Source organism: Rhinichthys klamathensis, unplaced genomic scaffold (genome assembly GCF_029890125.1).
Source record: "Rhinichthys klamathensis goyatoka isolate OS25496 unplaced genomic scaffold, OSU_Roscu_1.1 h1tg000771l_1, whole genome shotgun sequence".
NCBI classification, from domain to species: Eukaryota; Metazoa; Chordata; class Actinopteri; order Cypriniformes; family Leuciscidae; genus Rhinichthys; species Rhinichthys klamathensis.
This window is the reverse complement of record NW_026607171.1, coordinates 91,942-164,030: the sequence shown is the minus strand read 5'-3', so window position 1 is coordinate 164,030 and position 72,089 is coordinate 91,942. Positions and strand designations below refer to the sequence as shown.

Genomic DNA, 72,089 nt, shown 5'->3' with positions numbered 1-72,089 from the left:
ACTGTCACAGTCTGTCACAGCCCACAGGAACTTCAGAAAGGCGTGCAAGAGAAGAGCTCTCCTTGGCATGCACCGCTGCTGCAGACTGGGATATGAACGCTGAATCTCTCACTGAAAAGTTTCTAGGCTCCTCCGGCCCACTTCGGTGTTAGTGACATTCTGTATAAACCGTTGTGGGTAGAATTGCATGTTAGGTCTGTATCATTAGAATTTGTTTTCAGCAGAGGGATGTAAACGATGAGGGTAGATCCTGCCGTACACTTCATAGGCCGTGTGCCACAGAGGCCCCCTACATTTGTACCATAGCTCTTAATAATGAAGCCAGTGACCAGAACAATGACGGTTCTGTGTGGTCTCCCACTCAGCCTTTTAAACTCATATGCCCCTACAGTATATATCTCCTCTTTCCCATTCTCTTTCGCTCTATCTCTCCCCTGCCCTCATCCTCCGTGTGCTCAGCATTCATAGAGCTCAGTGGTGCGAAACTGGAAATCCATTTGAAATTCAGCCTCCGCACTCCATGTTGTGTTGGAATGACCCATTATTTCACACTAGGGCAAACTGTGCGAATTCATAAATATAAATAAGCAGCTTCACACCCCTGCCTCTCAAAGCAGCATGCCGCACACAAAGCAGGCCTGATGAATTCAATCACGGAGAGAAAAATACTAGGGCAATTATACGGAGAGGGCGGGTGATGGGCTCGGGGCGACTGTAACTCACATCACCCGTCAGACCAGTGGGGTGAAAGTTAGAACCGGATATTTTATTCAAATGTATGCGTCGCGAAATGGCATCAGGTGTGGGTTTCTTCTTATCAGTCAATTAGGGGGGCATGATGTCTCCTAGTGTTAAGCTTTATTGTTGTTATGGAGTGGAAGAATACAATCAGAAAAAGGATGAAATGTCAAATTAATTGTGGTTTAAATGTATGTAATTTTGTATTTTACTTTTGAATTTCATTTTCTCATTTATGTATATTTTGAAAATTATTTATTTTCAGTAGATTTCTAATTGTATATGTTTCACATTTTATATGTTGCCAGCAGCCATATCACCCTGTAGCCCAAGACTGGTTGCCCACTGAAGCTAAACAGGGCTGAGCCTGGTCAGTACCTGGATGGGAGACCTCCTGAGAAAACCAGGTTGCTGCTGGAAGAGGTGTTAGTGAAGCCAGGGTGTGCTCACCCTGTGGTCTGTGTGGGTCCTAATGCCCCAGTATAGTGACGAGGACACTATACTGTCAAAGATGTTAAACCGAGGTCCTGACTCTCTGTGGTCATTAAAAAAAGAGTAGGGGTGTAACCCTGGCATCCTGGCCAAATTTGCCCCTTGGCCTCTGTCCATCATGGCCTCCTAATCGGCCTGTCTCCTCTCCACCAGTAAGCTGGTGTGTGGTGGGCGTTCTGGCGCAATATGGCTGCCGTTGCATCATCCAGGTGGATGCTGCACATTGGTGGTGGTTGTGGAGATTCCCCCTTCAATGTAAAGCACTTCGAGTACCCAGAAAAGCGCTACATAAATGTAACGAATTATTATTATTATTATTACTACATATGATTATACACTTTATTAGAAACTGCACCATAAAGAAATTAACACCACCAAGTAAAAGTGTTATCAATTTCGGACAGAATACTGCAGTTTTTTTGTATTGTAAGTCAATTAGGGGGTATGATATGGAAGCTTCTACCACAAATAAAAAATAAATAAAAAAAGTATTAGCAACTTTTTTGCCTATTTTTTCCTCACAATTTTTTTCACAACTTTATTTTGCACAATTACAAGTTTATATGTTGCAATTCTGAATTTTTTCCTCAGAATTGTAAATGTAAACTTTTTTGTAAGAATAGCATATGTTTATATCTTATAATGTGGAGTTTACAATGCGCAATTGCGAGAAATAAGTCAGAATTGCGACAAAAAAGCTAAAAAGTAAACAATTAGAATTATGAGATAAAAACTTGCAATTACCTTTTCTAATTGTGAGTTTATATCTCACAATTCTGAGAAAAAACTCAGAATTGTGACTTATAAATGTGACTTAAAAAAGTCAGAATTGTGAGATAATTATCAAAATTTCAAGTTTATCTCACAATTCTGAGACAATTTCTCGCAATAGTGAGATATAAACTCAGAGTTGTGAGTTATAAAGTTTGAATTGTGAAATACAAACTCAAAATTGCGCGAAACTAGTCAGAATTGTGAGACAAAAAGTTTATGGTGGAAACAAGCTTCCATAATGATATGTCCTAGTGTTTAGCTTTATATTTGTTAAGTTGTGGAAGAATACACTCAGAAATACACTCAGAATGAAATGTCAAATAACTCATTGTGGTTTAAAATAGCTGGGGTTTTTTGTGCTCTACAAGCTGTCTAATGTCATACCTTGTAACTGATGGTGCGGAGACAATTAGAGTAATTTCAGAAGTGATTGTGACATCAAATTTTTCATTCGATCATGCATTATGACAACATCAGAATTTAAAAATAGACGCATACGTCTGAGTTCGAATGAGCCCGAAATTCATCACTCCCCCTGATGGAAGCAGTATGGTCATTTGATTTGTCACTCAGGGCATTTGAATAAACTACAATCAGTAATTATGGAGGGGAAAATCCATTAGTGAAATATGCCAATCTAATTATGTGCAGGGATGGCGAATTAGCGGGTTGTCCTGGAAGCAGATTGCTGCTTGTGGAGACGCAGCTTGACTCATCATATTGCACATTAAATCTGAAGTGATGTAACTTACAAAGGTCAAACTGTTTTGCCTGCTAACACTCATATTCTGCACATCAATTATGGTGCTCAGTGGCCAAAACAATTATGTGTCTTTTTCTTTCAGCCTTTCTGTAGTTAATGTGTGTGTGGGTGTGTATTCACAGTGGCCGAGCACAGATCACACAATGTGTTAAAACAGTGTGAAGCACCAACACTGTTAAGTACTGTTTAGTTCAGAGTTAAACACACCCACAGTTGAATGCTGTACCGATTCAGCACTTCACAATGACATTTGCATATTGTTACTAAAGTGCTAATGCAATATTTACCAACTTTTCTGACAAATGTATCCCTAATGCACGACATCCTCAAATAGGCTGAAGTGTCCCTTTATTGACAGAAAATAAGAAACGTGTCAACAGAAAAACATCAGTCACATATAATATTACGTCTACAGATTCTGTTACGGGTGTGGTGCGTGCTGAAAAAGAGGCTGAGTCAAAACGGCTCCAATTCCAACATTTACTAAATAACACCAATCTAGTAGGCAGGCAAAGGGGCAGAGGGTACACACAGAACACGAGGTAACAAACACACCTTACATAAAGGAGAACCGACAAGAACTGACTGAACAGAGGGAAACTAAATACAGATACAAATGAACACTAACGAGGTGAGGACAGGTGGCACAGATGATGATGATGATAAACAGGTGGGTAATGGAGTGAGTTCAGGTGTGGAGACAAGGATTCTGGGAAGTGTAGTGAAGACGAAGACAGGATGGTGCAGACGATGACTGTGACATAACGCCCCCTTTCAAAAAGGCGCAACCTCGCGCCGTATAACATAAACAGGGGTGGGCGCTCTGAAGGCTGATTAGGGCGTGGCCTAACAGGGGTAGGAAGCCTCCAGGGCCGAGCAGGATGTGCAGGCAGCCAAGGTGGAGCAGGATGAGCAGGCGGCCATGACCCTTCGTGCGGCCATGGCGGAGACGACCCTTCGGGCGGCCATGGCGGAGACGACCCTTGGGCGGCCAGGCCTTCCCATGGGAGTCGGGCCTGGCCCCAATGGCCGGGGACCTATATCCCCCCCCCCAAAATTTTCTTGGGGGGAGTGAAAGGCTTAAGCACGTGCTGAGGGACGGAAGACTCAGGCCCGGGGACCGAAGAATCAGGCTCGGGAATAGTCTCTGGTTCGCTGTGCGTGACGTGAGCAGTCTCCGGTTTGGTAGGGCTGACGTGGAGCTCAGGCTCGGCAGGGCTGACGTGATGCGCTGGCTCTGTGCTGTACGGGACCAGCGGTGAGGGCTCTGGGCTGGACGGGACCAGCGGTGGGGGCTCTGGGCTGGACGGGACCAGCGGTGAAGGCTCGGGGCTGGACGGGACCAGCGGTGAAGGCTTTGGGCTGGTTGGGACCGACGGCAAAGGCTCTGCAGGGACGAGGCTTTGAAGGGACGACGGTCTTCCTGGCAGATCGCGCTGACATCAGCGGGGATTGTGCCAAGCAGGACATCAGTCTTGATTTCCCAGACTGATCTGGTGGCTGGACTGATGTGAAGATCAGATGGTGATACGGCGTACTGAGGGATGAAGCTCTCCATACAAATGGAGAGCGCCTCTCTCCAGTCCAGACCGGAGAGATCTGGGAGTTCCCTCGGATGCACGAATTTTGCCCCCATCCGGTAACAGGCCTTGATCGCTTCATCATTCAGGGAGCTGGTGATGGCGAGATCATAAAACCCCTCTGTATATGCAAACAGATCACGGCTATTTTGAGCCACCGCCGCGATCTGTCCAGCGAGGTCCCAACACTCCATGGGTCTTCCGTTCATCTTTAGTAGGTCGGTTCTTCTGTTACGGGTGTGGTGCGTGCTGAAGAAGAGACGAGTCAAAACGGCTCCAATTCCAAAATTGACTAAATAACACCAAACTGGTACACACAGAACACAAGGTAACATAAACACACCTTACATAAACGAGAACCGACAAGGACTGACTGAACAGATACAAATGAACACTAACGAGGTGAGGACAGGTGACACAGATGATGATGATAAACAGGTGGGTAATGAGGGAGTGAGTTCAGGTGTGGAGACAAGGAGGATTCTGGGAAGTGTAGTGAAGATGAAGACAGGATGGTGCAGACGATGACTGTGACATTCTGGAGACGTAATATATCTCTTTATATTATTATCTTCATATTTTATGTAATATTAGTCTCTTTTTCATTAGCATATATGTATATCTCTCTCTCTCTCTCTCTGTGTGTGTGTGCTCATGAAAAAGAGATGCATTCTTTTTTCTGTTATGCTTTCTTGTGTACAAGCAAAACAAATTTTAACTCTCAATCTTCTGCGAGAGATTGTGAAAAAAATTAATGGTGGAAAAAAGTTGTCATTATGCCAAAACAAGAAAAAAATAGTGCTTCCAAATATCTTATATTCCATGGTATTTGTTTACAGCAGATTTTAAATTGGCCTTTGTTTGCATAATTATAATACAGCAGCAACAAGGAGAAAAAATGCAACAAAATCAGTAAAACATATAGAGAGGTGTAATTTGAGTATGTGTGCCTCAACCTGACTGAAGAAATAAAACAAGACAGAAATGTCTGCATCTTTTACTTTTAGAGGCCAAGTAAATGCCTGAACAAATCGGCACAGCCGTCCAGCAAGACCAAAGCATGCGTTTCGGCAGAGCAGCGTAGAAGAGGGCCGGGTCAATGGGAAATTGATTTTCTGTGCTGTATCTACAGAAATGCCAACTCTCTTCAAAGAGTCACTCTGTGGAGGAGTGGGTTTGCATTGTCTGTTCATCACAGAAAGCCTCAGGAGAAGCCAGAGGTGATAGATGGCAGAACAGAAAGGAAAGAAAACCATGCACTAGAGCTATAGATACAAGATTAAAAACCCACCATCCTGGGCTCTCACCTTTTTTATGTATTATTGAGCCTTGTATTTACATTCGTCTATGTTGCTGAATTCCCTGTGCTGACTTCCACTGTAACTTCCAGTGTTAGGGAATAACTGACTAAACTTAAAGGTATATAGGCATTTTTTTCTATAAAAACTTTTTGTTATGCTGGTTGAAACTCTCTTTACATCCTGATAGCAATCAATAATAGAAGTGGTCTAAATATTAAAACATGTACATATCTTCTATGGAAGTATCAGGACCACAAATTTTTCACCAAATGCAATGATAGGATGTCCTACCTGCCAGTCAACCTATGTATTTCCATACCTCCACACACCCTGCTCGCACATTATCACACGTCATCAGCAGAAGGCTATGCAGAGTTGAAAGCTGTGTGAGGCTGCATACTTCGAAGGACGCAGAGGAAGATCAGGTCTAGCCTACAGAGGACTGTTCTTGTTGCCTAGCAAATAAGACAGCTGCTGTTGATGAGTGGCTGTAGCATTTGTACTGGACTTTCTTGAAAGTTATATTAAACTGTCTGAAAACAAAACAGGGTTCACAAACTGTCTAAATATGTTCACCACGGTCAATTTCGGTATTTGTATAAACTATATATAATCGCATCTTAGTAAGATGTTAACATTTGAACCACTTAAAATTTTCATTTTTACATTTGTATCATTAGATATTTGAGTAAGTTGAAACCCAAATCCTGTCATCACTGGTGCGCAATAAATTCTGGGGTAGGCAAGTCCACAAAAGGATCCATCTGTTGTATCCTTCATTGCAAGCGAAACCAAGGACTCATTTGAAGGAGCCTTCGAATTGGGACAGCCGAATTGGGACACAATTGGCCTTTGAATGCAGCCTTCAAAGGATGCAGCCTCTGAATTGGGATGCAGCTATAGACAGACAGTCACCGGGCGTCGTAAACAAACAGCCACCTTTTACAGTTTCTCCTGAACCAAAACAATGAGCTTGTGCGCAATGAGGCTGCGTTCATAAAAGTAATTACAAGATTAGTGACATTCTTGTCATGTGTTTTGAAGGAGGCATGGCTTTGGAGATGCTCTGAAGGGAGGGATCTCATGCTTTCAAAGCTAGCTTGCTATTGCTAGCTTTTCTGAAATTGGCTACCATACCTTTAACTACATTTCTCAGTAAAGTGACAGCAGTTCTGTTATTTTCATAATAGTGTAGCTTTTCCACTAACAATCTTTATCCAACGAGCAGCGATGTAGCACTACCAAACATCGCTACCGCAGGCACAATCACCGTTTTTAATATTTGAGCTGAGAGAATAATCAAGTGCGCTCACCTCAACAGTCCTCTCTTTAATATGTAGGCACAGAAAGTCTGATTCATTCTAATTAATCAGTTCATCCTGAACAGTCCTCTCTCTTGTATGTAGCACTGGAAAGTCTGAATCATTCTAGTGAATCAATTTGTTTAGACGATTCATTTAAATTAACAGATGCACAAAAATAATTCACCAATTCTAATCCCTGTATTTACCAAGTTTTTGACTCGGTTATGTAAATTAGGATGTTTTATTGTACTTTGTATAAATGTTTCTGCTTAAAGGTGCAATGTGTAAAAATTTTGAGTATCTATTAACAGAAATGCAATATGACATCCATAACTATGTGTTCAGTGGTGTATAAAGAACTTCATAAACCGTAATGTTTTTATTACCTTAGAAAAAGGCATTTATATCTCCATAACCGCGGGCACCCCCTTCTATGAAGGTCGACATATTGTGACGTCATGTTTCTACCGTAGCCGACAGCGAACAAACAGCGTTACAGAGCGCGTTTCGTCACTACATTGAAAGAGAAGCCGCAGAAAGCTAGAAGCTACCCATAGACACAGTGAGTAGTGACTTTTCCCTTGTCAGTGGTGTAATCCAACTAAAATATGTAGTTGGATTGTTTCATGTAACTTAGTTCTTCTCCCTCGCTGTGTTATGGCTTTGCTATGTGGGGATAAATGTGCTGGTTAAGGTCGTGAGACAGCTGATTAGTAGGCTACTCTTGTCATTGACCGTAAAACAGTAACATGAATCACCAACCCGTCGATCGCCGTCGACAAGTCGATCTTGGAAGCATTTTAAGTCGATCGAGTTTCCAAAATCAGAGAAAAAAAGCCTATTGTGTGTAATAAATGGTGTCTAGGGGATGCAGAGGCGCGCGCGCTGTTACAATCACGTCATTTTTGCCGCACGCACCTTTGGGCTCATGCGGACGCGTCGAGTTTAAACAAGGCTTAACGCTTTAACCAGCTCAGCCACAGTAACAGCTCATATTAGCCAGCTAAACTTTTACTACCCTGTTAGAAAAAATATATAGTTGCATAGTTTCATGTGGTTCTTCTCCCTCGCTGTTTTATGGGTTTGCTATGTGGGGAGAAATGTGCTGGTTACGTTCGTGAGACAATCAGCTGATTACTATTATTATATTATGTATTAAGACCCTTCATCCTCACCTGACTATGGCTTTGTAAACTTTATCCATGATGTGGTTTATAATGGACTGTGGTACAGAAACTTGGTTTACTCTGGCTATTCTCTGCTGTCTCAGACGACGATGTTTGTCCCGTTTTAGCCACCGTAACTTCTTCGAAAGGGAGGGGTGAGCAGTGGGCTGAGCCCTTAGTGCAAACTCGCAACCGAACCGCTAGATGTCGCTAAAAATCACACACTGCACCTTTAAGTTTGATACTGTCACCCTAATTGTTATTGTTTATTCATTGTAGTATAACTGTCTCCATTAAATTAAAATTGACTATTCACATTTTTATGGAATAGTGCAGTATTTAGTATAAGATCACAGCAACAGCAAACCACAACGATCTAATCCATTTCCAATGGACAAAATCAAGACCCGCCCTACTTTTTTTCTTATCCGAGAAGCCGTTTCACTAGGGTATACATCACAATAGGGAAGAAAAGACTATCAACTTCCGCTTCATGCCGACATATACTTAAAGCTGCAGTCCGGAGTTTTTCCTCTTTGTCGCCATCTGCAATTGCAGTCATTTGCGGAATTATCAACTTAATGTGAGTTGTAATTTTGACATGGCACAGCGCGGATGAACACAATGTTTGAGGAGAGTGTGCAGCTGTCAGTCACCGCGCCGGTGTGGATACTGGCATTAAGAATCACAGATTATTATTTTTGGAAGTATGACCAACATAATAATTTTCACCGGAAAATGTCATCTGAACAAGTAACATCCACTTTTGTTGTGGTTCTGACATTGCAGTAAATCGTGCTGATTAAATCTAAAAATCGCTTATCATCAGGCAAAACCGTGCAAGTTATACTTTGTTCTCAAATTGTCTCGCAATATAACTTATACTACCTGAGACTCCTTCTTTATGTGTACAGATGTGACGTAATGACGCAAAGACATGCTCGAATCTCCCGCGGAAATCCACCAGGACCACTGGAATTAAAAATATTATTACAAGCTTACCGCTTTGAATCGAGCTAAGGCAAGCAGATAGTTTTGAACACTGGCTGGTTATGTATTTTCTCAAATATGTATTTTGGATAATTTTTAACCCAAAAAAGCTACGGACTGCAGCTTTAACTACGGTGGTAACTCCCAAGTATAGTTTAGCTAAACTCAACTCTTGGACATGGACAGGACGTTGAACGAGTCTGCTCTCTAAATAAAACTTTGTCAGGACCGCCTGTGGCTCTTCATCGATTTATCAGCGAGCTGTATGAAAGCACACAGCACTCTCCAAGGAGCAAGACAGATCAGAAATGACTTGAAAAGAGTTTAAAGGATGTAGAGAAATGTTTCTGAGTCTGAATACCAATTCCCATAATCAAGAGCTGTCTTTTCTTTGTTTTATAATGAGCATTGATTGAAAGTGGCGGTGAAAAAGGAAGGGTAAAAAAAAAGAAGAAGAAAAATCATTTTTCAATTTTCTCTGTGTGACGGAATGTAATTAGACTGTGTGTGAGAAAGACAATACTATAATATTCATCAGGAATGATTAATTTGAAATATAAAGCATGATTCATTTGAAGTCGTTCCCGATTAACGGTCCCTCCATGGATGGGATTTATATACAGATTTGTGCTGTTTCTGACAGACAAATAGATGTAGAAAGTAAACATATGCTGAATTTGTTATTGTAATTACATATAAAAGATGCAACAGACATTTGTAGATGCCTCAAAATGCCTCAAGCGCACCACACAAAACCACAACCAGCCAGTTAAAGCATGCTCTTGTCGATGACAACATGAGCTTCACAGACTCAATGTTTCTCGACATATATCTGCATTCTCCTGTCCACCCGCTGAATGTGATGGTCTTTGAATCAAGAGCTCCGAGCCAAATTCAAATTGTGGGCACCTTTCATCCCGGGGCCATCCGCTGTGGGTGATATCCTGTGAAGAAATGTTTCCAGCCGCTCATGAATTCATTATGCATTATACACCTCCTCCAGGTGCTGCAAAGATACCGGCACTCGTTGACATTCTGAAGCGGTGTGCGGCATCTATCCAGTAGACCTTCCAGCAGCTTGCCAAGGGACTTCATCCAATACTGAAGATGGGCAAGAAACACTGACTATGGTTCACTCACCTTGTTATAACCTAACCAGAGGCCATGGGTTCCTCCTGGGAGCAGTTGTGAGCCCTTGTCACATGCACTATGAAAACTATAAATGCAGAAGGCCGGATGTGTTGGTGAGAGAGGGTTTTCAGAACAGTACAGGGATTATTAGAGAGCACAGTCAGGGTCACACAGCAGACATGTTCAGCGAGAATGAGACAAGGGGTTTATGGAGGACTGTACATGGAGGATTTGTGTTGATATTGTACCGGGATGAGATGTTGACATGTTGCAGGCATGTCAAGAAGGTAAAGATTTCATAGCATAAAGAATGACAATGCACACACACACACACACACACACACACACACACACACACACACACACACACACACACACACACACACACACACACACACACACACACACACAATAAAGGGTGTATAAACCTTGTAAAGCGGTCATGAACTGCATTTTTTTTTAAAGGTTTGCATATTAAAATAATAATTTTCAACATCCCTGCCATTACATGTGTGGAATTGTTTTGAAAAATTCCGAAGTTAAAAAATGGCAACTGGTGAAATTCAGCCATACATAAAGTATACTGGGAGTTACCACAGATATAGTTGACAAAGGATAACTTTAGGGCTTTTTGTGTAAACAAATTATTAATGAATGTAGTTTGTCGCACTGTCATTCTTATATTCATTGTTCATCTTTTTCAGTAAAGTGACTACATATCAAACGATCTGTAACAAACAAAGCAATAGTGACACATTGTAAAACAACATTGTTACCAGGGCTTGACAAACTTTTTTGCTCAACAGGCATATAGTATATGAAGCAAACAAATGAACAGTCTTATTGACGCAATCTTGAACTTCATTAAAAATAAAGTTCATCCACTTTCTTATTGTTAGGATCACAAGGAAGGCAATGCAAAGACTTGATTTTCCACAACTCCGCACTGCAAAACGTCTTGTTATTCTTGAGGCATCTCTATAGTTTTGTTGCTCCAGTAATCTGTGATTTAATCTCTCTCCTATTTACTACTATGACATGCGCAAATCGTTGGGCGGGAATAAAGAGGCAATGATGTAGAAGTAGGCGTAGATTTTCTTCTGCTGAGGTAGTCTTTCATCATGCACTAAATGACGCACACAAAATCAGAAACAAGTAGTTTGGGCAGCTTGGTTTAAATAAAAGCTGTTTTCTTTAATGATTTAATATTTTTTTATTGGTAAAAAAATATATATATTCAAGCCTTATACCCACTAAAAGAACTACAAAATGTTCCCGTTGGTCATATCTTATCTCACCTAGAGCATTAAGTGAGCCAGGACCGGCACTGGTGCATGACAGCCCCAAACTCTGCCTCACACCTACGTCAACCACCCTCAACCCCAGACGCACTCATTACTTTTTTATCAGTGGATTATATGGACATATTGCTCCATTATATGATACAATTTCAATCCTTCTAATACATATGAATTTTTCATTTACCTGTGATTTATGAGTACTCTGCACTGAAAACATATTAGAGCATTTTGACTGGCACCGACATTTTGTTTTTATTACACTGTCAAAATGTCTGATGACTCAAATCTCTGATGAGGTTACTATCTACAGGGTATGTATTCATATAACAGATAATTTCCTTCGAACATTTAACGTCCATTATTTGTATTTCTTTCAGGCAGAACATTAATTCCACCTTTCAGCTCACAAAGACTCATTGGTCAACATTATGACAACCGCATGGTTACCTGTCAGCTGTAGGATATAATCATGTATCATGGAAATCTCGGAATAAAGGTAATTTTTATGTCCCAGGGGTTGTTTTTTATCAAAATGAACATATTTTAACTTTCTATCTTTTGGTTATATGAAAATCACATTATTTAAAGTCTTGGGAACTTTTGACCATGCACTCATTTATTTTTGCTAATTTTCAAATGCCTAGATTTTCGAATGCACAGATTTTATTGCTTTAGCCTTGTCCTAGACCCAGACTAATATGATAACATAAAAGTCATAAAATCAAGATTAAATATGAGATTAAATAGGATCAAACAAAAGAAAAATGGTATTACTGCGCATCATTTCCAAATAAGTTGAAATTGTCAAATTTTGCAAAAATGATTCAACTCCACAATACATGTAAAAAATGAGCCACATGGTACGGATCCACAAGTGTCCGTGTGACACTTCTGTCCAAGGGGGTAATCCACCAGCCGAAAACTGAAGCTTCCCTTGGGGGCCGCCATTGTAGCAGATCATCACCTGCTGTTAGCATTCCATTGACTCCCATTCATTTTGGCGTCACTTTGACAGCGAATAACTTTACATCTGAGGCGTCCAAAGACTCCATTTGTCCATTATTTATTTCTAAAGGAACACGACAATGTATAAAAGGCTCCAATACTTTGTATCTTACGTTATGGCCCCGTATAAGCCGTTTTTGTAAAAATAGACTAACGATTGCGTCATACCACGCGACTCTCTGTCGCACAGTAGAGAAATTACCGTATAGACAGGAGGAGAAGCTCGCGGGCAATCGGGGGGACGTGGAGGCATAAAGTCAAGGGAGAAGCCCATAGAGAGTCATAAAGTGGATCCTGTTGCTAGCTCATGGACAGCTCCTACTCACGCTCTCCGTCTCTGCAAGAATGATTCAGATTCCTCTTGGCACAGCTACTAGAAGACTTACAACTGTCAGACAGGTTGCTCACGTCACATCTATGTCGTCAAGCTCATTTTGAGCCTGCTCAGTGCGCTCAGCCATCAGGAAGTGAGTACTTCTAATTGGCTTCACTTTTCTCCGTTGAAATCTATGGGGTCGCTGTGTCCATTTCTTTTACTGTCTATGCTTCTGTCGCGCCACACTCCACTTTATTTCTATGGGTGACGTCACGCGACTTTAACGCGACGGCAAAGCATCCCGGGTGGGTGGCGCTGCATTTGGAAAAGTGCTGCGCGTCAAAAAAGCTGGCCGATGCCCATCTTTATGCAAATGAATCCGTTGAACGCGACGCATCCATCCAATAGAAGTAGAGCACATGGAGACTGGAGAAGTCTCTCGCGGGTCCCATTTGTTCTAGACATCCTACTACAAAAAACACGCCCATAGCGGTAAACTTGAGGAACGCCCATCAACGTACAAATGTGGGGAGGTGTCGCGACACCACGCGCAAAAGTGGATCCGTACCGTTAAGAAGGTTTATACTTGCCTCTTCTGCACAAGCGCAAAGGTGCGTGCGACAAAAATTACGTTATCAAGGTTTGGCTGGTAGTGTGTGCTGAGTGTGTGGCAATATGCACAGAATTTCTTTTGTAACTTTTGCGCGTAGCTCCGCTTTCGAAGAGCCGAGCAGGTACGTCTGTACTCGCATTCAGTTTGCACTTGTCTAAATTAATTGCTTAAATTTACAAAACGAGCATACACTAGCCGAATTAAGCTTTTTTAATTCAAATAAAAGTTCTCTGTTTAATAAAAGTTATTAAATGATAATGTTTAATGAAATTCTTCTCACCGCTGCTTCCTGATGGTTTAGAGGACAATTACTCAGTCACCTCCTGTCGTTTCAAAGAATACTACAACGGCGAGCGGGTGAAGTATAAACTCCTCGTCCGTTTGGGGAGGTGCGTACGCAGTCAGCGGAGGCTCGCGGTGCGGAGCCAGTCGAAAGTATAAACAAGGCTTTAGCTCGACAAAAAAAAAAAAAACTGACATCTTATTCCAGAAATATTAAAAATGTTATTTCCACCACTGCCATGCTATTAAAATTTTTAGATGTGGTAAAAAATAATAATTCATGGACATCGAGTTGGAAACATTTTATAAGAGCCAAAAGTTGAAGCAACACCCTCACATTATACAGGTACACTGTCATCAGTCACCGTGTTGATTGATAGCCCAGTTTTGCTGCTCTCCTCAATCCAAAATACATTCAGCTTTTACTATGTCACTTCCTCTGGCTATTTGCCTCTAGACTCTCAGCAACAAACAGAAGAAAAGGGTATGAATGAGCTCAGTGTCTCTGTGGGTGCCGGCAGAAGGAAGCAGCACAGACAAGGTGGACAGCCAACAGCAGGGTGGAGCTGCTTTAGAGCCCCTCTAGACTCTCTGCTCTCGGGTGCGGTGCTGCACTCATGAGGTGTTTCTGGACAGTGACAACAGTCTGGAGCTCATGCAGGAACATGTCTATAAGCAATCATTTATATGAAGCCAGTTGCCTGGCTGCAATGTCATCTCAGGGCAGACAGTGCCAGTGGTAGGTTATGGTTTTTAGCGGCTGCGCCTCGGCTCCCAGAGTTAAATAACCCCTTCTGGATATTAACAATTCCTTTCTTCCTACCTATTAAAGGGGTTATGTTCTCCGGTTTCCTGAGTTTTAATAAATAGCTTTCTCCAGTTTAGTACATTTTGTATTTTATTCATGCTGCTCCAACCTATGACCTCTGTATTCAACGTATCTCAAAGGACCAATGAAAAACTCAACTCTGTTTTCAAATAGATTTAAAGAAGAAAACCATTAAAGAAAGTTATATTCCTAAAAGATTTAGAAACTTAAGTAAATCCTAGGAAGTTCATTTCAGGACCATTATTAGCACTTTAGTTCAGTACTCTGGGTGAAAAGTCATTTGTTTAACATGAATAGGGAGCGTTGTGTGAAGTTCCCGTGGAGCATATCTCTCCGTGACGATAAGAAAAAAGCTTTGAATCAGTGCTATGAGCAACCCCAGGTCTTAGGATCGACAGCTCCCTCTGAATTAAGCCCATTTTTCATCAGAACGTGGAGCTTTCGACATTAAATTGATTCCCAATTGACACAGCAAGGTACAATGCAAGGCAGAAGAATGATTAAATATACTCAGTTAAGTTCAGTCGGGAGAGTTCACCCAAAAAATGAAAATATTATTTAATATTACATTTTATTTTTGTAAATGTAAATATTTTTGATGACTAAAATTAGATGACATTTTAGTCAGAGTAAAATAGACTAATATTAAGGAAGGTGACAAAATATTGGATATTTCATGTGTCAAAATGAACACTTAATCAGAAGTCTCTGAATAGTGCTCAAGTCATATGGACTTCCTTTTAATATAAAATTTATGGTGCTTTTTGTTATTTTGAAGTTTGGTAGCCAAAGTTCTATTTACTTTAATTATATGGGAAAAAGTGTCCAGTACATACAGGGCTGTGGCTGTATGATGATGAGAAAATAATGACAGAATTTTCATTTTTTGGTGAACTATTCAAGACCAAGCTAGAAACTCAAGCCACCTTCTTCCTTCCATAAGGTTTGTCATACTGGCCAACTGTCTTCATGTCACAAAACCATTCACCAAGCGACTAGACTGAGATGCACATTCTTTACCAAACACACAATCCAGGAACCTTCAGACTGATATACAGACCCTATTTCCAGTTTCTGCACTCCCATCACAAGCATCTGATAACTTCCACTCTCTATTAGGTCACAGAAATCCTCTTTCTCCTTGAGGAGAGCAGGAGATTGTAAGTCCTCATTATCTTCTCTGTTTCTTCTTAAAACTCTCCACATGTGGTCTAATCGTATTACCCAGCTCCTTATTACCGGTGGTATTAGACAGAACATCAGTTCTGATGTAGGGCTTAGCTCTGTTTCTCAGCATTAGTGCCGAACAACAGGGGGTCTCCTCCTCTACACATTATGGTTTATATGCCTGTCAGTTATTTGCTGTTTTCTATATTACACTTCATGTAACGCAGTAGGGCTTCAGTCCTTAAGCCACAGTTGTTTTTCTGTCTTACACCACCCGTCTGCTGTTCTAACACACCTCTCACTTTAGAGCAGTAGACAGGTGCTGTGAGACATAAAAAAAGAAAAAACTACAAGAGACATGTTACACGTAAAAAGTGCAAGATTGACATTTTTCTTTTATATCTTTAGTGGGGGTCCACCAATTACTCTTTCATTTCCAATTGAAAAAAAATGTAACTATTATAGTATTATATTGCAATATTAAGTTCACTTCAAAACTTAAGCTAAATGTTTCATTGCCTCTCCCGCAAAAAATTAGGTAAAAAACAAAATGCACAAATACTGTATATGACTGTGTACATCAATAATAATTATTATAATGCGATGTAACAAGGTAAAATACACTACAATAACATGAATTTCTTTCCGTCACCATGTAAAACAGAAAGAACCAACTCTAACACACAGTCACTCCGAAATAAATCTCATTAGAAATTTCTACCCTTAAGTAAAATAATTTCCAGTTATATGCAGTAGAAAGCAACAGGGCTAAATCGACGAGAAAATAAAAAAAAAGCCAGCTACGGGGAACCTGACAGAGAGCTGACAGCAGCAAGCCAAGAGACTAGATGCTTCAGCACAAATCCAAAGGCACAATGGACTGGCAATTTAATGAAATAATGAAAAATTAATAGAAGTCGCTTCAGGTTATCATGCCTGAGCTCTAGCGGCTGTACGATGAGGTGAGTTTCCACAACGGCTGATGGAGTCTGTACCTGACTACAGGGGGAAAAGCAAGACGATAAGCAAAATTAAGCTAATAGAGCTGCTCTGCTGTGAGCAGAAACTGCTGCTGTTTTCTTACCGTTGCATTAATTAGTCTGACCTTCTACTCATTACTGCCAGTGTTACAGCCAAACCAGAATTAAAAAGCCCCACAGCAAGTATGCATAATATAACTTGGCACCTACTTGCAAATGGGGGAAGGGCAATTTAACCAAAACAATAAGTTATGGCACATTAAACATTGCCGAAATAAGAGACTAAAACATACATTGGGATATTTCCATCGACGCAAAGGTTTTAACCAATTATAAAGCTATAAGACCCAAAAGACCAGCATCATGCAATGTTTAGCTGTACAATCTTGTATTTATTGGGAGTAGGTCCTGATAATTGAGATGTTCATCAGATATTAACAGAGCAGATCAAATAGGACAAAAGACAATTAGTGTGTGCAGACAGCTTATCAATAAGTTGATGAACCAATAATTTGAGCCTACATACAGCAAGCTTCTCAGTGAAATCATTGGTGATTTAAAAATTATGTCAAACATTACATTATAACTAATGAATGCTGGACAAGAGGGATCAGCTCAGTCATAAGAGAAGTGTATTTCTTGCTGAACTGAAGCCAAAGTGCTGCTTGCCAACTTTATCGCATTAGTAATGGTTCTACACATACATTTTCAGGAACTGAAACAGACAGCATCTGAAACTTAAGCAATATATACTGTAGCCTATATTGTTTGGGGTTAGTGAATTTTTTTAATGTGTCTTAAAATAAATCTCTTATGTTTACCAAGGCTACATTTATTTGTTCAGAAATGTGTTAAAAAATATTATTTTTGTGGTAACAGTGCTATTTTTTTCAGGATACTTTGATGAATAAAAAGGTTAAAAAAAAAGAACAGCATTTATTTGAAATAGAATGTTTGGTTACAATTTAGTTTAGGTTACAATTCTCACTATTAACTAACTTTTAACTACGACGTTTGCCTCAATAAACTCCTTATTACTGCTTGTTAGTTAGTAAGGTAGTTGTTAAGTTTAGGTATTGGGTATGGATTAAGGGATGTAGAATATGGTCATGCAGAATAAGGCATTAATATGTGCTTTTTTAAGTACTAATAAAGAGCCAATATCCCAGTAATGTGCATGGTAATAAGCAGCTAGTTAACAGTGAGAACTGGACTAAATGCTTTTGTTAGTTACAAAAAAAAAAAAAAAAACAGTTTGTAACAAAGTCACTTTTTGTCACTTTTTTAAACCTTTTTAAAGTTAAAATGCATAAACTTTCATGTTTTAGATGCTGTCAATACCTCAATATTGTACATTTCAAAGTATATGAAAATGTATGTGTAAGTTTTACATATGATACCGATAAATATGAATGAGATCAGGTTTTTGTCACTTTTATGAACAGTGGAAAGATAGCCGAACGATAGAGCGAGGTATTCAGGAAATGACACAACACACAAGCAACCCAGTTCAACGTGCACACGCCACCCACCCAGCCACATCTCCAACATTATTTTCAAAGATTGCTATTGATTATTGCAGGGTGAAACCACCCGTTTATCAGGCTGATTTAATAAAGATGTGAACGTTCGGTGCTCTCTAAACACTCTTCAAGTGTAAAATATTATGTTTGAGTTCAATCAGATTTTTATCAAACAAAAACTACAGAAGGATTGGCGCATTTCCTGTTTATATTGAAAACCACAAATTAGCAGACAGAAGAGCAGTACTGACAGCATAAAAAACAGCACAAAAGATCTGTCGAAACATATTATAACTTCAGAGCATGCATGCTTTATGTGTTTTCATATCACACAAACCTGGTGAGGCAGGATGTCTCTGCACTCAAAGTATCAGAGCCCAAGTTCACTAATGTCAACAAACCTCGACCGACAACACAGCGGGGATGCAGGAGTCAGCCAGCGAACAGGCCAAACATCATATTACCATACCATAAGGATTAGCCAGAAAGCAGACGGATGTGTTTTCTGTATCTCAGCCTCTGTCATAACAGCGCCCACATGGAGAGATTCAATCACGTCTCATTCAGTTAATGTGAAAGCAGCCAAAGCTGGGCCTGATTACCTCTCCAAACAAATCACCTGAGCTTCGCACCCACGACGGCTGACTTGTGCATGAATTCACTTACATACACCTCGTAAACCGTATATTAGGAGGTAGTCATAACTGTGGCAATCATCCCTCCAGAGGATGTTAACCGCTCCAACTGGAACGAAATGCCTAACGGTTCTGATAACACAAAATAATTTGAGTGGCATTTCGGAGGGTGTCCATATAGCTGTTCATTACACGGCAGGCAAATTACTTCTAATACAAGTAATCTTTATAAAATTTAAATCCGAGTGATACATACTCAGTAACACCTTTCAGACGGGATTTGTTTTCTACATAATGTTTGAGTTATAACTATTAACAGGATGTCTGTGATTTTATGATTCTAACAGAATTGGGATCTCTATGGATCATGCGCTCTGGATGCATCATGAAACCCTTCGAAATAAACAAGACTTTAATTATGACATTATTAACATAATTAAATGAGGTATTAATTAAAGTAAGGATCATACCTGACGTGATCAGACTTTATTAATTTAATTTTCCATTTTAATAGAAGGGGATGCCAACAGTATTTGATACTACCAACATATTCAGAAAGTTAACAAAAAGGTCTAAATCCATAATGCAAGTGCACTAGGAAGCACAACAAGAAAAACAACTTTACGGTATTCAATAAAGGTCAAAATAAACCAAGACATCGTTTGATAAAAAAGTATGTCTTCGAATTTTATATATATATGAATGTATCGAGCAGACATAACATAATGTGCCCACTACATGTGCATTGTGAAGATATAATGATGCACAGCAGGAATAATATAACGGAGATGCCTTAAATATTATTTATTCATGCCTAATTCTTATGAAATATTGCCTATCTGTGTGGGAAATTTATGGACAAGTGATTAAGATATAAATCTGTTGAACATGGACATTTTAAATGCCATTGCATAATAAGACAAGGACTTGACACAACCAGCCTGAGAAATGAGCTTCCTCATTAGCAAAATAAGAGAGCTGACATGATGAAGTGTTATATTAAAATAATGGTTTTATTGTTCCATTTTTACAACTGGACTGGCATTTATCAAAAGGTCACAGACAAAAGTGAAATACTGAGATGTTCAAGGACAGTCAGAGGACGAGGAGAATTCAATAATTGGGCATTAAATGCTTGAAATGTTTAAGTCTCGCCAACAAACCGCAACTGTATAACCACAATAAATGTCACAAAGTCTCCTTATTTTCTCTCTCTGAAGGCCTCTCCGTCGCTCACACGCCAATGCTGGATATGGCAATGGGCTAGTTGGCACGAAAATCCGTAATGACCAGAGACAGTCAACAGCACTTACAGACCCACAGGCATAACTAACAAGTCTGTGTATTGTTATCATCTGTTTGCCGAACTGACCCAAAGTGTGGCTCTGTCAAAAGATAAACCCTAATTACTTTGGCTATCAGTCTTCTTCTGTTTGTCCACATTCTCCTGGGCTTTTCTATTCAATCTAATTGAACAAAAGTACCACATGTAAAGGCCATAAACATGTCCTCTGAGAACATGCTCAGGCCTAATGGTGAGCTAAACGGCTCCCTTGTAGCTCATTAAGTGCTTAACAGCCAAAACCAGAATATAATGAGAATAAAAGATGCCTTCCATCTAAATCGAGGGAGCTTTTAATGTGGAGATGCAACTCCGCTGTAACTCACGGTCGAGTTCAGCTGTATGGCCAAACAATTGCGGTTATGTGAGGTCTAATGGTCCATCCAGAGAAAGTACCGTGTAATTCTTGTTACAAAATGAGGCCAGGCAGATAAAGATGATTGTATGTGTTAATTATCAAATTAATAGTTCTATTTGCTAGTCAGACTGGGAAACCAGCTGAAAACCAGCTTGGCTGTGGGCTGCTGTCCTTTTTTTTCCAGCAAGAACAAAATGTTAGACTCAGTAAGAAAGGATAGTTCGCAAACTGGTTCTAAAATTGAATACAATCATTTTTTATTATCAATTAATTTTCTATTAAAAACTTAAAACTAAACAGGTAAATTAAAAAATAACTGGAAAAATTTAATAAAATTGGTATTTGAAATTTTTCCATTTTATCTCTAATTTGATTTACCGTATATACTATTTTCTCACCATTATATTTTTAAATATTAGAGTAGAAATATATTGGTTAAATATAATTAAATTAAGCATCTATATATTCTCTTGTGTCTTAAAATAGCATTATCTGATTTACCTAAACTGCAGGAATACTGTATAAATCAAATTAAAATGAGACATTATGATAGTTCCACAGAACGTGTTTTTCCATTCCAATGCGCTACTTTTCCATTGTTTTTCTATATAAACCCGCACTAAACCCGCCGTTTAATCCCACCGGTCACAATTGTGACCGCAGCTTTTTTCTTATTTCTGGAAGCTCTAAAAATGTTTTTATTGACTTTGGGCAAGAAATTCAACTTTTAAATGACAAAATAGATTGTCTTGATTAAAATCAATTAATGTCATGTGACTAGTGTGAAAGGTCACATGACCAGATCAGTTCACTTCCTGCTTGCACATCTAGAAGAAGATGTCTTCCTCAGACTACTACAAAAAGTAGTATATAAAACATCTTAATTTACATATAGAACTATCATATTTTGTACATATATTCTTTAAAGGGTCTACTACTGATATATTTTGAGAATTATACTCCTGCATATATATTTTGCTCGTAAGACACAATTGTGACCGGTAGTATAACACAGTGCTTCAATTGAAAACAGAGGTATTGGCTGGTATTGGCAGGTTTTGGCAATCCTACACTGAACATGCCACACCTGTGAGGGGGATGGATGATCTTGGCAAAAGAGAAGTGCTCACTAACACAGATTTAGACAGATTTGTGAAGAATATTTGAGAGAAATAGGCCTTTTGTGTACATAGATCTTAGTTCAGCTCATGAAAAATGGGGGCAAAAACAAAAGTATTGCGTTTATAATTTTGTTCAGTGTAGTGATGAGTGTCCCAGAAACGGTCAATGTGCTGGACCTTCTTGACGTACGTGACCCCCTTCCCCCCCACCCCCCAAAAAATTGAAAGTGACTGTGATAGTGATGGCTCAGATAGGGAGTACCAGGGTGAAACAGCCCATTTGCCAAGTAGACTATTGAATGGCAATGCAGAGGTGAATTATCTGGAGGATTGGGCAGATGTTCAGGAGAACCAATTGGTGTGCCCCACACATGACCACAAACAACCCTTTCTACAACGTACGGCCCATCTTCAGTGCACTGAATGAGTGAACACACATCTCCCTGAAACTGGCCTAGGACAGGGCCCAAGTGTAGTCATGGTCTAGCCCATACGGGTCTAGCCGAACAAGCAGAAGTTCCTCCAGGGTGTAACTTTGTACATGACAACCTTTTCACCTCACTAAGCCTTCTTCACGAAATGACAAAACGAGATATTGGATGTCTTGGAATGAATTGTGTCAATAGGTCTAATTGAAGAATTTGAATGAATTCTGACTATGTTGTTTCCCACCGGTCACTATTGTGACCGAGTATAAAACCTAATATTTCACTAACTTAACTTAACCAACATAAAATCAAAAAAGGCATAATGTTTGAGTGTTAGGGAGGTCTAAGGAGTAAAATGCATGTACTGAAGTTGCAAGAAAAAATTTGGGATTAAACGGGTTAAACGTCTCGCACATGACACGGCATTCTAAAAACGCGTCTCTAGACCTTGCCCTTTTTTTTTTGTTGTTGCACTGACCTGTGTTTTTTTTGACAGCAAAAATGTGTTCTGTGTGGCCCAGCCCTTTCAATCCTTGCAGTCAAATAGATAAATGCTTAATTCTGAATAAATTACACTGTTGGGACACTGTTGAAGTTTCTGATTTGATCAGATGTGGGACTTGCCCTGAAAAGTTTAAAAAGATGAGAAATGATCATGATATCAGAGCTAATGGTTTTTACACACTCTTTAGAATTCACAGAATCATCCAATCACATACAGCACATGGTGCCACTGGTGTTTCCTTCCGGAGAGAGAAAGAGTGACCATACTGGAGCGAGCCAGTTGGTGATAAGCTTTCATTAATGCTGAGCAGTTCAGCAGGGTTTGTCAAGCAGGAGATAAAAAGCGATCAGATGCAATTAAGCATCAGGAGAGCTCCGGTAATTGTATCATTTTTATCGTCAGCATGCTTTATTGCCCCACGTCTCTGAAAGGCAAGAGTCTGCAAATTACTGCATTAGAGCCGGTACTCATCTCATGGCCTGAACACTGCTTGCTTATTAAAGTACCGTCAGTACAGCCACTCAGCAGGCAGAGTTGATGAATCACCAGCTAATCACCTCCCTTTACCCTGCTCCTTCATCTCCATACAGACTCCATCTCCTTCCCTAAACAATCCAGCTGTTTCTGTCTTTTACCCTTTAGCGTCCTGTTCTCCACATGACACCGAGCAGCATCAGCTAGCAAACAGCTCTACAACATGCGATAAACTGCTGTTTCTCCACAGTGACAGTCAAAGAGTTCTAGAAAGCGATCCATTAGTATTCACAATCATCTCAATGGAAGTTGCTTTGAAAATTTAAATCTATTCACTTAAAAAAGCACCAAGAGGTGTCTGCAAAAAATACCTATGGCTCTCTAATCATGTTTTAAATACTCAGATCGGTTTAACTGAAAAACAACCCAATATTTAAAGAAAAAGTACATTAAAATTGTGGAGACATCTATTGCTCTCCTGTGCGCCTACTAGCATTTCAAAGTACAATAGTTGGCAAAAATGTGGCGTTTTTCTTCTTCCTCTTCTGGTGTTTTAATGCCATTTGGTAAACCAAATTAAAAGCTCAATTTCTTAAACGTACTATACTTTAGTGGGAAGTGCTTTACAGTTGCTTAAATACTGAGTTGTTCTATACCAAAAAGCATTTAGAAAATTAACAGCCACATTTAATTCTTTGCAAACATTTTTGAGTGCTGTTAAAGTAAGCAAATACTACCATTATATTAAATTCACCGAAAAGGACATTCATTAAAGTCGCAAATAAATGGAAGTAGCGACAGATCTTTTTTTCCATATTGTGACGTGCATCCAAGTGAAACAGATTTTTTTTTTAATGTAGGGCAGATCGATTGATTGGGAGCTTGCAGTTGGCTATAATAAAGGGGCGGGGTTTAAGTGGACTAAATGATTGGAGAAGTCCTGCATACATCAGAGAGAAGTCTGTTGTTTCACTGGAATATTATTTCAATGTAGGTCAAAAAACATTTAGAAAATAGAAAAAACTTGTATGCCAATTTTAAAGTATTTTCCTTTGTGTTCTGCAGAAAAAAGAAAGCACTAGCCTACTATAGTTTTTTTTTTAAATGACTATACTAGTAAAATGTTACAAATACAAGTCAGAATACAAGGCTAATTTCTTTCAGTGGAGAAAAATGCTTGTTTGGAACCAACATCTGGTGTAGTTCCAAAATCTACCAGGAGGGGCAAACAAGGCCATACTAACCAGCTAAACCTTGAGCCCTTGGTGACATACACTTATTCTGAGTACTGTGTCGAGTTACATTGTATCTTGTGACATATGATACTTCTAATCCCGTCCTAAGGGATCAACCAGACGATGTCCCCACAAGGGGGCGAGTGCGCGAGAAACCCAGTCCGAACGGTGACTCATAACTTTATGAAAATAGGCAGCGGGGAGACCTGGGGAGAGGAAATGAGATTTCCTCAGTCTGTCACCGGATAGACAGGGTCGCTGAGAGGAGAGCAGGGTTATGTTTTATGAGGCTTTCTTTTTCTCCAGCTTTCATCGCTCATGTGTCACTGTTGAAAGAGTTCATAAGAGCTGCGGCTTCTGAGTCTAATGTCCCATAATGCCCTTCGCTTCCAGTAATCCTTGGGTCATCTGTTCAAATCAAACTAAATTCAGAATCAATCTTTGGTTTGTTTAACGTCTTTTTGAGCGTTTTAAACAATGGTACTGAAAGTCCCCTCCTTCTCTCGCTGTTTTGTTTGTGCTGGCACAATTCACTGCAACAATGTGTTATTCATGTTGAGAGATTGAGTAAGTGCACGGGGAAAGCAAAATTCATCCCCCACAAAAACTGCCTGAATTCCCAGCATATACAGAGCTTTCATTTTGATTTCCATCCTGTCAGAGGAAAGAGCTATGATGTTTTTTCTACAGTCGACTTTTCCTTGGATTTCTGTTTTGGATAAATAGCAAACTCTTTTTTTTCAGGGGGAAATTAGCTCAACATGCAATAGCTGCAGGTGCTGGCTCCCGCTGACAATGACAGGCCATTTCATCTTACGCACTCCCGCACGTTCCTTGCAGTGGATGAAAGCATCATTTTCAGCGGCCATCCATTTGTTCCAAGCCCTACATGGTAAGCATCCCACTAAAAGGCTCTTGAAAACACGGGAGCAAATCTGAATCAATCTGTTTGCTTACCCCCGAAACGACAAACATACGTTCCCGTTTTCAAACAGTGAGATATTTTTAAATGCATTTGTCCTCAACAAATAACAATGTCATGGTTACCTGGAGGGAAGATTTCCCGAAAACATGATAAATAACGAGATCAAATATCAGAGGGCAAGTAATTACACTGGCTTGACTATGAAGACAACATCAATATGAAAATAACCCATACTTTTTCAAATCAAATATTTAGGCCTACAATATCATAAAAATTGCATATAGACACTATATTGTCACACATATGTTTTGTAATCATATAATCCACCCACAAACTAAGCAAAACATTTTTTTACTTACATTAAAGGAGAACTCCGGCGCAAAATGAACCTTTGGTCTAATTACACATTGTTACCTAGTCAACCGTTATCTGAGATTTGTTTTCATGATTATCGAATGTAAATAGTTTTATCTCTAAAAACAGTTTAGCCTTTAAAGCTAGTATAACGCTAGTATATTGGGCATAGTGTAATGACAAATAAAAATCGCTTGTTAATACCACTAAAAAGGCTGAAAATAGCCCCACACTAACACGGTAGCATAATGAGGGTCCCTACCTTCAAACCGAAGCATTGAGAACTTTGTCAGTGTCCAGACAGTTTAATAAGAAGATATTTTTTACATACAGTCAACTTCGCGTATACAGGCAGAAGCCATCTTTGAAAAAGAGTCTCTACCAGTTGATCTATGAACGCCGATCCAAGTGCGCTGGTGAGATGTGAACGAGCTATAAGTTGTGATAAGGTGAGCGCGAACAGCAGGCTTGGATCGGCGTTCGTAGATCGACTGGTAGAGACTCTTTTTCAAAGATGGCTTCTGCCTGCATACACGAAGTTGACTGTATGTATAAAATATCTTCTTATTAAAGGAGAACTCCGGTCAATTTTAACATTGAGCTCATTTTTTTGTACATTTGGAGTGCTGTCAGTACAGACAAAAACGACAAAAACGACAAAAACGATTGTCGAGTTCGCGCGCGCGATCATTAGTTATATTAGTTACCAATGATCGCGCGCGCGAACTCGACAATCGACTACTGTGGACTTCGAACGAAAACAGGAAGTAAATACAGGTATGTGAGCTGGCTAAATTAACATCATTTTTATTAATATCTTGCACATCTACTGAAGTCAGATTGACCGTGGTCACTCTTAATAACACCACTCACATGGCTGTGCACTTGTAATGACACATTAAGGTTGTTAAGAGGCTAAAAGCAGGTTTAGAACTTGCCCCATTGAAGTCAACAGGGTGCGAATTTTAAAAAGAGGATAACACGGTGTAGGCAACACCGATTTTTGTCGTTTTTGTCTGTACTGACAGCACTCCAAATGTACAAAAAAATGAGCTCAATGTTAAAATTGACCGGAGTTCTCCTTTAAACTGTCTGGACACTGACAAAGTTCTCAATGCTTCGGTTTGAAGGTAGGGACCCTCATTATGCTACCGTGCTAGTGTGGGGCTATTTTGAGCCTTGTTAGTGGTATTAACAAGCGATTTTTATTTGTCATTGATCTATGCCCAATATACTAGCGTTATACTAGCTTTAAAGGCTAAACTGTTTTTAGAGATAAAACTATTTACATTCGATAATCATGAAAACAAATCTCAGATAACGGTTGACTAGGTAACAATGTGTAATTAGACCAAAGGTTCATTTTGCGCCGGAGTTCTCCTTTAAAGGTGCATTGCGCAACATTTCATGTTATAAATACCAGTTTTTCTAACCCATACATGCTTAAACAATTGCCTGATGGGCTGAATGAGCCCTTCTCTGATCACTGCGATTGCCTCTATAATCCTGTACAGTAAAATAAATAAGAGGGATTCGGGACGAAATTTGAGACTGGGCGTGACGTCATGCGCGTTCACGCTCACCTGGCTATGTCTGGCAGGTTTGTGTATTCGCCGCCATTCTCCGTATCAGCGAAGACAACTCGAGCGACAAAACTTTAGTCAACTTTTCGACAAAAGTAGAAGATGGATTCTAAGAGACCGGCTTGTAGTTCATTCCAAACCCCAACGCAAACTCCACGTAAGACAAAGAAAAGAAAACTTTTGTCTAGTGCCACCAAAAGGGCCAAATTGGAGTGACAGTCAGACAGGCGTCGGAATAAGACGAGAGTCAACATCGGGAAGGCTTTCAACAAATGGAGAGATCTCCGGTCTGCTCTAGGGCTCAAATGGGATCCTCTGATTATTATTTTGAGCTTTTACAAAGTAATAACTTATATTGTTCATGAAAGTGTTTCCATAATACAATCATAAGTGGATACAGTAAACACATAAAACAGTTCAACATGGAGATAGATGGAAACAAAAACCGAAGTTTTCTACTACCCCCGTTTTCCCCTCACACATAAGTGTGTAATTTACTTAAATGCCTTTCCTTTCATATATTTAAAATGACTTGCAGATTTATAACTTTATTACCTAATGAAGACATTATGACTCTAAACAAAAGATTTGTGCGGCTGATGCTCCTTTGGTTATGAACAGCTTGTGCTCGTGCAAGCGTGCGTATGTGTGTGTGGTCCATGAGCGTGCACATCTCTGGTTGCAGTTTCACTTGTCGCCAGAGGGGGCATAGTTCTGCAAAAACTCAGAGACTTGCGCAATGCACGTTTAAAATAAAAGGTCAAAAATAACAAACAATGCATCATTATATTTGAATCCAGAAAAGTCTGACTGCTTATGCAGGCATAAAAGTGATCATGAGATTGCATACTCATTTTAGACATTTCATCATATGAAATGTCCACGTGACCAAGTAGTGCGCAGCCAAATGTAGACATCATTAGTCGTGTCTACTTTAATGAATCTACATTTTATAGTTTGTGTACAATGTCAAACAAAAGGAAAATTTTAATTTGACTTGGAATTACTAAAGGGTCAAGCAAAACATCTGCTTTGCTTTGCTAAATAGTATAAATGACAGGCTAAAGTAACATAAAATCATCAGTAATTAGACCAATTATGTGCCCGCGAAACTTCATACACAGACATCAAAGAAACGACTCATGTGAAAGTTCATCTCTTCCTCATCATTGTGTCGAAACTGTCCTGAGATTTTCCTCATTTCATCAAATGAATCATTTGTGCAGATGTGTTTCATGCCAAAAATTATCTGTATAATCTTTCTTCACAAGAACAATGTAAGTCAACAGACCTGAAGCATCTCTTTCAAATATATGCATTTGTTATGTAAATTGAAACTGTTTCTGATGGTGTCATAGCAGAAGTTACTGTCATTTTGCACATATTCTCCATTTAGCAGTCTCATAAATACATTTGCTCTAAAAATTGACAACTACACAATCCATCTGGTATTCACATATTGACTGTTTAAAGAACAACTGAATAATTTGGCTAAAAGAAAGATGGATATAGTAGTAGTTAATTCTATCCATTTCTTTGTTGCTTATTTCAGGTGAAATATGAATAGAACAATGACTAAGTTTCCTTCCTATGTTTTTGACTCCATTATATAAATGAATGTTTTTTTTGTTCACATTTAATGCAATAACTCTAACTGAATTTGTTCATTCAAAAACAGCTCTGATTAAATTATCAAATATATCAACAGATAGTCACATATTTGAAATATCATGCTCTTTCAAGTAGCTTCAAAGTAATTAGCCATTTTTTGTTCTTTGTAGTGCCGTTTATTAAGGAATTTGAGTGTAGTTGAACTTTAAACTGTTCTTTTTATATTCCGTCTGCCCTGATTAGAATCTATAAGCACAAATACACAATTTCACATGGAAAAGTATAGCTATTATTCCTATTCATTTTATTAGGCCTTCATGATTTAAGAAAAGTTAACCCTCAGTAGTGAGTTTTGCTATATAAATGCTGGGGGGAAAAACTGTCTGTTCATGTATATCATTGTAAAGCGGGCTTATTTATTCAACCGTAATTCAAACACCAAAGACTCAACCGAAAGAAATCAATGAATATAATTTTCATAGTTCCCTGTTAAAATGTTTGTGGTAATGCCAAGTATGGATGTGCAAACAGCCTCTGTGCCTTCATTTGACAAAAATAATAATGATGGTGTTAAGCAGCTGCAATTTTGCATAGGCTTGTTTGACTTGAAAACTTCCCAAGGAGTCAAACGCGGTTGTCGAAAGCAGCAGTGCGACTTTCTTCCCTCAGACTAAACGGTAATTACTATTGCAGCCCAAGCCAGATCCCAGACAAAACAGAGAGAAGGAGGAAGAAGAGAGAGGCAGAAAGAGCTGTAATATGAGCAGCTGTCTCTCTACTAATTTTAATTAAACAGTCATCATTAGCATGAGCCACACTCTCCTGTGGACTCCTATTTACTTTGTTTATCTGCAGACTCACTGTGAGTGTAATACACGCTGACAAACACACACTCAGAGACACCTTATACATCAGTATCTATCAACACATTTCATTTTATCTTACTAATTCATTATGATTATTCAATGATTATTGCTCATGCTTTAGAACTCCTCATCATTCCTGCCACATTTTCAGGTCAAAAGGCTCATGCATGTCAATGGGCGGCACTACTTTTTTCATGAGGCAAAAAACATGTTATGTTTCATTTCTGAAAAAATAGGGAAGCACCAAATACAAATCTCCAAAGTTGTTGTGGACCCACTGCGATATGGAGATCTGAGTTACCACCCTTGAAGGTCCGCATATCAAATGTTCCCTGGACAAATCGTTCTCACAACTACCCAGTCACCATGTCAATATGCAACATAAAAAACAGTGATCTTCTGAGATACATACCCTCTCAAGGGGCCTTTAGAGATGCAAAAAGCTAGTTGCTGATGAGCAGACATGTATCTTAAAGCTACACTATAACTATAAAAAAAATGTCTTGTGAAATAACATTGTTTTGGTTGCGCTTCAGCTCCTCTGAGCGGATGAATGTGGTTTGAGGTCTCTGTGTACATTTGGATACAGGGTATCTTATCAGAGCAAATGGAAAAATATTTTTTTTCACAACTGGTGATTCCCTTGAGGTTAGCAATTTCGAATGATCCATGTTAATTTTTCGTATTTATTGTAACAAACTTTCAGCTTCAACTTAAGCTTTTTTTTGTGCAATTTCTGTCCCGACAGCTCTAACATATAACATTATAATATGGTGTTCAACTTCAAAGTGTATATGGGTAAAGACGTGGTTTTCATTTTTCATTAAAAAAAGTTTCATAGTGTAGCTTTAAATACATACATTTTTACATCATAAAAATTTAAATGGTGTTATTATTTACTCACCCTTGTGTCGTTGCAAACAAGTATACACTGAGTTTTGGGTTTTTTTTGCCATCTAGTCTGTTCCTCGCACATCAAATATCATGATTCCCTTTGGAAGACATCTTCTTCCTAAAACATGAAAGCAGAATTATCATATTTTTTAATGTCTTAGAACAAACTCGATTTGATGCAAAATATTGACTTTGTTAAAAGTGTATCTTTTGAAGATAAACACTGATCTTGTCACTGTGAAAGTTGAAAAAAAAAACTACTATTTGTGTGTTCCTCTGAAGAACAAAAATGGCAGCCGCGTATGGGTTAAAATGAGTAAATAATAATCATTTAAAATAAACTATTAATTTAAAAATAAATCTCAAAAGACTAGCCTTCCTATTCACATTCCTATTCGCATAAATATTAGGTTGCTTCATTGCACTTTAACAATGCTACAAGATTAAACTAAATGTTTGATAATGGGCTACTAAGGAAACTTACATACAGTCATACACAACATGATCTACCTCACCCCCACAGGTCTTACGTTTTTAATTACTAAAGATTAGCAGTGCTTTCCTCAGCCAGAAACAGGTTTTGCACATTACATAAATGAATGCAGGGATTGCAAACCTGAGCTCTGTACCATTTTTTTCACAAACAAAATGAAGACAACCAAATGCCCTTCTGAGGATCCCAGGAGGGGATTTTAGGGCAGGTGCCCACCTCACCACCCACTAGAGCCATTACAATGACCTTTACATGGTCATGGGAAGTTCTGGCACAGTCTCAGGATGTTAATAATAACATAATAATAAAAGGCAGATATTCACATCCCTCAGGCCAAAGCGGTCATACATATGCATGCAAAACAAATAGTCCTTGACCTACAGCTCACAGATTGTTTGTTGCTAAAATCACATCTCAAATGAAATATTCATAGCCGTCACATGCCTACACATATCTTATTATTGCACAACACTGCTTATGCATAGTTAAAATAAAGACGTACACAGTTGCAAAAAGTGCCACTGGATTTGCAGCTTAGAGAAGAACAATTCCGTGTCAGCAAGAACAACATCGCCTGTGCGGCCTCGACTCTCAAAGGAACCGAGGAGGTCGGTCCCTGGTGATAAATGTGCCCTAGGTTATTTCTAACGGTAAACACATTAAGATAAAGTAAGTGTGCAGGAGGGCCTTCTGGGTGCCTACCATGGAGAGTGTGAACTAATTAAACAGCTCTACAGTGCTGTGTTTGGACTGCACTTCCATAACCTGTCAGGGCCATGTTGTATCACACCACAGGGAGATCAGCAGTTGACTAAAAGAGAATCACCTGAGGGCATTTATCCACATTCAATAGGCTAGATGACATGGTTGGGCCAGGGTAGGTCAGACCACACACTGTCTGTGCCCTAAAAAGACAGAAACCGAATGGAATACAGAAGATCTCCAGCGACCTGCTTGTGTTTTAATGAAAAAGAATAAGTAATTCGAACATTGCAAACAGTCCTGAGCTGGCTGTCCAACTCTGGTGCTGGAATATGAATGTTTTGTATTAGTCATCTCTGAAGATGTTTCAGACAAGGTTAGTCATTTTCATCACAATGACATTGAAATAATAAAGAACCATAAAGAAAAAAAAGTTTTAAAATATTTCACGTTCAAATGCAACCATTGAAAGCGGAGCAGGAACTTTAGTCACATTTGTACAAAACTATAAAAACTTCATTGAGTACCTCAAAATTCACTCTTGCTGTCAAAAACACCCTAATTTTTTTTACAGATTGTTCTTTTCCTAACTATAAATGATTGAAGATGACAGCTAATTCTAGCACATTTTGTTTTCATTGCCTGTGCTTTCTCTTTTGAGTATTTTCGCTCGTCGGGAAGACACTTCAGTTGAATATGGTGTAAAAACAAATACTCCTGTGAAATATAAGCTATTCATTTGGCCCTCAAAGTAATCACATTATTACAAAAAAAAAATGATATTACAAAAGACTTTAATGTTTAAGCCATATCTCACAAGGAAGAAGAGTGTTGTTGTTTACAGCCTTGTTGATATTCGGAAAACAGCGTAATTTTGCTTTAATACAACAGGTCACTAAACAAAGTGAATATTGAGTAACTTACTTTTTAGACACAATATTAGTTATTTTTTTATTTTTGCTCCAATGGTGAAGAAAGATGTGTTCATGCCATGTCGTAATTACGAGATTCCAACTTGTAAAATGAGTTCACGTCCTCGTAGAACTCGTAATTACAGTTTGTGAACATATAGATGTTATTCGATCTACGTCATCAATGTTCGCGGCGGCCATGTTGTTGACATAGAAACCACGGCAATTGTCAGTCTGTCAATTGACAAGCGAGGCAGCGTCAGTATTATCCATGGTATTATCGCTGTATTTTTTTTTTTTTAAACAGTGCGATGGTGTGTTGTGTCATGTACGGCTGTTCTAACAACAGCAATAAGAACTCCGGAGTTAGTTTTTATGTGATACGACTGTCAGAAAACATGAAGGGAAGGAGACAGAGGAGTTGAGCCTGCGCAGGAGAGACTTGTGGTTAGCTAGGATAAATAGGCTAAACTTTCAGCCAACTCCTCACAGCAAAGTCTGTTCCCATCATTTTATCACATGTAGGCTAACGTTACAGTTTTTAGATAACACAACGTTACCTCACAGCAAAGTCTGTCCCCATAATTTTATTACATATGGTTAGCTGTAAGCAGTGGCTGAAACTGCTCTTTCAAATAGAGGAAGCTGTCATAAATTGATACAATTATTAAATTAGTAAAAATATCATATTGTCCTTTGTGGGCTTAAGTTAGCCAGATCCCCAAAACACAGTTTATACCTACACTGAGAGTTTTCAGGCATGATCAGACATCAGTATTATGCAGTAATTTGCAGTTAGTTGTTACAGTAGCTTACCTATGAACATATAGGGCTGGCATTGATACTAGGTAGGGAATTAGTGCTTGTATGATGTGTTATTTTGTTACAGCGCCTTCAGCTCCTGCGAAGTGTATGCGGATACTGTATGAACGAGATAGTTATAAATATCCGAATAAGTTACGGCTGGCAATAAGGATGGATCTTTACTTAAGGCTATTGGGTCTATTTGATATGGGTCCACACCAATCAAGCTTATCTTCTCTTGATACCGACGAGACGAAGCCATTAGGCTAACGTTACTGCTCCCCTCAACTCAAATCTGCGCGTGGCTAGCTAGGGGCAGGACAGTTGTCATGTCAACAATATGGCCGCGATTAGCTACTTCCGGTGTTTGCGAATAAGGTCTATACCGTGAACACAGTAATAGTTTAAAACAAAACGTCTCAGAGAAACACACAGTAAGCTGTTTTGTTTCTGTTTGAATCAGTGTTTTGAATGAAAGGGTTGAATGAATGATTCAACAATTCACTTAGTTTGTTCCTGAATCGGTGTTTCGAACAAATCGGTTGAATGAACTATTCAATGACTCACTCATAAAGACAGTCAATTGTTTTATTTCTGAACGAATCCATGTTTTGAACAAATCTTTTGAATTAATGATTTAATGACCCACTCATAAAAACAGTAATTTGTAACAATGTAACTGGCAGAAAGAGTCAATGAAAAATCCCTACCACTGATGCAGGCTTTCAAAATGTACTCTTGCTGTCATAAACATCTTGATTTTTATATTTTATCAAATAATTAGGAGCCCACTGCTCCGGGTGTGTGTGGTTTCCAGTTTGTCTGTGGTTTGCTGTGTGTCTGTACACTACTCACTGCTCCTAATGTGTGTGCACTAACTTGGATGGGTTAAATGCAGAAGACAAATTCCGAGTACGAGTTACCATACTTGGTCTTCACGTCACTTCATTTCTTATAAATAGGTTTGCTTGAAGATGACAGCTGATTCAACCACTAGTTTTACCACTGCCTGTGATTTCACCATTCAACTCTTGATACTTATTTCATTTCATTTTCATTTTTTTGTCCACAATGTGGAAATTTGCCTTCGGTCTCATAAAAACAACAATCAAACCAACAAAAACAACAAGACTAACACACAGACATCTTCAGGGCAAAATGAAGCACAGCAATAGCAATTACGTTACAATACATTAACGGGGCGTGTTGTTCAGCGTCCGAATTGCATTAGGAATAAAGGAATTTTTAAAAATATTACGATTTGCCCTAGGTAATTTGTAACGTCTGGCAGAGGGAAGAAGTTCAAACTCCCTATTGAGTGGATGAGAGGGATCGTTTGCTATTTTAAAAGCTTTTTTCCTGAGAACTTCCTCGTACGTGGAATTTAATTGTTTCTGACTTGTCCCTATGATTTTTGAGGCGAGGTTTACTATTCTCTGCAGCTTGCTTCTCCCTTTTATGTTAAAATTACCATACCCCATCGCCATGTTAAAATTTAAAATCTGAAGGAGTTGAGCTTGCGCAGTAAATGGAGACGTTGGTTACAGGTTTTAAAGATGTAATCTGTGTTTTCACCGAAATTTAGATTAGAATCAATATATGTACCGAGGTATTTGAACTTTTCTACTACCTCTACAATTTGTCCCCTAATTATAAGGGGCTGCACAGGGTCCTTTACATGAAAGACAAGTTCCTTTGTTTTTGTTACATTTATCTCTAAGGAACATTCATCGCACCATTTCTGGAGAGATGACACATGTGCTCTATATACTTCCTCTCCAACTATGTCCCCCCTCTTTAATAAAGCAACCAGGGCCATATCATCTGCATATTTAAACAAACGAAAATTTTCCCGATCTAATTGGAATTCGTTTGTATAAATGGAGAAGAGTAATGGGGAAAGTATAGTCCCTTGTGGGGCGCCAGTATTAAGCACAAGGATGTCAGACCGAATATTATTAACCAGAACCTGTTGAGGACGGTCAGAGAGGAAGTCCCTTACAAGTTGGATAATACCACCATTTACTCTTATATAGATAAGTCTCTGCAGCAGGGTGTGGATCTGCATGCTGTTAAAGGCAAATGTAAAATCGATAAACAGGGCCCTAGCTAGGTGAGAGGGGACTTGAAGGTGCTTTGTGAAACATACTGACAGTTGCGTCATCAGTTCCCCTCATACATTTGTAAGCAAACTGGAGATTATCTAAACTATTAGAAACTGATGCTGTAATATGTTTGCTTATAACTCTCTCAAAACATTTTCCTAAGATGGAAGTAAGGGCAATGGGCCTAAAATCTTTTAGTTCAATAGCTCCAGGTTTTTTCGGAATAGGCACAATATAGGACATTTTCCATAATTTGGGAATTGTTAAGGAATTAAGCAAGTACTGAAATAGCTCCAGCACAATACCTTTTAGTTCATGGACATTTTCTTTTAAAACTCTCCCTCTCAGGCCATCTGGCCCCTGGGCTGAGTTGGGCTTAAAACTGGACAGGCTGGCTATAATATTATCCACAAACATAAAAAAGATAGCACTGCATCTGAAACAGATTTTGCAATGCCTATAATTCTATATATCTCATGCATGTTAATTATCCATAGTGATGACTAATATTACTTGTTTCTTGAATACGTTTAACATAGTAGACCTAATCAATACCAAGAAGGCCGAATTGTGATGGATACACTTTGTGCTGACACAGAGCTCTATACTCAGTGGGGTAGAGAGCTAAGAGGTCCCATAGCTACTGAATTAATAATGAACATGGGCACTGCTGATTGGCCTCCTCTCTCCCTGCAGGGTAAAAGCAGCCTGTCTCCAAAGGCCTGATTGATTAGCTGCTTATTATTAATAGATATGGGTTAAGACTTTGATATGTCCGGCCTGTTTGAAAACACGCACATCAAATGTGTATAAAAATAGTACAAATATGTGCATATTGCAGTATGCATAATTAAATCAGAGCAAACAGAGTCTTGTGCAGTTTGTCTTGTAGTAAACAATTGTTCTGTGAAGTAGGATTTCTTTGTGTGAGATGAATGTAATTGAGTCCCGAAAGTAGCATGTGGTTTTAGACTCCATTTTCTTAGTCGACAAGTACATCCTCTTCTGGATTCAAGGTTTCTAACAGCTCTAGCCTTAAAGCCCTAATCAATATGTTGGGTTTGTCTCTTTGAGCTCTACACCTTTTTACCATGGAGCACAACCTTGAGACACCACAGGAAAAAATTATGATGCAGGTTTATATATATATAAACCTCCACCATAATTTGCCTTCATCCATACCGATCTCTCTCTAGCTCATTACAATTCATGTCCTACCAGGATCCTGCAATGTAATTATTATAAAAAAAAAACGATTTGAAAATTAATTAAATGCAAACTACAGAAACATCATTTTGCATTTGATTCATTTTCAAATCGCTTTTGTAATACACATCTATGGAGTACGATATTACAAGTATGACTTAACTAGTAACTACAAGAAACTTCAACACTATTTTTGTAGTGCAAAAGCAAAACAATAAAAATGTACCCTATATACGGTTGGAAACGCTTATTTTCATCCATGTTTTTAAAACTGTGTAAGAAATCATGAGGTAAATGTTATATTAAATCATTCTGTAATATCTTTCATAACATGGTTGAGAAACTATGTGCAAATGTTTAGTGGAAGTTTGAATTTCTGTGCCAAAGTACTGAGAAAAAAAATCACTGCTATTTAATATGTACACTAGTGTACAATACATACATACACAAATATAAACATCTGTCAACTATATATAATCAGTGCAGAGGACTGTAAAGGAAATGAGCACAAAACCTAAGAATTTATATTAGTCTCTTACCTTTATTTTCTTAGTACCCAAGTCCTGAATTCTCTACAAAGAATTTATTTCTCCAAACACTATAAATGTCATGAAATTTTTTTTCTTTAATTCCAAATGGTTTTTTGGGGGGTCCCACGAGGATAACATGAACAAATCCAACACGGATGAAATACAAGCAGGTCCAAGACTTTTAATGTCAGCTTAGTTCAGATCATCTCACGTTGCTTATAGGACCGACCGCTTCACTATATCTGTAGCAACACTAAGCAAAAGACTGTGATACAAGAATCTGAAGGAAAACAAGATCTCAATTGTTTAAGATTTAGCCTAACATTTGTTCAGGAAAAATAAACGACAAAAGTCCAAATGCTTTTTTGGGGTTACACCAAATTCAACACCACACTGAATCAATCACTCTTTGGGTCCCGAGGCCAACGATCAATCACCATTTGTTTCTACGCCCCAATGGATCTATATTAATTCAAAACAGTTGACAGTTAATTATAGTCACACAGTTCATGATCTCCCCAATAGCCACTTAAATACAGAGGGAAAGAGTAAGGAAAAGGGATGATGGGAAAACACAAGATGCCAAGACAAAGAAAACTATGGACTTGGGTGCAGAAAATATTGTACACACATCCTTCCAGTATCACTGCTTTATCCATCTGGATTCACTCTGTCAGCTACAATGAGCTCATGCATGTGTGCGTTTCACCAGCTCAACACTATCCACAGAAAAAACAGCCCTGAGAATGCAGAAAGAACATTTAAGCCTAACATTTACAATCACCTCAGTCTTAACGCAGCCACGGGAATCTGACTCAATCCCCCTAAAACAAACAACAGACTCTCTTCAAAGACTAAAACAGCGTGTATCATATGACTACACTAAGACAAGACTCTTATAGCTCAAAGATAAAGAGTGTCAGAGCAATCAAGAGGGACAGCGGAGCTGAAAAAAAGTGAATTCAGCAGATGAGAGTTTCTCTCACTACTGTCCATTTCCTCATTGAGGAATCTGATTCCAGAGTTCACTGCTGCCAGGCTTGCAGGACAGAGCACCCTGGTTCTTTTCAGCAAGATTGGCAGTATGTCTAGCAAACTGCCAAAATCTATAGTGATACACGGTGAGCTGGAGGAAACAGACCATTGTAAATTTAATTTCCTTTCACTATATGACTAGCAGTGTGACATTCCATCACCAGCCAAAACACTGTGAGCTTAGAGGAAACTTGTCTACACACACACACAGCAAGCAGTATTTCCTGACATCAGAACTTTTTCCAAGTAATTTTTCAACCAGTGGATGACCAGTTTTTCACCACTGCACAAGGGAAATAGCATGAGTACAATGGACATCTGACTGGCCACAGGAGCACAAGGGTCAGATTTATCTTATTCTCTGGGGTGTTATGCCCCCTGGTGGTATAGTAAAGAACTGTACTGAAAAGAGACTGAGAGCAAATGGCTTATTTGGACTGCAGTTAAAGAGTATCCGGTTTGAAATATATATCAACCCATCTCCTATATTCATCAACGCTGCTTTAACTCGAAATAAACACTAAACTCAAATTGATCTTGACCTTCCTGTTCATATCCATCATTGTTTACACACACTAATGTTCAGAAGTTTATGGTCTATAAGAATTTTTTTTCTGAAAGTGTCAAGGCTGCATTTGTGATAAAAAAAAATCATATTTTAAATTGGTTTACAATGTTGTGCTATATTTTTCTATTAATATAACTATGAATTTTCAGCTGTCATTACTCCAGTCTTCACATAAACCTTTGGTCTAATATAACAATTTGTTGCTCAACTTCCTGAATGGTATATACTTTATAAGCTTGACTAATTCAAACAGAAAATTACATTTCCTCGAACTTTAATAACCTCATTCTTCGGAACACAAAAGGAAGATATTTAATGAAATCAGAGCGATTTCCTTGAATGTTTATGTGAATAAAAACCTACATTAATCAGTTTAGTGTATAAGAGATCACTTTTTGAAACCTCAAAGTGGTAGTTGCGTGAACTGTTAATAGAGGGACAAAAATAACTTCAGATTTCATAAAAAAAATCTTTGTGTTCAGAAGAACAAAAGTCTTACAGGTTTTGGAACATCATGAGGGCGAGTAGATTAAATTTTGGGTGAACTAGCCCTTCCACATTATGATTTTAATAATTAAATTAACATATTTGGGCAATAAAGAGTTCACTCAGCACAGGTGAATGCTTTTAATAGCATGCTTTATTTTTAAACAAACCACATCTCCAGCCTCAATATTAAATCCAATGAAGTGCAAAAGTTAAAGAATGATTAACAAGATGACTATTACAGTAAATGGCAATGCAAATAACCAACTTTGTGCATTCTTTATTTTTGATCATTTTAAGTGCACATTGCTCATTTCAACCAACATGGGTTGCAGAACAGTTTGATCTTCACTCTCTTCCTCTGGAGCACTAAGCCAGTGCAGGGAAATCTTCTGGATCATCTGGGTTTGGAGCCTTAGGAACACCAAAACATGAATTAGCCCAAAACCACCAATGGCACATTATCTCTCACAGCATGAACACCAAGCTGGCTTGCAAGTCTTGCATTTCACAGGACTATGTTGTCAGGGGCATGAGCACATTCTGATGCAACCAATACAACATTAACTTACAGATTCAAGTTGTGGTGGAGATCTTTGGGATGGCATGGGAGCACCACGGCCACGACCACCGCCACCTCGTCCACCTCTCCCACCGCGAGAGGGCCGAGCCAGGCTGCCAAAGTTGATCTCCAGTTGACAGGTAATGTCGTTGGCCGGGCGACGGAAAACCACATCCTCTTCATCAATGCCATTATCATGTTTCTAGAAAGAAAGACCTGCAATTACAAGAGCTGAACTGCACCCAACAAACTCTGAGCCAAGAATGAGACTCCATACCTGAAGGAGTTTGGACTTATGGATAACCACAGCCTTGGACGGGACAGGGGTGTCTGCCTTACGAATATTCAGCTCTACCTTGGGCCTGCTTTGCTCTTGTAGGGCTTTCCACTCATCCAGTGTCATCTCTATGGCAACCTCAATCACTTCCTCGGTCTCAGATGGTCTGTAGGACGAGCAATCATACATTAAGTCATAATGGATGTTAAAGGAAGCATAAGTTCATAAAGCCAGCACATAATAGTACCAAGCATTATGGGTTACAACTACAAGATTTCCTGCAGCTGTGCGAAACAGACCTGTTTTCTCCATCAGTTGCAACTACCTCTTGGGTCTCCTCAGTTTCAACAACCTCCTCACTAGGTGACCCCTCTTCAATTTCACTACAAGACAGAAGGATGACAACCATTTTAAATTGTGCTGGGGGCAAACTGAGAAAAGTATTCCAATCTGACATTATAACTATAAAATGTAAAGTCACCTCATTTGGTCTCTCATAGAGCCCCAGTTGCGAGATCCACTGCCACTGCGCTTCTCTTCCGAACGGACACTCCTGATTTCAAGTAATGCCTCATTTACCAGAAGACATTGCGCACACAAAAGGTTTTAAAAGGGGTCATTTGATGCTTTTTATTGTTTTCCTTTAGTGTAATATATCCGTTATTGTGTGTATGAGATCTGCAAAGTTACAAAGCGGAGTCCCCCACAAAGGGATTTATTCTAACAGAGAACACCGCTCTAAACACCTCGATCCAAGCCCAGATATTACTTCCTCAAATGTCGGTCACAATGTGAAACATGAGCATAATGAAGAGAGAAGACAAGGCTTCAGTGAATTGTAGTGTTGTCATGTCGTGGAGACATCTCATGCTTGGATGAGAAGACAAAACCACTTTGTTTGGCCTTCCAAAGACAGATGAAATTAGGAATCTGATATTAATATTTATAAAGCCGTTTTTGAGCAGTACAACCTAAAAGGTCTCTTGTGCACAGCTCAACACTGGCTAAATACAAAGTACTTACCAATGCGAGAATTTCTGCTTAAGTTGTGCTCGCAAAGTTGCTTCCAATCGTTCAACTTGATCATCCATATTTTTAGAAAATCAACTTGGGCTCAAACTGATATGGTAAAACCAACGACATTATTAACGGTGTTTACAACTGCTTAAAGCTGAAGCTTACAATTATGGTACAGGGCGTTACATTTCAGACAAGCTTGAGGTGTTTGGCCAATCAGCACTCTGAGCTTTAGGGAAGGAGGGGCTTTGTAGAATTTAGCACGTTTCAGACAGACAGGGAATAGAGGAGCCGCAATATACAGTATGTGACCATTTTTTTTAAACATTAAACCAAATAATGAAGCATCATATGAACCCTTTTAGCTTTCAGACATTAGTTCCCAAATTCTTTAAACCAGCAGGTTTCAAATAGTTATTTAACTAAAAAAAAATGGGTCACAGATAAGTTCTTAAATGGTTACAGAAATAAATAAAGGTAGACAATGCAATTAACCATATAATTGTGCGTGTCACCCATAATATAATAGAACCAAGAGATTGATATTATTATAATTGATCTAATATATTGGAATATGAAACTGTTTCATTGATAAAGGACACGTTTACAGCTCTATTATTTTAATTAAGTGATATGGATTTAAAGTTTTTAAAATTAATTCTGACATCATTTACTCACCCTCAAGTTGTTCCAAACCTGTATGAATTTCTTCGTTCTACTGAACACAAAAGATATATTTTGAAAAAATGTCGGTAACCAAACACTTGAAGGAAGTCATCGACTAACACAACTATGGACGTCAATGAGGTGGGGTCCATCAACTGTTTGGTTAACCATATTCTTCAAATTTCTTATTTTGTGTTCAGCAGTACAAAGAAATTCATACAGGTTTGGAACTTGAGGGTGAGGAATTTTCATTTTGGGGTTAACTATCCCTTAAAGTCTAGGTCCTAAATCGAAACCAGAAGCCTTTTTTTAACGGACATTTAAATGACAGTAAAAAAAAAAAATCACTGCTCACGTTCGGTCACTCCCACTGTGTCGTTCGAACTCCCTCTTTCCTCTCTGGTCAAATCCGTCATTGGATCTTGGATATCCTGGGCCTCGTGCTCCTCGTCCACGTCCAGTACCTCTTCCTCTGACAGGCCTGTCCAGCACATCCACAGGCCTACACACAGACGAAGATAGATTGAGTGGCACGAAAAATAATTCCGAAATAGTAGCAAAATAAAGCAAGAGTTTTACCTCTCAACAGAGAAACTGAGGGGGGTGTCGGCATCGTTGAATTTGCGCTCAAAAGTCACGCGTCTCTCTATTCGCTCCTCAACCTCTCCACGAGCAAGGCGGACTTGGCCTAGAAATTTGGACAAAACATGCCATAAACACGCGAATGAACACTTGCAATGCCTAAAACTCAAGCAACTAGCGCACACCATTCAGATTCTTCTAGTGGTTGATTAAATTAATCTATAACTTTAAACAGAAAGACATGTTGCGTCGAGTAAAATTGCCCAGCCCTTCACCTAAGTTACGCTACCTTGTCCACCTCCAACTGCTGGAAGAACGATTGTCCGGTCCCTTTGAGACTCCTTCTTTCCAGCTTTAGTCGTGGTTGAAGTTTTCTTTTGCTCCTCTTTCTTCTTCTTCTGCTTTTTCCCTACCCCTGCCGCGAATAAAATGTCGAAAGGGTCGGATTCATCGTCCAGCAGCTGACCGAAACGATTCGCAACGGCGCATCCATACCCCTCATTAGGCATCTCCTCCACTAACGTTAACTCCTTCATCTTTTTCGATTATTGTAAAGAAAACAATCGACTAGATATCATCGAAGGATCAAAAAAGTTCTGTTTATCTCATAAAGAGAAAATAGAGACTTTAAACAGAGCCCATTGATTGAGGTCTAGTCAGTGAACACTAACAAATTTAACCGTCAGAAGTGACGTTCATGAAATTGAAATCAGGTTAATAAAAGCAATTAGTCTCCGCCCCGGATGTCCACTTAGTTTTCAGAACGCCCTCATTAATATTGACAAACTATTTTTTTAGTCTATGTTGACAACGCATTCAAATTATTATTTGCTATATTGTATAAAATACCCGTTTTTGTGACTAGACATGTGAAATGATAACTTTTAGAACAAAAATAAATATATTGTCATTCCAATATAAAATTGGTACAATTTCTGTTTGTGCATTTCCTCATAGTTATACATTTCATAATATAGCTGTCCCATACATAGTTACAACAATAACAAAAAGTTGTGCAATTAGATCAAGCAAACTTTTGAGATAACTAAGGAATGATTGCTGATAACAACTTCCCAGTATAGATAAAAAAAAAAAAAAGATTTAAAAAAAAATGTACACTGTTAAATTTACTTATCAACGCACATGATTGTGGGATATCTCAGATCTAAAAATCGACCAGGGTAAGGTATTTTAGAGGAATAGAATCTGATTAGCAAACACTATATTCAGACATGACGTTTAATAATCAACTCTCATATTCAATCAAATCAAATTATTTCATAATACATTTAATGTTCAGAAGACAGAGATGGTTCTTCATGATGTTTTTATTGTCATCACACACAAGCATTGATTCCCAGTCCTGGTTTGAAAATATAATTGTTTACACAATTTTGTTTAATTCAGATTGCCAATCAAGACCCTAGAGATCATTAGCTATGAACATAATAATGATATGCATTACATAAAATATTTCAAACAGCCCTGAACATGAGATGCAATGTTTAAATCAGTGTAACCTTTGGTCTTGCAAAAATTGAAGAATTTACATGGTATATTTACATTTATGTTGCTTAAGATTTCTATGATCCACAAACTTTTTCCCACAGCTCTCACAACTGAATGACTTTAGACCGGTGTGCACTCGCTGATGGGTCCTCAGATGCACAGCCTGATTAAACGTCTTACCACAAACATCACAACCAAAAGGTCTCTCTCCTGTATGGATTCTCATGTGCATCTGAATACTGCTCGAATACCCAAACCTCTTTCCACAAACCTCACAACTATACGGCTTTTCCTTGGTGTGAACCCTTTGGTGTACCGTAAGAGCGGCTTGTGAGTAGAACTTCTTTTGACAATGTTCGCAACTGAACTTCTTCAGCAGAGGACTGACCAGTCGCTCATGATGCTTCTCTCCTGTGTGTACAAGCATGTGCTGATTTAGAGAACTGGGGAATATGAAGGCCTTATTACAGATCGAACAGACACAATCCCTCCTTCCTGCGTGAATGATTCGCTTGTGCCTTTTCATGTAGTCCGAACTGGTAAATCCCTTACCGCAAACGTCGCAAAGGAACGGTTTGCTTGAAGTGTGTTTGTGCATGTGCATCTTCAGGGCGTACGCTGTGGTGTACCTTTTCAAACATATCGGACAACCGTACAGCTTCACTCCCGTGTGACCAGCTTTGTGTCTGTTGAGGTTTCCAGAGGTGGCGAACTTCTTGTCGCATACGTCGCAAGCGTATCGCTTTTCCCTCGTGTGCACGAGCATATGCGCCTGCAAGTGTTTGCGAGCACTGAACCGCTTGTCGCAGAGTTCGCACGGATACTCGTAGGTTTTCTCGATGTGACTCTTCTGGTGATTTTTCAGATATCGTTCACAGCTATAAAACGCGCCACATATCTCGCAGCAGTAGGGCTTCTCGCCGGTGTGTAGTGTTTGATGATCGAGCATGTTTTGTTTAATTTTGAACTGCTTGTCACATACGGGACAGCTGTAGAGCGTTTCGACTGCTCTGCATCTGTGTCTGCCGAACGAACGCTTGCCAGGAAAAACTTTCTGGCAGTGTGGGCAAGTAACCGTCTTTTCTGCCGTGTGAAGACGCTTGTGCTTTTCCAGGGAAGCCTGAAACACAAAAGACTTGGAACATATATCACATTTGAATAGCTGAGCTCCTGTGTGCATCGCCGCGTGTCTGATGAGGCAGCTTCTCATAGTAAAGCGCTTATCGCAATGCGAACATTTGTAATGTTTCACGTGAGCCCGAACGTGGTTAATGAACTTCCACCTCAGTTCAAAACACTTCCCGCAAGTTTTGCAACGGAACAAACCATCATTTGATTGCTTTATCATTTCTGTGTTAGGTGTGGCGTTGGGCTGAACGTCTGCGTTTTCGATGGTAATATTCAAACCTTGCACAAGCGATTCGGTTGCATACTGACTGCTTTCCAAGACGGCACAAGATAAGTCTTCGTTGTCCAAGTTATTTTGTAGAATTTCTGTAAGGAGAAGAACACAGAGTATGTTAAGAGAAACAAACTGGAAAAGATAACATTTCTAAATATTGCTCATTTAGTCAATTTTATTTTATTAAAGCTGTTGTTTTTAAACTTTAGTCACGCCCCCCTTAAACCTTGAAAAACATCTGGCACCCCCACCCCACAAAAAATTTGGAAAAATTCAATTTTAATTGAAATTGAAAACCTGCAATGAACAACACCTGCAATTGCTTCATTTTCACTGTGTCTGTACCTGACGTGACTAAAGAACACATTATAATCAGTGATTCTGTTTACACTGGACGCAGTGTGATGCCACAACAAATCCCCGACAGTAAACTGACATGCCATTCTATTTATGACGTTCTCCAAGCGCTCATGCTACTTCTGTGGCCTTTTCTGTGGCTGGGCCAAGACTTTGGAACAAGCTACCTGCCGACTTACGAACAATCACTGATTTGGGCCCTTTTAAAGCTAAGCTAAAGACTTATTTATTTAGACTGGCTTTTATATCATAGCATTTGTTGAGTCATTCTGTGTTTTCTTTGTGACATACATTTATTATTTATCTTGATTATATATTTTATTTTTATATTTTGTATTGTATTGTTGTTGTTTGTTTTTGTTTTTTGGAAAGCACTTTGGTTCACCTTGAGTGTTGTAAAGGTTGATTGTTGATTGATTGATTCTGAAATGAAGGACAAATGGTTTTGCGACGGTTGCTTTGTCACGTACAGCAGTGTAGACAGCTTTTAGCTGTTGCGAGGCGATAACACTCGTGTCCGGTGTAAACAGTGTTTGTATTGCTGTTGAAGGGGAGTGGCGGGTTCACAATAGCAGCTTGTGTTGCTGTCCGCTGAAGAGATGCTTTTCAATGGCAAGGAAGATCTTCAATGTTCAGACAGTGTGAAGTCAACGGTCTGAAGGAGAAAGTTTCAGAAGAATTGGCATTCGGTGCCACTTTATAAAAGGCAGAGAGCCAATCGGCATTCACACACTCTCCCTATGGAGTATCCCTTTCCCACTCTACAGATAAAGCGTTGTGAATTTCGGTTCGCGTACCCCGAAGTGATAAAATAAAACAAAATTCTGTATCAAAATTTATAGGCAAGACAAGTAGTTTGTTTAGGCATGGGTTGTATGGAATTACAAACCTGCGCACATATTTTCAAAAGCACATAACTATAGAATCAATTCTGAATGTGCATGTGAACGCCGTCAGCGTTAATCACAGGTTCGCGTTTAAAGTCTGATCATTTCGACGGATGTGAATCAATCAAAATTTTAGCTGGAAATAACATTATTCAAGAACCGCTATAAAACCAAAACAATCTCTGTTACCTTAAATTATATGTTTATCTCTGTAAAGCTGCTTTGAAACAATCCATTGTTAAAAGCGCTATATAAATGAAGATGACTTGACTTGACACACTACATTTTGTAAATTAATATATTTTATTCAAAAAGGTTTATTCAAATAAATGTTGTTCTTTTAAACGTACTATTTATCAAAAAAATCAGAATTTTTTATCATCACGGTTTCCACAAAGGATTAAGCAACACAATTATTTTCAATATTAATAATAAGAAATGTTTGGTACCCACAAAATCAGAACATAATGATTTAAGGATCGTGTGACACTGAAGACTGGAGTAATTGCAGCAGAAAACTCAGCTTTGCCATTACAGGAATAGATTACAATTTAAAATGTATATAAAAAAATTTAAATCATAATATTTCACAATATTACTGTTTTTACTGTACTTTTTGATCAAATAAAAGCAGCCTTGGTGAGCATAAGAGACTTCTTTCAAAAACGTACCGACCCCAAATTTATTATTTATTCTCCTACGCTGTTGACGATGTAAACAGTGCAGCGCTTCTGGGTTCTATGTCAGAACGTAGGCTCACTATTGGCCGACGCTGGTCATGCGTGTGATGCTGGCCAATAATGAGCCAACATTCTGACGGAGAACGTCAACAGCGTATGAGAATGACATGGAAGAGAAGAGATTGCTGAATAAAGTCGTTATTTTTGCGCACAAAAAGTTTTCTCGTCGCTTGATAAACTTAAGGTTGAGCCACTGTAGTCACTTGGACTATTGTGAGTTTTAATGATGTCTTTACTAGCTTTCTGGGCCGGCAGATGAAATTACATAGCAGCCTATGAAGGAGTGATCCAGCTCTCAGTTTTCTTAAAAAATATCTTAATTTGTGTTCCGAAGATGAACGAAATTCTTACGGGGTTGGAACAACATGAGGGTGAGTACTGACAGAATTTTCATTTTTGGCTGAACTAACCCTTTAAGCACAGCATTTGAAACCATGTCTTACCTTGAGTGGTGACCTCTAGTGTTTCCAGGGATGTATTGACACCATCACAGGTTTCGAGCTGCACAATGAATTCTTCTTCGTGCAGAGTGGCTTCGAACTCAATACTCACTTCCGGAGTCGCGTGAAATCGCTGGTGTTTCATCAAGCATTTCATCATTTTGAAAGTATTCCCACATGTCAAACAATTGAAAGGTCTTTCTTTGTGTAAAGCATTGTGAATGTTCAACAGGGCCAAGTCATTGAAAGATACTCCACAGGACTCGCAAATGAAAGGCTCCCGTCTCTCCTCTGCAGCTGTATTTGTGCTTGTGGAAGGTTGGCTTTCACTCAAACCCACATTGCCTGCCAGAATCTTGGTGGGTGCAGATGGCAGCTGTTGGTACTGATTATTTGCTGCTTGTCCAGAGTTTTCCTGATGTTCTGATTCCAATTCATAATCCTTGTTCTTTTCAGGCCCAAGAAGCACATTATTTTCAGGCTCAGGTGTGGCTGCTTGACCCTCTGTGAGAAGACAATAAAATATAATTAAAAAAAAAAATATATATATATATATATATTTTTTTTATTTTATTACCATACTGAAAATCTTAAAACCATAATATATATACCAACACACAATATATTAATAAAACAAACTGTATTATAATAATTATTATTATAATAATTTTAGGAATTTACAAGCAGGAATCTTGTAATATGGTTAGGTAGATAAGAAAGATTTACAGTGCAAGCATTTCTGGTCATCTTTTTTATGAATTGATCTAATTTTTACCAAGAGTACAACAAATAAATGCACTTTGGGTACTTTGAAAACCTTCTGCAGACCACTCTAGAAGAGATGAATAATCATAAAACTAGAACTACATATATTTATCAAACTTACTTGAAAGATATACATCAAATATTTTTGCCAAGGTTTTGGTTTAAGTTGGAGAATAAAGTCAGCATAAAACAGAAGTCTTTCCTATTGTAATGTATGCGAGTTAAACAAACAAGAAAAAATGTAGGGCAGGACATGGTATTGTCCACCTGGAATTGATTGGATCGTTGGATCATTGTGGTTTGCTATTGCTGTGATCTCATGTGAGTGACAGGTTGTCCTGCCCTCATGCTAGTGTACACATCATCATTTTTTTTATTTCATGTGCCCTCATAATATTTAATCAAAATAACTTCCCCTCCTTATTGCATAGACATCTTTTCTCTTTACTGATGACGAGTAAAGAGAAAAGATGTCTATGCAATAAGGAGGGGGAAGTTATTTTGATTAAATATTATGAGGGCACATGAAATAAAAAAATTATGATGTGCACCGATAAATCATTAATAATAAACACTGCAATATTCCATAAAAAATAAGAAACATCGGTATTGATTTCATTGTGACTTTAAGAATAAAGACATACCATTTAGTTTGTCTAGTTTTGACAGCTGAGACTTTGCTGTAGCTTCCAATACTTGAGCTGAGATGCGATCATGAATCAGTTTCACCATTGTCTCTATTGTGGCTTTACTCAACAGCTCCATGAATGCAGCAAAGTCCTTCTGAAATACAAAGAAATGTATTGTATCAGATTTTAGTTGTATTGTACAGCACTTTGTGTCAACCTGGAGTTGCGTTGAAAGTGCTTTTTAAATAAAGAAAAGAAAGACAAAGAGATCATTTGAAATTTAGTTATTTGCATGCACCAATTACAATTTGCTGCATGTCAAAAAGCAGGGTTTGATTAAAATAAATGACTTTTGTTATACTGTCTTACAATAATTACTTTCCATGCACAAAATATTTGACTCTGGGGTTTTCTCTCTTTTTTTGGATCCCTAGAGAACTGCAATGTTGTCTTTTGTTTTCAATGCATTCTGACTAGAACAAGATGCCCAAAGGACAAACATGTTCAGAGGTATTCACCTGTTTGAGTAAATATCCTGCTCCAATGTCCTCAAAAGACATGAATTTCCAATCACTCAATATGAGTGAACACCGACAGACACAAAAAGCAATGTTGCATATTATGTAAATCACCAACTCTAGCATTCAGTTCAATGAATGAGACAACATGATGTTTTCTACACCATCTATTAAATTGTCAATTTGTCATCACGTCGCCTAGCGCTGGTGACAAAACTTTTTCTATTAATGCAGTATTGATTGTGTTTTTTTGTTGTTGCTAGCTGCCTTCGATCAGGAGGAAAATCATGTAAAAACACCAAACAATTTCTTCACAACTTGTGTGATGAAGGTGATGACTATCATGATTTTTGACACACAAATTAAAACCTTGCCGAGCACATATGACTAGGTCACGGATTTTTCAGTATATAATTTTTCAAATATTTCTGGCATGTTGACACAAAGTAGGTACAGCTATTTAAGTGTATGTTTGCGGTATATTTAAAAAATTCAACTTATCATTCAGTCAGAACACAGTAGCATGGTTTCTTTACATAATGCATACGTTCATATATTTTCATGTCTGTCAGTCATATGTCAAAAACAATTTAGAACTGTCTAAATCATCTCTGGTTAATTTCCAATGTGGGACATTCCTCTGTAAGAATCAGTAACTTATTGTCTTTTAAAACAAGCAGGAATTTAAGACAGTATGTTACAAAAACACAACATTTAATCAACGACAGCTTACTGGGAAACAGATGGAGGTTGCCAGTTTAAAAGGTTTATTATGCTTATAAAATAATTACATTCAATATGGACTTAATATATTCGTTACTCTGTGCACTCTTTATATGCCAGTTGCAATTACAACGTAAACAACAGCCAGGCAACATTTAGAAGCGTGTTGTGAACAGGAATGGACACTTAATGCGCTTTTCTACTGTAGAACTTACAGTTTTGGCTTGATTCGCCTGTTTAAGTCTGTTTTTGTTCACTGCAGTCCCCTTGTTGCGCTTCCACTCTTCAGATAAGACAGCCGTGAAGTCAGAGAGATGTTTGCTCAACTCCGACACGACACTTTCAACTAACACCCCCATAACGGAGGACAGTAACTCGTGAATTACTGCCGTCATGCTCAAGGATGATTTTCTCGGCACTTTACTCCCAAAAATATGCGTACTACCTCATTACATACAATAATGCAGGTTTAAAACGTATCCTAGCTAGCCCGATTAATTTGGTTGTTTGTGGCGGGTGAACAAACGGAAGGAAATACGTCTCTCAAACTAAAATCCCAAATGGAGTATGTTTTGGAATAGCACTACTGCCAACTAGAGGGTTGGAGTTATTAGGACGCTTTACTTCAAGTGGGGAAGTCAAATGTTTATATTTCTTCTATAGGAAGCATAAAGTCTCTAAATTTGTGATATTCATATAAGAGAACTAAATGTTGATATTTGCTAATGTTTTTTCAACCCTATAGAAAACACTTTTTTTTCCTGCATTTGTGAGATGCATGGAACAATTCTTAAGAAATTCTTATTATTTTATGCATGATTGTTGTGACTCAAAAATTAAAACCTTATTTTTTTTTTTTAAACACAAACAATTTTTTGAAGTTTTCAAAAATATCTGATTTGTGGACAAAAAAAAGAAGTACAAATTACAATGAACTTGGATGTAAATTACATTAAACTGACATTAAAAAAATGAGTTTAGTCTTGTATAAATTGGGGAAAAAAAGTTGAAAACTGCTTAACATATTTGTAGCTAAACCAATGTAAAAACATATGTTATCATAACTAACAGTATCATATAATTTTTTACAGAGAAGAGACAGTTGAGCAAAACAAAGTTGGTGGTGTCCGTGCCGGAGACGGTGGTGTCCGTGCCGGAGACGTTGGTGTCCGTTCCGGAGACGTAGGTGACCGTGCCGGAGACGGTGGTGTCCATTCCGGAGACGTTGGTGTCTGTGCCGGAGACGTTGGTGTCCGTGCCGGAGACGGTGGTGTCCGTGCCGGAGACGTTGATGTCCGTGCCTAGAGACGGTGGTGTCCGTGCCGGTGTCCGTGCCGGAGACGGTGGTGTCCGTGCCGGAGACGTTGATGTCCGTGCCTAGAGACGGTGGTGTCCGTGCCTGTGTCCGTGCCGGAGACGTTGGTGTCCGTGCCGGAGACGTTGATGTCCGTGCCTAGAGACGGTGGTGTCCGTGCCGGTGTCCGTGCCGGAGACGGTGGTGTCCGTGCCGGTGTCCAAGCCGGAGACTCCGTGCCGGAGACATTGGTGTCCGTGCCGGAGACGTTGATGTCCGTGCCTAGAGACGGTGGTGTCCGTGCCGGTGTCCGTGCCGGAGACGTTGGTGTCCGTGCCGGAGACGTTGGTGTCCGTACCGGAGACGGTGGTGCCGGAGACGTTGATGTCCGTGCCGGAGACGGTGGTGTCCGTGCCGGAGACGTTGATGTCCGTGCCTAGAGACGGTGGTGTCCGTGCCGGTGTCCGTGCCGGAGACGTTGGTGTCCGTGCCGGAGACGGTGGTGTCCGTGCCGGAGACGTTGATGTCCGTGCCTAGAGACGGTGGTGTCCGTGCCGGTGTCCGTGCCGGTGTCCGTGCCGGAGACGTTGGTGTCCGTACCGGAGACGGTGGTGCCGGAGACGTTGGTGTCCGTGCCGGAGACGGTGGTGTCCGTGCCGGAGACGGTGGTGTCCGTGGCGGAGACGGTGGTGTCCGTGCCGGAGACGTTGGTGTCTGTTCCGGAGACGTTGGTGTCCGTGCCGGAGACGTTGGTGTCCGTGCCGGAGACGGTGGTGTCCATGCCGGAGACGTTGATGTCCGTGCCTAGAGACGGTGGTGTCCGTGCCGGAGACATTGGTGTCCGTGCCGGAGACGCAGGTGTCCGTGCCGGAGAAGACGGTGGTGTCCGTGCCGGAGACGGTGGTGTCCGTGCCGGAGACGGTGGTGTCCGTGCCGGAGACATTGGTGTCCGTGCCGGAGACGTTGGTGTCCGTTCCGGAGACACTGGTGTCTGTGCCGGAGAAGACGGTGTCAGTGTCGGAGACGTTGGTATACGTGCCAGAGATGGTGGTGTCCGTGTCGGTGACAGTAGTGTCCGTGCCGGTGTCCCTACCGGAGAAGGTGGTGTCCGTGCCGGAGACATTGGTGTCCCCTGCCAGTAACGGTGGTGTCTCTCAGTCTTTTTACACCTTTTTGTCATGTTTTCTCAATAGAATTCATAAAATTATGGAATAGAATAGCATAGTTCTAATAGGGGCACATTGTAACGCAGTGTTACAACATGCCCCACCTGCACAACTGGGATTTAAACCCTGCTAGTGGTTAGCGAAGCATTAAAGAACCATGTCAACTGTTAAATAACATATTGGAGATTAAAATAATATCAGATTTGTCTAATTTAAAATAAACACAAAAAATATAGATGAAAAATTAACATAAGTAAGAAATTTACTTTTGCTATGGTTAGATAAATGTTCAGTGATATCTTCCAAAGATTTCTGAATTTTGGCGCAATCAACACTCTATAGAGTGATGATATGGCAACTAACTCCGTGAGGTGACAGAAGACACAAAATGCTGAGTTTTGGGTTAATTTTGATTCTCTACCCCACCTTAAAATAACATTAAAACTGAGCATGTATTTCTAGCAGGTAAAATGCTGTAAATACATGACATCCGATCAAATTACCTCATCTTTTGCAGTCAAAACTGACTGCATTCACTCAACAATGCTGCCTTGGCAAATCACGCCTACTACCGTTCTCGACCATGTAGCCTACATTTGTAAAATTGGGGATTTAGCACTTACTAGTATGAAGAACAAATATAGACACAGACTGTCCATAGAGATCAATTTAAGATTTAAACTCTCTTCGATACAAAAACATACCCTGTGTGAGTTCCTGTGTTATCCACACGATTGCAAATGTGATGTGACATTGATTTTATACAACATGCAGTTCAACAAACGAAAGGTATTAATATCAAGTGATGGTAGCCTAATTTTAAACACAGTATTGTCAGTATTTTTTTCAACAAAATAATAGCTCCACGAAAGCCACAGCAGAACATCAGCAGTGTTTGTGAATGAATCTGCGGCTTTGAACAAATCGTGAGTCAATGCTTCAATGATTCATTCATAATTACAGCCACTTGCTTCGTTACTGAATGAATGAATGAATGAATGAATGACTCACTCATAAAGACTGTGACTTGCTGTCACCTAATGGCGTTTTTAATTTAATAATAATTGCATTGCGTTTTTTACCATCATTGCATATTTCTCTATTAAACATTTGATTTTATTTATAGCATTATTTATTTTATAAAGAAATGTGTAACGGTAAAAAATGCACTGGAAAAATCGATTTGAGGGTGCAAATGTTGCCCCTTACTAGGTGTGACTGCAGAGAGGGGGTACACAGAAGGATGTTAAAAGCCTTAGGGGGTACGATACTCTAAAAAGTTTAAGAACTTATTAACTGTTCAAATGGTAGCTAATGTTTACAAAATGTTTTATTTTTTGTTTTGGTTGTACTGTGTTTTCATTTGATGCATTAGAACAAAGTGTGAAGAAAACAAAAAAATTCGTTCCGCAGACAAAAGGAGAACACAAATTATCTGACCTGGGCTGTGTTCAGCCATTTAAACGGAAACGGTGGTGCGTTGCATAGACATTATGTCTATGCATTATGTCATATTATGTCTATGTCTATGCGTTGAACACCCTGTTCTGATGAAGCGCGTCTTGCGCAAGAGTTGCAACTATGGCAGCTGAGAAGGCCATTCTTTGTGTTCTTTTTGAAGAATTCTCGGAGCCTGATGAAATCAGTAATACGTGTTTAATACTGCAAAATACACTCGATGTTACAGTCACTGCCCTTGCCGTGCAGAATAAAAGAGAACATGCCAATCGAGTGAAGGGATTTGTGGAAGCTGGTTCCTAATTATTGTGATCCAACATTTGCCTCACATTTCAGACTGAAAACACATATGAAGATTGTAATAACAAAAATGGAAGCAAACCAAATCTATGAAATAAATAAATACAACTTAATACATTTACTAATTTAATAATACTTTGTGTAAATCTTGCAAATTACATAAACATGGTGGTTCCCCAGGACCAGATTAGTTTTTAGTTTATTGGATGTACACAAAATAATCTTTTTGACAAAAACAAATAAATTACTGAATTGAAGTGTTAGACTTCTGTTCCAGTAATGCAACGAACAAAATGTTAATACAGTTCTACAAGATGTATAGCATCAATAAAGATCTTTTAAAACTTGTTTAAGTTCGAGCTTTAAATGGGTGTCCCATAGAGTCATTAGTTCTGTTGTGGGTTCTAGAGGCTAAGCTCAGTTATAGACTCTGCCTCAGCTGCCGGGTTCTCAGGCTGAGGGCTCTGAGGAGCAGGACTCTTCACAGCAGGAGTGTATGTAATGGGAATCACTCTCTCGTTGCTCACAGCATTAGCCTCTTTGGGTGCTTGTATCTGTAGCTGGCCGTTATTTAAAGAACAGGTCACCATTTCAGGACTCACACCATCAGGAAGGTCAAACTCCTGCCTAAATTCTTGGCTTCTGTACGAGTACGATCCTTTCCCATCATCTTGCTTCTTCTCTGTCTTGCCGCTCACCCGCAACTTCCTGCCCACTTGTTTGACGGACAGCTCCTCTGGAGAGAAATCCTTCGTATCTAGTGTCAGTGCATAATGGCTTCCTTCCTTTCCGAGCTGGAATGAGATGGGTCTGAAAGTGGTCATGGGTGGGACATGGTCAATCTCGTCAAAAATCCTTTGGTGCAGGCGTTCCATGAACTCCAGGTTGTGCCTCATCTCCTGCATGTGTCTCATCATTTCTTTCTCGATCTGAAAGAACAGAGGTCTTGTCTCCGGCCACAGGCTGCGCACTGGCCAGTGGAAGTCCATGAATGGGCTGAGATGAGGCTGAAATGTGCTTGGGCAAAGCATCTTTGGTGGATTTTCGGTGCTGTGTTGAGCTGGTCGACTTCGTCTGTGCTTCTGTCCCAATGAACAAGACTCAATGCTTATATGCTGCCTCAGAACATTCGAGTAACGCTCTGATATTAGCACTGCAGTATGTGTCACCCTGTCGAAGAGCTGCTATGACTGAGCACTTGCAGTCATGTTCCAAAACAAGTCGGCTGTATTTTCGTGATCCATCTGTTAAATACCAGAGAAGTGCATCGTTGTTCTATTTACAGTGAGCACTCATGGCACTCCAATGGGTCTGCATAACTTTCTATTAAGGGAAGAGGTTAATGCAAGAGGATGATATGGTTTTCGTTTTATATTAATATACTTTATATGAATAATTCTGGCTAATCGGGGTTACTCTAATAAATATTTCAATGTTTTCTGTTTGTGTCATAACTTATACTTCATATTCTGTCAGTAGTGTTTAAATTTATCTTACGAGGATTCTAACAAGCTTTCTAATCCTGCCGGATTCTGAAATTGACACCATGCGTTGGCAGCGCCTCTGACGACGTCACCACCTGAAATAGTTGAATCTAAACAAACAAACGTATCATCACTTGGAAACTGACAGCAAACATATATTTAGGAAAGAATTCATCTTTATAGAATAACCATGATTTTTTTTTTCTTACAGGATTATATTAGATACATAAAGATTGTACAATTTGTATTTGAATGACAATGGGCAGTTGACATTACACTTTCTAAATGTTTTTAAATAACTTTCTAATTCTTATACTACTACTGCTACTACTAAATAAATAAATGCCCCATATTAATTGAGAGATGGACTATTTACCTATTTAAAAAAACAACTAATTTCTGTCACACTGTCAGGCTATTTAAGTCCTATTTAAGTTGCTAAAAAGGATGTTAAAATGGTGAATAATAATAATAATAATACACAATAGCCTACTAAACAAAATTATAAAATGAATATAAATAAATAAATAAATAGCCTAAATAAATTATATTATATTATATTATAATGAATTATATTATATTATATGAATTATGTACTTCAAAAAACGTATTCGTAACAATGTAGGGCCATTTAAGTGAACTGCTAAAATCGTTATCAAATATATTGAATAATAATAATAATCAATAATAAATATACCCATATTAATTGAGAGCATTGGATACAATATTTATAATTTACAAACTCAATTGTCATACTACATGAATATTTACGTGAACTGCTAAAAAGGTTATTCAAATTCTGGAGAGAAAAAAGTCACAAAAGTTCATGGACATGTACAGTGTACTGACAGTAATCATAAATCATCCCCGAGCCGAGTCGAGCGCGCACTGACTTATTCTCCTGCGGCTGAAGAGATCCATTCAAACATGGTTCCTCCCGTACAGGTCTCCCCGCTTATCAAGGTAACGTTACATGTTCTATTCCGACTATGACCCTCAAACCCTGCTTTATATTCATTAACATGTTTTATTCTTATTCGTTTATATTTATTTATCAGCGACCTTCATTCATCAGCGAATTAGCTCGCTAACGTTATACATTGCTAGCGCAAATCTGTTAGCTTAGCATAGAATTTATTGGTCAAACCAATAGCAACTGTAGCCGGTGAATGAGCTAATCGTGTTAGCCTAGCTGCCTATCCTCAGCACTGCAAGGTCAGGCATGTTAACTGAGTTGAAGATTACCACGACGTGTTGCAAATATACCGGCGACTGAACGTGTCAAATGTTTAAATAGAATGAATAATGGGAATTGAAAGTTCTACATGCCCCTGTGGTGAGGTGAATTAACACAAATATATACATCCATCCCCTGTAGTCACTGAATTAGTATGAGGTCATACATAATGCACACTTCTTATATAAAAACAGTATTTTATATTTGAAAACTTTTTACAAAATAGTTGACTATATTAATTATAGCATGTCACACCAGAGGACAGTGATGAATGTTTTTGTACCCATAAATAGACTGTGGTTTGCATGCATAAAAACTGTATTTCCTCATACTGTAACTGTATGTTCAATTTTCGTAGTATTCAGTAAAGAATAGATTTATAAAATATCACAGTGGCCTTTAAAGTCCTTGACAAGCTTACCAGTAAACAAACCAGCAGTCTTCTTTCTGATTTCAGACAGCAAGATGGTCAGCCTTGCTAATTGGATTAATTTATGGGAAGCAGAGATATGGTAAGTTTTTGTGGTATGGGACGATATATAATTATAATGAACATGCACGATATTGTATATCATGGGCACTTCAAAATACCATGAATAATTTCTTATTAATAATTGTTTCGATTTTTCGAGTGAATTTTAAGAATAAAATGTATAGATATTGAAAATTATTTGATTCTTTATTATTGTTCAATAACACTTTACAATAAGAGTATTTACGTTTTTTTGTATTTTTTATTGAAATATAAATCTGCAAATAAAAAAATATAAAAAAGGTATATCAAAGTCGTATCTGTTGATATTATTTATTAACAGATAAATAATATGGACTTGAGCTAAAATGAACTAACAGTGAACAGTTGTATTTTTATTAACTAACAAATAACTACCCGTACTGTAACAAATGTAGCTATTGCTCATTGTTAGGTAATGCATTAACGTAATGAGACCTTATTGTAAAGGGTTACCTATTGTTTTTTATAGTTCTTTTGCACTTTAATCTGTTTGAAACATTTGTTTACTTTATACATTTTTTGTTTTGTATTTAAATGTTCAGAGTTGATTTCTTGTTTTCTTCCTCATTAAATAGTTTTTCTATGGTGTTTTTCAATCAATCTGCTCACCAGATTATCTGAAGCCCATTGCTGTTGAAGAAAGAAGGATTGAGGAGGAAGAGAAGAAACTCAGGGAAGAGCGAGAGCGCATTTACAAACAGCTTTCTGAAGGTCTGTAACCAGCTATAAATAGTTGTGCATGTATGTCTGTATATATATATATAAATTATTCTACAATATAACAAGAATAAAATATGACAAAATATATGTAATAATAATACTTTTTTGGATCGTATTTGAACCCTGCCCCGTCTGTAAATTTCGTCTGTGGACATTTTACATTAACCAAACCTATGTAGAGGGAAGATACAGTATGTTGAAATGGTGTTTGATGAAAAAAACTGTTCCCTTTTTATTTTGTAATACATTAACAGCATCTCATGATGTAGCACATTAGAAAATTTGATATTTAACTTTGGGACCGAAGGTTGCTTTAGATTCTTTTGAATTCTTTACCAAAATATTCAATGAAACAAATGCAAAGAAATGTTATTCATGGAAAAGAATTTCAGGGGATGTATTTCAACTTGGTTGATGATTTAGAGAAAGTTATCAAAGTCCTGTGTATGTGTGTGTGTGGCATAACTTAATGACACGTTTAGTAGTAATACAGGGTGTTAACTTACTTGTGTTAACTTATTTCTGTCCTGTTTCCCAGTCTTTTTTTTATAATTTAACTAATTGAAGTAGACAATTTCTCACATTGTCTAGTGAGAAATACAATGAGTTGCATTAGCAACATATCAGATTTTGAAAATAAAACTTCAGACAGATATCCACTTAAAAAAAAAAAAAAAAAAAAAGTAGCTTGAATACCCTTGCTCACAACCACTAAAATATGGACGGAACTTTTACTGTATCTTCTTTTCCAGTGCATTTGTCTAAAGATTATTAAATCAAGATACATGTACTGGAGATACAAAATGACATAGAATATGAAGTCTTGTTTTCTGATCAAAATGAAGTGAGTTATGCTTAAAACAAGAACAAATATCCATCAATGAGCTTTGAAAACTTCCCTTTGAATGAAGTAGATTTTTCTGAGCTGGTTGGCAGATATTTGTTCTTTTTCTGTAGTTTTATTTTCAAAATCTGAAATGTTGCTAATGCAACTCATTGTATTTCTCACTAGACATTTACATATTGACGTATTGTATTTAATTTTTCTTTAAGTTGGTCTTAAAAAGGTCTTGGAAAAGGTCTTAAATTCATAAAACCTAAATTCTCTCTTTTTATTTTATTTCTACAGCAAACTCTGACACCATTCTGAAGTAAGTCTCCATGGCGTATCCATTCCAGCACCAAATGAGATGAATCACAATGAACCTAATTCTATTTTTCAATAAAGACAGAAGTTAAAATGTTTTTGTACAGTTTCTTTTTTCCTCATTTATTTCCACATTATTTAGGTAATTCTGATTTCTGCATACTATTTCAGCTAGGATATATTTTCATATGTTTATTTGTATGCACTATGTGCATCTAACAAAACAAGATCATCCTCTGAGAATGTGTTGTAGACTTTTTTGTCTTTTCTGCATTGCCGTAGTGACATTTATAGAGGGGGGACAATTGTATAACACGACAATGGTTTAGCATAAATCCCAGGATTTAGGTCAAGCCAATACAGTACAAGTGCTGATTTTGCACAAAATGCTTCACAGCTACTTATTTGAATAGTTAATGAAGTGTAGCACCGCAGATAAGCAAGTTATATTTGTTTAGATGTCTCAAAACTCTGCTTTCAACATTTATTGTGTTTATCTGAAACCCAGAAATGCTATGAGTTTAAAGGCCTGTTCACACCAAGAAAGATTAACTCTAACGATAACTATATTAGCATCCACACCAGCGGACGATAACGTTCTGTGTATTATAAGTTCACACTGAGTTTTGTTGTCTGCCACTTTAAAATGCTCAAGCTCTTTTTTATTATTCATCAGCTGGAAAAAATCGCTCTGAAGGTGATTTCAACGAGATCACTCCTCACTGCCGTTATAATAGTTGTGGTGTGGAATCTGCTATCCTTTTATATTTAGAACGATTTTTAGAATTATTTATTTATCGTTATAGTTTTCTCTCTTGGTGTGAACGGGCCTTAACAGAGACAAAAACATTAAAAGTCTTGTAAGAATATTGTCAAAGGATTTATTGTGAAATGGAATATGTACTGTAGGGATGTGTAGCTGTTCAGATAACCTTTGCAGATGACATCTAGGAAACTGCTGATAGTTCTCAGGATAAGAGGCTTTCTTATCGAGTGAGTCACTGAGCAGATGTGTGAAGAGAATCAAATCCTTTGTAAGGGTTTCAGATTACTATTATTGCTTTCATACACTATCATTCACAGGTTTGAGATTGGTAAGATTGTTTTCATGTTTTTGAAAGGCGTCTCACCAAGTCTGCATTTATTTGATCAAAAAGAGAGTAAAAACTGCAATACTATTAGTTTAAAATAGCTGTTTTTGCTTTTTTATGTACAGTATTTTAAATGTAATTCCTGTGCTGAATTCTAAAGCTGAATTTTCAGCATCATTACTCCAATCTTCAGTGTCACATGAGCTTTCAGAAATCATTCTAATATGCTGATTTGTTGCTCAAGAAACAACAATAAAAAAAAAAAACACTTAATATTTTCCTGGAAACCATAAAGCATTTTTCAGGATTCTTTGATCAATAGAAAGTTCAAAAGAACAGCCTTTCTTTGAAATGGTCATCTAAGTACTATGTAAAAAAAAAAAAAAAACAAGTTCATAAAAATATATGCTTTAATTGTCATGGTATTGAGCAAACAAAGTGGAGCTTAACATTTTTACCAATTTAATTGAAATCACCCATATTTGATGATAAATCAAAATAATCGAATTCTTGTCAAAAAACATGATGAAACTTGTTCTGCAAGTAAATCACATTTGTGTCAAACAAGTCTTATAACCAGGCCCCAACTGTCAGATCGATTAAAACATCAATTTTCTTATCTACTGCCTGAAACTTCGCTACTTAAATCAAACCTTTATTATATGTGAATCAGAAGCAGCAGCTTTGCATAATAAGCATGTACAATTCCTTAAGTGCGCTATAACACACCTTCATAGTATTTATTTTAAAACTATGCAAAGTCGTACCTCATAAAATTGATAAATAACTTACGTATATTGACACAATTAGATTCACAACTGATGTTTTCAAGATGTTTTATAGACAACCAGTGAAAGAGAAACTTGATTCCTATAAAAGTCAGACATAAGAGGAAAAACATTATGCCTGAATCTGGATACCTTTGTGAATTTAATCACAGACTTGTCAAGGTACAGTGTGATGACATGTCAGCTGAGAACTCAACAGATGAATGGTATCAAGGCCACTGGAATTAGTTTTCTCTGTGAACGCATGTCCCAACAGGGGAGAAACGGAGTAACTGGACATTGCTCAGTAAAACACACCCATGACAGCACTTGACGTAAATAATTCTGAAGAACAATTGCGCATTTCCTGTCAGAAATAAAAATAAATCTATAAAAACAGCTATAACTTAACTAAACTATAACTGACCACCACTGTATTCATATATTGCTTACCAGAAGCTATATTTTATGGCAAACTAAAGTCTGTCGCCTACCAAAGTCATAAAATTCTTACATTCAGCGACCTGAAAGTTAGCTTCCAAACTGTACGATGTGATCACTTTTAGAGGGAATGAATGACATAAAAACTGCATATCACTCATATAATGGCTTTTACGTTCAGGGAAAGTAGCAGGTGACACTAAATGGAACATTATTACAATTTTAAAATGGAGAAAAAGTTATCTTTAAAGTACAATAACTTGCTGTCATAATTATATACGTAAATACGTAGTTTTTTGATTCCTTGATTTGAATTACACATGCGTGAACTTGTCGTGGACCTGCTTGATATTAAATAGCAACTGATCACCAGTAAGGAACTGAAAGTAATTTATAGATGATGCTAATATTTTTGATTGGTTGGGGGATAAATCAGAACCATATTTGCAATGTTCACCTCTGAATTTTCCTGTGGTGCATTTAAGACTGCATTGTGATGAATTAAAATTGATTACCATCCAATGAAAATGCTTAAACCAAACACTATGACCCAAAGGAAACACAATGGAACAGTAATACTAACTGTAGGCAAGATCCAACGTGTGTTTTGGTTAGCAGGTGGTCTTGTGGTTTGCTGATAGCATTTAATGCATTGATAGTGTTTTCCCACTCACTCTTGGTTAGATCCTTGGGGATCCTGGGGTTCAGGTTGCATCCCCCCATTTGACGTAACAGAGGCTAAGTTGCATCTTGAACTGCCCTGCCCTCTGTACGGTTGTCTTTTCTCTAGCAGATGGAGCAGGTCTTGGACCCTGATCCACTGGTGCTGCTGGAATTTGCAGCTGTAGAGAAACAAATACAAACACAGAATTCAAATTATAGAAATGTGTTAGAATCATCATACAATATATGGCTGACAGGATGTGGACACTTTCTTGTAATTAACAGGATTGGCTATTCTAGTTCAGATCTGGGTTTTGTGACGACAGGTTGTTTTGAGATGAATAAAGTTCTTGATGTTTCATCATCTTCTTCAGGTCAAATTTTTGCTGTCTGGGTTCTTTAAAGCTCCAATATATAGATGGTTTTCTAGAGGACTAGAGAATACATTTATTTGTGTGGAAGTCAAAGATATTTTTTTATGTCATCAGGCTATAAAACCTTTATTATAGCAGCAAAGTGATTTTCCTTTTAATCTGTATAATTTTTTTTAATTAAATGTTCAACAAGCACATATAGTTGTGTTTGGGTGTCCACATACTTTTGGCCATTTAGCATTGTCAGTGTACACTACTGTTCAAAAGTTTGGTGTCAGTAGTTTTTATTTTATTTTTTATTTTATTCTGCAAGGATGCATTCAATTTAACAAAAGTGACAGTAAAGACATGTTGTAATTAATAGTAAAATTACATTTCAAATAAGTGTTGTTCTTTTGAACTTTCTATTCAACAAAGAAAACCAAAGAAAAATGTATCATGGTTTCCACAAAACTATTACATTGAAAACAATAAGAAATATTTCCTGAGCACCAAATCTGCATATTCGAGTGATTTCTGAAGGATCATGTAACACTGAAGACTGGAGTAATGATGCTGAAATTTCATCACAATTTAGCATCACAAGAATAAATTACATTTTCAATGTATTCAAATAGAAAACAGTTATTTTAAAGTGTAATGATATTTCACAATATTGCAGTTTTACCGTGTGTTTGGTCAAATAAATGCAGTCTTAGTGAGCATAAAAGACTTCTTTCAAAAACATTTTTAAAAAACTTACCAACCCCTAAACTTTTGAGCAATAGTGAACATGTCAAATGTCAACCTGAAGGTTTCATCAAATTTAGTACAAATACAGTAAACGAAACTGAATAAAAGCTTAAGCAAAAGACTATCTAAAATGCAAACCGTTGTTGGTAGCTGCTCCCTGTTTGGCTTTAGCTGCCTCCTCCAGTTCCTTTAGTTTCGACTCATATTCCTCCTGCCTCGCTTTCCAATTCATCCGGTTGTTCAGAATGCCATCATACATTGGCTGGATGTCCTTGTGGAAACGAGAGAACTCCTGTGGAATAATAAGAGAAAAGGGTTGCTAATTAATCTTACTGACCAAAACTTTGTCGTTTTGTTTTTGGCATTAATTTCATGAAACAGAAATTGATCAGTCTCCTTCATTCATAAAGGTACCTTGTAGACAAAAGTACAGACAAAGTCGATAAAACCACACTGAAGCTTTGGCAGCTCTGCAGCTTTGTTCCTGTCCATCATGGGCTAGATTAGGTGAAAAGACAGACACCACATAAGATCTTTCTTTTCTTTTTTTTTACCAAATGTTTCCAAGATGGCCGCTTTTCTAGTAGAATTACCACCAATATTAGAATGGCAAGTTTTGTGTGAAAACAAACAGGTACTCACGATGGGCTGTTGCTCAAGAACAGTCCTCTCAAGATCACCCTGCTCCCAGAATTCAGCTGCTACAGAGAGGGCAACCTAGGATGGGACAAATCACGCTTTGTATATTCCAGAGAAGCAAAAGAGAAGTTATTCTTCAGTTGACATTTCCTACCTTGCTCTGCACCTCCCATGGCTTCGTGATAGCTGAGAGGTCACACGCTGTCATCATCATCGCCCTGGTCGATTAATAAAAATATGAAAAAATGAAAAGCACAAAATTATTCTTTTTAAAATATTTATTTTGCCAAAATGCCTAATGTAGCTATAAATGGAAACACTTACATTACAATTTCTTTCCTTGTTGTTTCAAGGGACATGAAGTCCACCCATTTTTTCTCCTCTTCATATGTCTCAGAGAGATCCACAATTTTCTGGAACATTGTCCTCTTTCTTTTAGGTAGAGAAAAAGTTGAGTTGAGCGGAGTACATTTTTGTTTTAAATTTAGTTTTGAATTCTTTAAATGAACAGCCATGATCACTATGAACTGTCATTGTATAAAAAGCTGTATGACAGCATATGTGTTTGAAACAACATAATGATGAGTAAATAATTTAATAGTGGCATTTAAAACATTCCATTGTTACATATTGTAACTTACTTGAAGTACAAGGCAAGATCAGTTGCGATAATGGCAATATCAATGAGGTGGAAGACATGCTCTGTTTGTCTTCTGTTGAGGTTTTGGAAGATGTTTAATGACTAAGGAAAAACAAATATGTAAGTATCAAATCAAATTAACATGGAAGCTTACATTCTGGACAGTGTGCTCATACCTCATCGCCTAGCAAAAATTTGCCAAAATCCAAGTGATGCCTCTCTAGAATGGAGGATACATGCAGCTTGGCTAGAGGATTTTGGGACCTAACCAAAAAAATACAAAAGTAATGATGATTATTATTATTATTATTATTATTATAAGAAGCAATAGTAGTACAAGTACTAGTAGAATTAGTATAAGTAGTTTACTGACTTCACTTGGTAGAGATTATTTGTGCCTCTGTGGTCGATATCATGCAGGAAACCAGCAGTGATCATGGCCATCACCTCCAAATCTGAGTAATACCTCTTCAGTTTGCCTGTCTGGCTCCATAAATACAAAAAAAATTTTCTCATTAAGATTTTATTATTTTGTGCATCAAAAATGTGTCGTGAACAACAAAGTCAAAATGCTAAAATATATTTGTCTGAGCAACCTAACTGGGCATGAGTTTGGGCGGGGCTATCCGTTTGTCTAACCAATGGAAGATGAAGGAGTGTTTGAAACTTGTTCGAAAAACAATCATTATTTTTGCTAATGTGTTTGAAATATTTACTTAAATTAAAATACATTTTGTTTTGACCCTAAACAAGTGCTTCTATAGCTCAAACAGTACAGTATGATGCTAGCAACACTAACATCATGGTTTAAAATGAACTGAAAACATAAGATGATAGTGGCTTCCAATTGCATAAATGTAAATGTAAGCTGAGCAGGTCATACCGTGAGTAAAGTGAACATGGTTTGCCCAACATTGAAGCCATGGCGCCAGTTGTGGTAGGTGATTTTCCTGTAGCCTTTGCTGACGGAGTACATAAATCTCACTAAAACCTAATTAAAGCAGATAGCATCCATATAACATTGTTTTTATGAAATTTCATGATACACACAAATCAAGTGTTTCTGTCATCATAAACATGAAAATGTACCTCCTGAGGGATCTGAAACTTTCTAACCACCCCAACTTCATAGTACATCTGGATCCCACACATTACAAGCTCCAGTTCAGTGCAGTCAAAGTCTGAAAAATGGAAGGCGTAGATCTCAAACTTTTTTGGGCCAGGCAGCTCTTTTTTCTGCATAAAAAAAAAAAAAAAAAAAGTCAGACAGTGCATAACTTTTTGAGAACACAAAACCAAGTATATTGAATAATTTGAAGAATGCAATATCAGCTGAAACAATGTAACTTGAACATCATTAGCATGTTAAGAGAGTCACAATAGACATATTTAAAATAATCTGTAATGTTATTGCTAATGGTTTCCTATTAAAGGTGACTTTCTTTGCCTTATCTATCTGAGAAGGTTGGGATCAGCCTGTACCCTGATTTCAAAAATCTTTAATTAATAAGATAAAAGGAACAGTAAACAGGTCAAAGTACCAGAATCTCCAAAAGCTCGTCCTCCTCACAGTCTCTTGGCTCTTTGTCAAAATATTGTCTTGTTTTCTAGAATAGTAATACCAAACAGAACAAATATGAACAGAGATAAAATACAATAAATTACAGTACAATACAATAAATTAAGTAACTTGGAACTTACAAGGATATTTTGAATCTCATCATCTCGACATTTGACATGGTAAAGCACCATGTCCTGGGCAATGTCCTTCCTGTTCTCCAGCTTATTCATTTTGTCGTAGGTGTCCGTGTTGAGGGCCGACCAGCCCAGAAACTGTGTCAAAGCCTGTCAAGACAACAATGCATTGTTCCATGACTCAACAAGTCAGTGGTGACCCATCTCTGTCATTCTTCCAATCAATTGATCAATTTTACCTCCATGAGTTGTTCATCATGGTCATCAAATGGTTTGCCATCCTTCCTGTTGTAGAAAGTTGCAACACCAACAATTTCTTCTTTTTTGTTGACAATTGGCAGACACAGCACATTCTTTATGGTCCATCCACTGCTATCCAGAGCTTCCGTCTACAGAAGCACAAAGTGTTATTACTGCAATTCAAGGCAACTTCAACCATTAAACATGTTTTAGATAGCAAAACATATCTGCCTGAAAGTTGAACATTTCCTCTGATGCTGCATTCATGATGTTGCAAATCTTGAGCACACAATAAAAGTCAATAAATAAATATGAAATATATATTTACTAAAACAATCAACCATACTTTGTTCCCAAAAGAATAGAGGAGAAACTTACCAATCCATTTTCTGCTACATATGTGGGTAATCCACTAGACAAAGCCCAATGATCTGGAGTTGGATTTCTGTGGGGGAAAAAAGAGAGAGAAAATATATATATTTTTAATAATGCCATCTCTTAAAATGCACACTTTGGATATAGCACATCAGAAAAAAGGCTACTATGAGAAAAAAGAAAACTTACGGTATGACCTTGATGTCCTCTTTTCCGTGCAAAATATAATCAATAACTTTGTAGAAAATTACTTCCTAAGTGAAACGAAAGATGAAAATAAGATTTTATAAGCATTTTAGAGGCAGAATTCTATCATCATTTACTCATGTCATTCAAACCAAGTATGACTTTTTCAAAAATGTCCAAGCTGCTCTCTTCCATATAACAAAAGTGAATGGTAACCACAGGTGTCACTGTTTGGAAAAAAAAGCAGCTCGGACATTCTGCTAGATTGTTCCATACAAAAAAAGTAATATGGGTTTGCATTGGCATGAGGGGGAGTAAATGATGAAACACTTTTTTTGGATTTTTGGCTGAACTATCCCTTTAATTTGAAATTTGAAAAATGCAGCCTACTCTTCCATCTGGAGTTACAGGGCCCGAATAAGGTGCCTGCTCTCCCATCAACACTGGCCAAATATCAAAGAACTCCTGAAAGAGAACAAAACCACCAGGTCAGACGTAGAGAGAAACAGTACAGACTGAAGCCTCTAAAGTAAGCATGAAGCCTTTGTTCCTTTCAGCAATTATAGTGATTGACGTACCTTTTCCTTGGTCATGTCCAGCAGGCCCACAGAGTACCTGTCACAGTTGAGGTAGGCTCGCACGGTGTACAAAGCTTTGTGAAACTGTCGTTCAATGTCTGTGAGCTCTTCAAACACCTTGTTAGCTGACCACAACAGCAGCTATGCATGAGATACATAAAAATTGCATTAAGAACCATATCTTTTTCAATTAATTTTTAACAATTTCACCAGCTAGTGTTTGCAAGCTTATGCAGACTGACCTGTCCTTTACGTGTTTCACAGTTATGAAGGTAGCTCAGATGAAATATCTTCAGGTTCAGAGAGCCAACTTTCATATACTTTAAAAAAAGCTTTGAGAAAAAGAGGCATATTTTTGAGGAAATTGTAAAGAAAATAACATGCCAAGTATGCTTAAATGTCATAATGCCAAGTACAGTATGTCTTTAGTGTCTCATTTCAACATTTTATATACAGTAGTCAACATTTGAAGTGGATCAAAACCTTTCATCAAAGTTAAACATGAATTTTGAACAATACCCGTTCTTGTCTTAGCACAACTTTGATGAACTTTTTTGATCCACTTCAAATATTGACTACTGTATAAAAAAAAAATGTAACTCTTAAAGGGGATCTATTAAGACAAAATAGGACTCATCTCATGATTGAGTCTGGATCTGAAGTTTGCGCACGAAGCGTTGGTATTATGGTAACCCATCTTTCAGAATCAACCTTTTTGAAAATCCAGCGTTAAAAAGACGCTTGTTTGTGAAGCAGTCCGGTGCAAAAATCATTAGCACAAACATATAGGAATTTTGCGATTTTCTTTGGGACAATGTCCTCAGTGACTCAGATGGCGGGTGTCTATGGAGACTCTTATGTGCATTGGTACATCCCAAAACACAACAATAGTAATGCCTCTTTGGCACAGACATTGTACAACTCCAGCAGCAACAGCGAGGATACAAAAATGGCGGACTTTGTGCTTCTCACTCAAGGCTGTGTCTATGCTAATAGGGCAGATTGTCACCGGCTGTGGGCGGGGCTTATCCCTACTATGACGTCATTGTAGGAGGGAATCTGAATCAGCGAGTTTGAATAGACTGCTTTTGATTTATGGGAATTATAAAAAATGAGTGAGTGGATTTTTACCATTAAATGCTGGTTGCTCTTACACACTGCGGACACACATCGGTGTTCAAACACCTCATAAAAGTGAATTTTGCATAACAGTTCTCCTTTAAGTCAGATAGACTTAATGCAAAAGCAAACACTTATTACCAGGCATTATTGTCTTTTTTGAACAGTATTGTTTTCTCATATAAAATCTAACTTGTAATGCAAAAAAAGTTTATTGAAAGTTGTGCTTGTGCTATCTGTACTCTGTAAATGCTAAATGGCATTTATTAGTTATACTAATTTGTTTGATATTTTGTTATCTAATGCAGTGACATTCAAACATTTTTTTGTTTTGAGGCCACTGTATAAATAATAGGTGGTGGACAGAAAAGGCAGACAGACACTTACATCCTCATCTTCATCTGTGAAATGGGGTCCAGTAGTCTTGTTGACTGCCATGATGACGGCTACTATGTCCTTGCCGTTCATAACAGGCGTGGCCAAGATGTTGCGCGTGGTGTATTCAGTAAGTTCGTCAACGAATGTGCTGAAGTGACTATCCTACAGTGAAAGCAAAGTCAGTTATGTCACACACATAGTACACCATCTCCACTCAATTATACTTGTATTTATCACTGTCGTAGGATCAGACTGCAAACAAACTTTGGATTCAAATTAGTTTTCTCATGATGACAATATCTCATCACAGATGAAACACATATATTAGAAAATAACATATTTAAAAGACTCTTTTTACTGATATACTGATAACTGACTTTTAATTGTGGCACTAACATGCACATTTATCTGACAATTAATTATTGCAAATGAATTCATTTCTTATGGATATTAGAAAGCACATGAAAAAGAAAATTAAGTGTTTTCGCCCTTTTTTAACAAATCAAAATAATTGTGTAGATGCCATAACACAAACAACATACTGTAAAAATGATTAAATGAACAATCTTTTCACTCACTGCTGTGAGAAGATTTGGTCATTACATAAATGCCACAGGTGAAATAATCCTTCATACTGGACGTAGGTCATGGCATATTGAAATAAATGGGATTATGTCAAGAGGATTTGCCGAGCCTCAAAATATGACCATAGCTGCAGTCTATTAATGTATAATAATGTAATTAGTCTCTTTCAATCAAGTTTTACAAAGTGTGTCTGATCTGTGTACAGATGTTTCAGAGTGGTTCGTACCTTTGTAACATCCTTCACATTGACAGTCTTCTTGGTTTGAGCCACATGTCCTACTATACCGATGTCCAGAGGGAAGACGATCTCAGAGTCTGGAGGCACCACACAGTCATCGAGCTCAGAATCTTTATTAACGTTGAAGAGACGCGTAGCCAGCTCGGCGATGCCGTTCCGTTGTCGATACATGAAGAGGCTACATCGGTCAGCATGGATCAGAGCGCTGATCCTCTGTAGAATCTTAAAAATCACCTTCTCCATATTGACGTTCTCCTGCATGTCTGTAATGAGATCGTAGAACATCGCTCCTTCTTCTATCGAGCTTATGGCCTTAAAACTGTTCACATCCACTTTCGACTCCGGTATTTGCATGATCGAGGCCACGGCACCAGGTTTGAGCTTTTTGTCAAAATAGCTCCTGGCAAAATCTGGATTTCCATCCAGGAACTTCTCCACGTCTTCCATTTTGACACTCATCGTGGGATCTTCTGGCCCAGTCCCAGTACTGGCAGGTAATGGCCAAGTAATGAGAGTTCAAATGAGTTTTCAGGACAAAACAACTGAATATTTACAGCATATAATCCTCAAATGGTTGAGAAAAAGAGAAATCGTGAGATGAGACGCCTGCCACAGCAGGGGCAACCCGTGTCCAATCTAACTGTCATCAGCAAGGTGTTTTCCTAATAGTGTTGAAGGTGAATCAGGATCTGCTCTAGTAAAACTGATCAGGTGACCTGCATCAAAGCCTGAGCCCACAGCTGAAACTGACCAACGTCCTCCTCTGAACTCTCCTCTGCTCTCTCTGTCCTGGGAAAAAGAAGAGCAACAACCGTTTTAGAGGAAAAGCAACAATCATATAGTATGAGTGGTAATGCACAATCACATGCTTTGTTCCTCTTTGTGTCTTCTCCAAAAGGCCTGGCCTTTATGCTACAAGCTCTTTAAGTTCTTATTAAAAACACACTCCTTATTACTAAGCCCTATTTAACCAGGCCACTAGCTGATTATCTCAGCACCCCAGTTGTCTTCTTGCTCAATGTGACTGATACAATGGGAGCAGTGAAAGGGATTTCCTAAAAAATGGAAAAGAACAAATGTACAATATATCTGAAGATTCTTCATTACCAGTAGGGAAAGTGACTTTTAAAAGTAATGCATTATAATATTGTGTTACTCCCCCAAAAAGTAACTAACTGAGTTAATTAGTTACTTTTTATGGATTGTAATGTGTTACATTACTTTTGCGTTACTTTTTCTCATCTGGGCTGGGCTTGCTTGTTGGTAACATTTTAGCAAAGGTATAGGCCCCTTTACACCATTAGTTAAATAAATAAGCCTCTGGCTGAAGGAAATTAAGCAAATCCACGCCTATACAGTAGAGGCAAACAAATAGTTTTTCTAAACTAATTTTTGCTTTTTAGTATATTTGAATTGGATCAAAGAAGGTCAACAGCAAAGACATTGGTTCATAAAGTGAGATACATGAAATATAGTTATGTAATTTAACATTTAATTATTGCAGGTTTGCATATATTCTGAGTTGTTA

General features: G+C 38.2%; 4 protein-coding genes and 1 long non-coding RNA gene across 6 annotated transcripts; 1 reads left to right on the top strand and 4 right to left on the bottom strand.

Annotated features, from left to right (window-relative positions):
- Positions 1-39,717: 39,717 nt before the first annotated feature.
- Positions 39,718-43,215, bottom strand: zgc:103482 (uncharacterized protein LOC450001 homolog). Its single transcript, XM_056243049.1, has 8 exons — positions 42,820-43,215; positions 42,528-42,636; positions 42,304-42,450; positions 40,747-40,818; positions 40,565-40,648; positions 40,266-40,431; positions 39,999-40,190; positions 39,718-39,840 (listed from the first exon to the last, which is right to left on the bottom strand). Exons 1-8 carry the CDS (start codon positions 43,064-43,066, stop codon positions 39,796-39,798), a joined length of 1,062 nt encoding a protein of 353 aa, XP_056099024.1. The 5' UTR covers positions 43,067-43,215; the 3' UTR covers positions 39,718-39,795.
- A 625-nt stretch (positions 43,216-43,840) lies between these two features.
- si:dkey-30k6.5 (zinc finger protein 345) lies at positions 43,841-51,046 on the bottom strand. 2 transcript variants are annotated; one of them, XM_056243050.1, is made up of 4 exons: positions 50,716-51,046; positions 49,275-49,413; positions 47,869-48,369; positions 43,841-45,533 (listed from the first exon to the last, which is right to left on the bottom strand). In XM_056243050.1, exons 1-4 carry the CDS (start codon positions 50,893-50,895, stop codon positions 44,077-44,079), a joined length of 2,277 nt encoding a protein of 758 aa, XP_056099025.1. In that variant the 5' UTR covers positions 50,896-51,046; the 3' UTR covers positions 43,841-44,076. The 2 variants fall into 2 exon arrangements, with proteins under 2 accessions (XP_056099025.1, XP_056099026.1); XM_056243051.1 differs by having other exon boundaries at positions 49,275-49,410.
- Positions 51,047-54,981: 3,935 nt separating this feature from the next.
- On the bottom strand, positions 54,982-55,911 carry hspb9l (heat shock protein, alpha-crystallin-related, b9-like). Its single transcript, XM_056243046.1, has one exon. It carries the CDS (start codon positions 55,747-55,749, stop codon positions 55,123-55,125), a length of 627 nt encoding a protein of 208 aa, XP_056099021.1. The 5' UTR covers positions 55,750-55,911; the 3' UTR covers positions 54,982-55,122.
- Positions 55,912-57,077: 1,166 nt separating this feature from the next.
- Positions 57,078-59,918, top strand: LOC130077727 (uncharacterized). Its single transcript, XR_008805823.1, has 4 exons — positions 57,078-57,165; positions 57,897-57,951; positions 58,566-58,664; positions 59,803-59,918. It is a non-coding gene; the product is annotated as an uncharacterized LOC130077727 (long non-coding RNA).
- A 2,521-nt stretch (positions 59,919-62,439) lies between these two features.
- pde6b (phosphodiesterase 6B, cGMP-specific, rod, beta) lies at positions 62,440-71,360 on the bottom strand. The gene is made up of 22 exons (XM_056243054.1): positions 70,550-71,360; positions 69,748-69,900; positions 68,484-68,573; positions 68,242-68,382; positions 68,054-68,128; positions 67,667-67,731; positions 67,481-67,547; positions 67,334-67,381; positions 67,102-67,251; positions 66,869-67,012; positions 66,709-66,774; positions 66,257-66,403; positions 66,051-66,158; positions 65,541-65,650; positions 65,344-65,431; positions 65,169-65,269; positions 64,852-64,959; positions 64,682-64,745; positions 64,531-64,605; positions 64,303-64,386; positions 64,027-64,180; positions 62,440-62,961 (listed from the first exon to the last, which is right to left on the bottom strand). The coding sequence occupies exons 1-22, from the start codon at positions 71,018-71,020 to the stop codon at positions 62,906-62,908; spliced, it is 2,565 nt and encodes an 854-aa protein (XP_056099029.1). The 5' UTR covers positions 71,021-71,360; the 3' UTR covers positions 62,440-62,905.
- Positions 71,361-72,089: the final 729 nt, after the last annotated feature.

What these genes read in the sequence shown, in the direction of transcription:
- si:dkey-30k6.5 (XM_056243050.1), bottom strand. Translation starts at nt 50,895, where the DNA reads ATGACGGCAGTAATTCACGAGTTACTGTCCTCCGTTATGGGGGTGTTA. An exon ending in AAAACTAGACAAACTAAATG is followed by an intron (nt 48,370 to 49,274) that starts GTATGTCTTTAT and finishes GTCTTCTCACAG; the next exon opens with AGGGTCAAGCAGCCACACCT. An exon ending in ACTAGAGGTCACCACTCAAG is followed by an intron (nt 45,534 to 47,868) that starts GTAAGACATGGT and finishes TTCTCCTTACAG; the next exon opens with AAATTCTACAAAATAACTTG.
- hspb9l (XM_056243046.1), bottom strand. Translation starts at nt 55,749, where the DNA reads ATGCTTTGCCCAAGCACATTTCAGCCTCATCTCAGCCCATTCATGGAC.
- zgc:103482 (XM_056243049.1), bottom strand. Translation starts at nt 43,066, where the DNA reads ATGAAGGAGTTAACGTTAGTGGAGGAGATGCCTAATGAGGGGTATGGA. An exon ending in AGCAGTTGGAGGTGGACAAG is followed by an intron (nt 42,637 to 42,819) that starts GTAGCGTAACTT and finishes CCAAATTTCTAG; the next exon opens with GCCAAGTCCGCCTTGCTCGT. An exon ending in CTCAGTTTCTCTGTTGAGAG is followed by an intron (nt 42,451 to 42,527) that starts GTAAAACTCTTG and finishes GTCTGTGTGTAG; the next exon opens with GCCTGTGGATGTGCTGGACA.
- pde6b (XM_056243054.1), bottom strand. Translation starts at nt 71,020, where the DNA reads ATGAGTGTCAAAATGGAAGACGTGGAGAAGTTCCTGGATGGAAATCCA. An exon ending in GAGGACATCAAGGTCATACC is followed by an intron (nt 67,548 to 67,666) that starts GTAAGTTTTCTT and finishes TTTCCCCCACAG; the next exon opens with AAATCCAACTCCAGATCATT. An exon ending in AGGAAATGTTCAACTTTCAG is followed by an intron (nt 67,252 to 67,333) that starts GCAGATATGTTT and finishes GTGCTTCTGTAG; the next exon opens with ACGGAAGCTCTGGATAGCAG.